This window comes from Syzygium oleosum, unplaced genomic scaffold (assembly GCF_021117445.2).
Source record: "Syzygium oleosum isolate NSW1041296 unplaced genomic scaffold, Sole_v2.1 Sole_v2.42, whole genome shotgun sequence".
In the NCBI taxonomy this organism is placed as follows: Eukaryota; Viridiplantae; Streptophyta; class Magnoliopsida; order Myrtales; family Myrtaceae; genus Syzygium; species Syzygium oleosum.
The window spans coordinates 821,294-891,180 of NW_026607526.1; the positions used below are offsets into that span (position 1 = coordinate 821,294).

Below are 69,887 nucleotides of genomic sequence, written 5' to 3' on the forward strand. Positions count from 1 at the left end.
ATCAAACCCCTTCAATCATTTTCATAATAGTTGTAACCTCTATTAAAATTGGTACGATTGAAGTCATCGTTGCCGGCGCCGCCAGGCCATGCGACCACCGAGTCCCATGCCACCTCCATGCCTCTCTCTACTCCTATTAAGCTCTCTCTCTCTCTCTCTCTCTTCTGTGCTTTCTCGACTGGCAAGCTCAATTGCTTCTTCTTCAGGCGGTCGTGATCGCAGTCTGTGGTCAAACAGTGAGGCTTCGTGGAGGAGGCGCTGCCCCAAGACCAAGAGGAGACACCTACAGTTTTGAAGACTCGACAGCCATGGCTATGGAGGTCATGAATCAATCCGAGCACAAGATAACATCAAAATGAATTCCATACATCGATATCGAAACGACTTAATTACACCATGAACAAATTCGTCTGTTCTCCAAAAATTCCAAAACCTGTGACATCCGATTTTTATAACGATCAATTCCATCTTAAGCTAATAAACTCTACGCTTTAATTATTTCATTCTACACAGTGTTGTCTCTCATTTGTTAAATTCGTGCAGTACTGCTGTCTCTATCAAAACCCTAAGACGTCTTTTTTATGATCCGAACCAAGAGCATGGACCAACATGAGGTCGACCCACGTAAGGATTCACATGCATCCTGACAAAAAATGTCATAAATAGGTGCATTCACAGGTCCATATAAGGCAAAGCCTGTTTGTGCATGTAATGCATCCTTGAGGTGACAATGAATTTTAGGCACGGGCGGCTCGTGACTCGTACCTCTCCACCTCATAACTTGCTATAGAGATTTAAAGAGAGAGAAGCTGGACAATACGAACCGGTATCTCTTTGAGGTGTGTGATCACTTCCACCTGTTTTTGGAGATATATCTATATACGAGATAAAAAAAAAAACCATTTCAAAGAAGACCCTTGTTTTTTCTTTATTTCTCTCGCTTTGCCATTATGTTAAGAGTTTGCTAGATTTCGTACCTCGTCTCGCCTCATAGAATAGCACTCTAGTCATGACACGGTTAGTTGTCAAGCCCTTGAGTAGGCGACGATTATCGCGAGTGCTATGGAAGCATTTGTTCACGATTGAGTCGTCATTACTTAAACTCTTGAATCCAAAGTTATCACCCGATGTTCAATCCTAAAGACAATTGACTGTCTAGTGATTCGATTCTCTTTGCACGAAAGAAGAGCAGGCAACATCGCCCCGACATTGCTTCTTCAAAATCAAACGCGATATTTTAATAAAAATGTTAAAGAGTACTATTCTTAAATGCATCTGCTAAAAGTTATCAGTTATGTTTTCGAAACATGAGTAATTTCTTTGAAGCGGGTGTCTTTTTTCTTCTTCTTCTTCTTCTTTTTCTTCTTCTTCCTCCTTAAGCAGGTGTCTTTCTTCGAAAACGGGTCTTTTTGAATTTTCAAAGTACGTTCTATGTATGCTTACTATTTTTAATGACGTTAACTAGTGTTTTATGGACACTTATAAACAAAACCCTAATTAATTTAGGGAAAATGCCACCAAAAACCTCAAACTATACCACTCGTGACACATTTACCCTGAACTTTTTTTTTGTGACACAAAAAATCCCAAACTATGCCACTTGTGACAAATTTACCCTGAGCTTTTTTTTATGACACAAAAAACCTTAAACTATGTTACTTGTGACACATTTACCCCGTAATATTTTGACCCATGGGCATTTTCGTCTTTTTTCCTTTTTTCTTTTTTTTTCCTTTCTTCTCCGGCGGAGGGAAGACGGCGAAGGCAGTCCTCGCCGGCGGTGGGTTGGGCGAGGGTCGCCTCGCCTAGGTGGGCGAGGGCAGCCTCACCTGACGCCGGCAAGGGTCGCCCTTGCCCGCCCAGGCGTGGGCGACCCTTGCCGGTGTCGAGCGAGGGTCGCCCTCACCAGATCCGGCGTCGGACGAGGGATACCCCTCGGGACAGCGAGGCGACCTCGCCCAACGCCGTCCGGGTCGCCAGCCGGCGCCGGGCGACCCTTGCCAGTGGGCGAGGCGGCCTCGCCCACGCGTCGGGTCCCCACGGGCGGGCGTCGGGCGACCCTTGCCTGGCGTCGGGCGAGGGCGGCCTCGCCCGCCCGAGGCGTGGGCGACCCTCGCCGGCGTGGGCGACCTCGCCAGATCCGGCGAGGGCAACCCTCACCTAACCCACCGCCGGCGAGGGCCGCCCTCCGCCGGAGAAGAAAGGAAAAAAAAAAAAGGAAAAAGATTAAAATGCCCATGGGTCAAAGTATTATAGGGTAAATGTGTCATAAGTAGCATAGTTTGGGGTTTTTCGTGTCATAAAAAAAAGTTGGGGGTAAATTTGTCACAAGTGGCATAGTTTGGGATTTTTGGTGGCATTTTCCCATTAATTTATAAGGATAATGACATAATTAGTTCCTGAACTTTAACCCAATATGCAACGTGGTCCCTGAACTTTAATTTGTTCAATGTGGTTCCCAGATTTTTTGTACATGTTCAAGTTAGTTCCTGAACTATCTGAAAAGGTTCAATGTCATCCTTCAATAAATTCAAGTTCAGGGACAATGTTAAACATTTTCATATAGTCCATGGACTATAATTGAACATGTATCAAAAGTTCAAGGACCACATTGAACAAATTAAAAGTTCATGAGCAATATTGCACATTAAGCCGAAGTTTAGGGACCACATTGAATAAATTAAAAGTTCAGTGATCACATTGCATATTGAATCAAAGTCCATAGACCATTTGTGTCATTTTTCCTAATTTCTACAAAGCTAGGTGAAGGCCCAAGGACTACTTGCAACCTTGGAGACAAATCCCAAAACCGATTGTTGAAGAAAATAGCTTCTTTAGACTATAAGGACATCGATAATATATATCGTCTAGAACAAGAGGGGAAACAACTTAATGCGCATGGCAAGAACCATTCTGCTCTAATGCATTCTACAGTCGAAATGATTCTTTTTTATTCTGTGCCCGGGAACTGATTCTGAGCATTTGAAGGCGTTTGGTAACGGCCCAAAATTTCTATTCTTGAAATAGTAAAAGAACAAAAATGCGTTTGGTAACGGCATAAAATTTCTTTTTATTAATAATATTTTAATAACATTTTAAATATTTTAATATTTCTTTCTTTTCTTTTTTTCTTCTCCTCCTTCTTGGCCATGGCCGGTAAAATATTTTTTAATTAATAATAATTTTATTAAAAATATATTTTTTATTTTTTTTTGCCATGGTCGGTAAAAAATTTTCTTATAAATTATTTTTTTATTAATAATTGTTTTAAAAATATTTTACTAAAAATATTTTTATTGAAAATATTTTACTAAAAATATTTTTATTGAAAATATTTTTTTCTTTTTTTTTTCGCCATGGCCTGGTCGCTGGCCATGGCCGGTAAAATATTTTTTTATTAATAATATTTTAATAAAAAAAATTATTGAAATTATTTTTTTTATTTTTTTTTTACCATGGCCTGGTCACTGGCCATGGCTGGTAAAATATTTTTTTATAAATAAAAATATTTTTATTGAAAATATTTTTTTTATTTTTTTCGCTATGGCCTGGTCGCTGGCCGGTAAAATATTTTTATTAATAATATTTTTTTTATTTTTTCGCCATGGCCTGGTCGCTGGCCATGGCCGGTAAAATTTTTTTTATTAATAATATTTTTTTTATTTTTTTCTCCATGGCCTGGTCGCTGGCCATGGCCGGTAAAAATTTTTTATTAATAATATTTTTTTATTAAAATATTTTAATCTCGCCAGATACGGCGAGGGTGGCCCTCGCGCCGGACATTATTTTCTATTATAAAAAACAAGAAAAAGAAGAAGAAAAAAAATCGATTCTCATTTTTGTTCCTGAATCAAGAAGCTACTTTTTTTTATTCTTGATTCTCGCTTCCAAAATCGATTACAGGCACAAATTTGCAAGAATTTGTGCCCAGAATAAAAAAATTAAGCAAACGGATTTCTATTCCCAAACTGATTCTGGGAACAAAAGAACAGAATCAAAAACTATTTGGCAAGTTGCCATGCGCAGCCTTAATTTCTCAAATCCTCCACCTCCACCGCACTTTTAGCTTTTTGAGCTTTAGCAAAAAAAAGAGAGTGTCTTTTGACTGCAATACAAAGCACAATGGCACCCCCACAACCTTTTGTATCAACCAAAAGGGAGAAAAAGAGGAGATCCTAGCTTTGATCAAATACGTATTTACTCGTTTCTTTTCTCGTGGTTGTCATCGGATGATATCGCGTATCAGTTTTTGCCCATCAAATTAAGGGTTGCTTAGGGTCCCATTAAGGAAAAATTTTACAAGATACCAATTGCACAAGCACAAGGACCACATCAGAAAATCAATGGAAGTTCAACGGACCAAGTTCATAAAATATATGAAGAAGACTACATAAAATAATAGTAAGTTCATACATATTCCTCACTGGAAGACACTATGGAGGGGAGGAGAACAAACCCTAGTGGGCAAGCTCAGTCCTCATGTCAGCCGAAGCAAAGCATGCATGACACGCACTGCTGACTAAAACCCACAACGAGAATCTTGACGCATCGTATTCTCTTTCTTGGCAGATTTAAGATCTCGATTAATTAATAGCTAATCAAGCTGCAGGGCGGACGTGTTTGGCATGTGATTTTCCACATAAGCAATTTGCCAAATTTAGCAAGTGACAACATGCCCTTTTCTTTCTTGGACACTGGTTTATGATGTGCCCTTCTTCTTTTTTTTCAATTAACTCGCTTGTGCTCTGACTTAATTTTGGCTGTATTATGCGATAATCCGCCATTTTTTTGTTTATAATTATGGTGGCAAAGCTGTGATATTCTGGGAAAGCTGTGGGGAACTCTGCTTTTTCACTTCTAAAGCACGTGAACCTTTTTGCTCTCGAAGTTAGTAACTCCGGTAGACGGAGAAAAAAGGCAGTTGCCCCTTGTAATTTTTTGAAATGAAATTGATATGCCTACCTTGCTCGAAAATTACATGCAATTAGACCGTTTAATTAAGTTGAAGATGGCTAAAGTTAAATGTAATTGGGATAACGGCAAAAATGGTCCCTGAACTTTAATCAAACATGCAATATGGTCCCCGAACTTTTAATATATTCAATATGGTCCCTAAACTTTTAATTTGTTTAATGTAATCCTTAGACTTTTGGTACATATTTAATGCAATTTATGAAGTATATGAAAATGTTCAATGTGGTCCTTCTATTTATTTAAGATCACAAACAACTTTGAATATTTTTATATCAAAAGTTCATGGACCACATTGAATAAATTAAAAGTTCAGGAACCACGTTACATATTAGATTAAAGTTCAAATACCACAATGAATAAATTAAAGATTCAGGGATCATATTGCATATTAGGCCAAAGTTCAAAGATCATTTATGTCGTTTTTCTAATGTAATGAAACTGTCTAATCCAGTTTTATAAGAATAGATATGTTTATTTTTGTTGGCGACCACTTTAATTTACACTTTACGAAATCCTGGCAGAGATGGCCCAAGCTCTATATAAAAAGCATGCCGCGAGCAAGAGAGAACCTCTCTCTCTGTCTCCCCCTAAAAGCCATGGCTCACTCTTCGAAAGATGACTCCGACTACGACAGCAGCTCCGGCGCCTCCTCCCTCACCGTCCCCGGCACCGGCCGTCGCAGCTGGCTGAGCAGCGGCAACCTGAGCAGCTTCAGCAGCAGCCGCCGCACCTCCATCTCCTCCTCCTCCGCCTCCTCCGCCGCCGACTCGTCCCTCTCCTACTCCTCCTCCTCCCACCACCTCAAGCCCCACAAGTCCAACCACGCGGCCTGGGAGGCCATGAGCCGCCTCCGGTCCTCCGCCCCCGGCGGCCGCGTCGGCCTCGACCACTTCCGCCTCCTCCACCGCCTCGGCAGCGGCGACATCGGCAACGTCTACCTCTGCCAGATCCGGAGCGCCGCCGCGGGGGCGCTGGCCTCCCAGCAGCACCGGAGCCAGCTCCCCCGCCCGTGCTTCTACGCGATGAAGGTGGTGGACCGGGAGGCGCTCGCCGCGCGGAAGAAGCTGCAGAGGGCCGACATGGAGAAGGAGATACTGGGGATGCTGGACCACCCCTTCCTGCCGACGCTGTACGCCGAGTTCGACGCCAAGCATTATTCCTGCCTGGTAATGGAGTTCTGCCCCGGCGGCGACTTGTACGCCGCCCGCCTCCGCCAGCCCGGCAGACGGTTCAGCCTCTCGACCGCTAAGTGAGTACACTACTACATGTTCTCTTCTTCAGACAATTCATTAGTAACACCTCGAACATCACATTCTACGTAACCAAAACAAAGTTCGAAATCGATAATGTCACGAGCCATGAGCCTACCCAAATGATGATTTAGTAATATATTATGTCCCTAAAAATGAATATCACACTATGCTTTTTCGCTACCTTTTTTGCTTTCCAAAGCTTGCATATATGGATAACGAAGCTCATTCAAACCTTGACCGGTTTAGGTCGAATTTTCGAATAGAAAGGACAAGAGTTCCCGAGGCAAGTTTTGAGTTTAAAGAGCTGGCCTACGCCTAGGCACACCTAACATTACTACGAATTGCTTTGTCATGATTGCGGTCACTGTGCTTCGAGATCGTACAGTGACTGTAGTGAGGATATAAAACAAACCATTACCATATGATTATTTTTTTAATTAATAAGATTAAAGAGGCTAATGATTTTGATTCAATTATGCAGGTTCTATGCGGCGGAGATCCTCCTGGCCCTGGAGTACCTCCACATGATGGGCATCATCTACCGGGACCTCAAGCCGGAGAACGTCCTCGTCCGCGACGACGGCCACATCATGCTCTCCGACTTCGACCTCTCCCTCAAGTGCGATGTCGTCCCGAAGCTAATCAGGCACCCGAAGCCCGTCACGGTAACCCGAGACTTCGACGCCGACCGCGCTCCCTCCTGCACCTCCCCCATCGAGCCCGTGCTCTCGTGCCTCCTGCCCTCCTCCTCCCGGAGGAAGAGGCCGACCGTCACGACCACAATCACCCTCCGCCCCGACGACGGCCACCCCGAGGAGTATAACCACTACTACTACGACGCGGAGCTCGTGGCGGAGCCGGTGGCCGCGCGGTCGAGGTCCTTCGTGGGGACCCACGAGTACCTCGCCCCGGAGGTGATCTCGGGCCAGGGACACGGGTCGGCCGTGGACTGGTGGACCCTGGGGGTGTTCCTGTACGAGATGCTGTACGGGCGGACGCCGTTCAAGGGCGAGAACAACGAGAGGACCCTCGTGAACATCCTCAAGGCGCCGCTGACGTTCCCGAGGATCGGCGTCAGCAGCGCGAGGGAGTACGAGGAGATGGTCCGGGTGCAGGACCTCATCGCGAAGCTGCTCGCCAAGAACCCGAAGAAGAGGCTCGGGAGCGCGCGAGGGTCGGTCGAGGTCAAGCGGCACGAGTTCTTCCGGGACGTGAGCTGGGCCCTGATCCGGACCGTGCGGCCGCCGGAAGTCCCCGGCGACGCCGCGTTCAAGCTCGCGTGCAGGAGCACCAGCTCGCTGCCGAAGCTGATGAGCAAGAAGGAGAGGGAGGCTCCGTACCAGATCCCTCATCACTTTGAGTATTTCTAAGTGTGTACATATCGAGCGTTGTGTACTGTCGTTGTTCGATTGACTCTAGGGCTAAAACAGCAAAGTTTGATAGTTAATATAGCATGTATGACACTAAGAAATAGTCCCATTTTCTTGTTTTTGAAAGTTTGGGTGTTTCTACTACATCGTTTTATTTTATCAAATAGAGGTTACTTCAATTTGCACATCCTTTTTCTATGGCATCATTGTGGAGCAAGTATTATAAAAACCCAAATTGCTACGCCGTGATTGATTTTACCCACCATATATCGTCATAGATCAAAGCCCATGCAAAATTTCGGCATCGTTGCCACGAATAAGTTTCAACATTATGCATTTTTTTAACTTTTCTAATGACGACATTCCGCTCTATGATCACTAGATAGATTGTAAACAATTAAGTTGGGAGGTCGGGACGAGATTCAAGGTTCAAGCCACGTTCCTAACTGGTTGGGAGGCATATCATGCGAACAATGTAATTTTTCGGTCATGGTGCATGTTAATATGTGTAATCGATACATAAATTACTTTTTCCTACTTTGTAGGGTATTGGGACTTGTGTGAGCAAAATTTTTTTTTACATTGGAAAGGGAGAAGAAGCGTTCATTGCAATGTACAAATCTAAGGATGTAGGTGAAAGTTTATCTTCCGCAACATTATGCATGTGTAGAAGTTGTACTAATTTGGTGGTGAATCTAAGATAATTCCATAATAATTTCACTATCATCACTTGCACATAGTTAGGGTTTACATATATAAATATATTCTAATTCGTCCCTTCATCCGAAATTGTTTTTATAAAAAAAGCCTATAGTTACGTGTAAAAGGAAGGGGAGCCCATTATTATACCCCCGTGATTGTCATGAGAACCTTATGAAACTCTCATGTGGGTGCCATAATTACTTCTTCAAATGATGATATGAATATTATATTATATACACTCCAAAAAAAATAATGATATTTCGATGGATGTTAACCGATGTGGACTGCCCTTTTTCATGACGAGGCCCTTTCACCGATCGAACAAAGAGGAAGAACGCAAATGCCATGATGCTTCTTCGTCAATGCCATTATTTCACCCTGTTGAGTCTCTCTATATCTTCAGGAAAATATATATGATATGGAGCAAATTCGTACGTGGTAGAAGCAAGCCATGTGAACCAACATGATGATTTTGATTTTTGAATGTGTTTACATGTTTTGACGCGGATTGCGGCTCGGATGTGCTTGTAATCTGGAGGTGATCTGCGATCCATCTGAATAAAGAAATGCGATCGCATGTGATCTTTTACTTGAAAAAATTTGGGGGTGAAGTGCATTTTCAATGGGATGGACATTCTAGCTTCAATGAGAATTAATTATTCTTTCAGCACTTGACTTCATTTTCAATTTAGCACTATTAGAAAGGCAAGGGTTTGCACTTAGCGACAAAAGAAGGAAAGTTAGGGTTTAAGTACTAAGATGTGCTTCATGCCCACATTAAGAGCACTATCTGGAAGCTGCGGAACATAACATTTATCAGGATTACAATTTATTAACCTCTCTTTTTTTTCCGGACGTCTTGTCCATTTCAATATAATCCAATTCCGTCTCAAACTCGTGAACGAATTTTTAGAAACTCAAAATCATATAAAGCAAACCTAATGTGAAATCTTTACAAATAAAATTGAATCCTAAATTCAAGTTATCAATATAATATGACAAAAAACGAATGTATCCAATGTGATCGTCGCTTATTACATTTTCTTAATAAAACCCAAAGAACATTACAATAATTTCGAAATGTTTTATCTCTACACATGAAAGTCACAATCAAAATAAAAAATGCCAACAAAGGTCACAATTTAGAATGAAATTACATCACAAAATATCGAAACAACTCTTTTAAGTTGGATCATGGGCAAGAAGTGGTGGTTGATCGGTCAACGACATCTGGGGACATCCCATCGAAGTTCATGTGAAGGTCAACACAATGATATTTTTAGAACGATAATATTATTTATATTTAAATTTAAATTTTCACCAGCAGATTTTGTCCAATTATGACAATCGATTGAACTTTGGACTTGTGACAGTGTGGGGGTGTCAGATCGGAAGAGCACGCGAGAGCCTCCCTTTTTCTACCACTTTGGCGTGTGAGGCTCTTTCGAAAGCGATTCGAGCTGTCTCACTTTTCTTTTTTATTATTATCAATATTAATTCCAAAAATATTTTCTTGTCAATTGATTAGTGTGCAAGAATTTTTCACCAAAAGGACAAAAGACAAAAGGAAAAGCTGGGAAACAAAAGAAGCTTGATACGCTTGAAAAGATTGATTCTCGAATCATCTTATCCGATGAGGGCAATCTGATTCAATGATATCAGTGTTCTTGTGCAAATCCATAAGATCTTATGCAAGAGACCGTTCGTAAATGTACTGAATGCATGCGAGACGATGCATCTCGATCTTCAAATCATATGGATGGGATCCATTGATATTGAGAGCTTAAATGTATTGGACCGACATGAACTCGGATCACCTAAAAATGTTTACATTTGCGAACCTGGCTTATATGAGCTTATGAGTGTCTTGATGATGATTGTTAAAGCATAATTCATCAAAGAAAATTTTAATAACTAAATTACTTTACCTGAAAAAGGTTAATGCATAAGAGCTTGATATTTCCTTATTCGGTTATCGTATGAGCGCGCGAACATTTGTTGACGAAATCAATATGTATACTTGATTCTATTACAAAGTTTATCCAATGGATTTGTTAACTATCTAATAAATAAGGTTTACACATTTAAGTGTACTTAATTTTAATATATAGTATGATTGATATTCTGAAAATTAAACCGATTCTAATAAAAATGTGCTTAACATATTTCGAAGGAACACTTATAGACATTATCGAATTCTATAAATCTCAATTACCTACTATTTACAAAACGATTTATGATGAAAAAAGATAAACTCAAACAAAAAGACAGCTAATATTTGTTAGGTTCTAATCCAGCATCTTGGGACACGGGAAAAAATAGGTACTATGTACTTTTGGAAACAGCAGCAAGACAGACCAATTAAATATAAAGATTATCAATTACGATAAAAAGGCAAAAACGTGAATTGATTAAGGGGGTCCTCAAAAGAATGATTAGAACCGTAATCACAGCCTTGTTTGGAGGCTACAAAGTGTAATGATAATCCCTCTCTAAATCACTTTTATTATTTCCAAACCCCCCTTTATTTCGGCATTGAAACTTAGGTGGGGACTGGACTTGTAGTTGCAACTGACAAGTTTGGAAACGGATCTTTACTGGAAGAATCTGATTTGTATAGATTAAGTTTAAACACTTTCAAAGATTTTCCAAATATATCTTACTTAATTAACTTTTGGTCCATTCTTCTTTACGCCAGAAAAAGTCACTGGGATCAAGATGAGGACAGGGAGTGGTCGCTGGGTCAGAGAGCTCGGACAAGGAGCAGCTGCCGACAGGTTTATAGGATGGCGAATAGGGTAGGAATAAGCGGGATTGCACGCCGAACCGGAGGAGAGCGTGTCTGGGATATATATGTGAAAACTAGAATTAATTAACGGATGTGCATTTTGACTAATGGCAAGCTTTGTTTTCGAACTTCAAAGTTAAGCATGCTTAGATTAAAACACTACTAAGATGTGTGACTTCTTGAGAAAGTGATTGCTTGTACGCCAAAGGATAAAATCGTGATGTTCAAAATGAGACGATCTAAAGAGGATAATATATCGAGTAAGTTAATCCAATAATGTCACATTAAGAATGTCAACACCGTTATTCACAAGCGATCGATAAAGTGACGTGGTAAAACTTTTGAATCGGTATTGAAGTAGATCGATGTTGAGATCCAATAAAACCCTAATGTGTCACTATGTAAATGAATCCAATGTGTACATTGGTCGTGGTATCTCATCATTGTTCAGCATGCATGGAAAGCAAAATGGGGAATACAGGCCTCTCCAAAAACTGAAGACTTGAAAGCGACCAATGTAGACCACGATGTACGAGTGAACTAGTCCCGGTGCTAACAGTCAAACCCACGCCTCCACGGTCCACCCACCTGCTTTGCGCACTTTGAGAAGAAGACAGCGAGAGATAGAGAGATTCAAGGGACCTCTCGCCTAATCCGAATTATCATATGAAATTCGTCGAACTTTCTAAACTGAATACACATGATTCGAGATAGTCCATACGTTAGAACTTCGTGATTCTTTCAATTAGTTGTTTACGAAGTGTTACCAAAGTACTTGTTCGGGAAGTCCTTGTATGGAAAATCATTTGAAGATGAAATGCAATTTAAGAGGGGAAACTGTCCAATCGATCGTAAACATATTGTATGAATGCTAATTCAATTATAAACTTTTGCGCAAAAGTCCAATTTAGCCATTTTGGTCAATTTTCATCAGAAATTGTTGACGTGGCGGTGTGCCACGTATGACTGCCGATAATGATTGGAGCATCATGTTAGCGATTTCCGGCGAAAACTAATCAGAATGGGTACATTGGAATTTCACACAAAAGTATAGGACTAAATTAGCAAAATTGAAAAGTTTAAGATGACATATTAACAATGTGTTTAGGATTGATTGGGTAATTTTTTCCTAATTAAGGATGTTCTATCATTCAAAAGTACATCTTTAGGTCGTTTAAATTCCATATAAGCATATCAGAGGATATAAGCGTTTTACATGACCTTGGAGTCCAAACAACGTATCATATGACAGATTTTGAACAAGAAATACAATTCAGCATGCCTTATCATTTAAAAACAAATATACCTCGTTGAGTAGATGCAATCCTATAAACATGTTATACATGTTATAAGAACTTCCAAATAAAGAACTGTATGTTTCAACTTGTAATATGTTAGTTTCTGTCATTAACTTGCCTTTATCCCTTGAAGTTGAATTAGAGCTTCAAAAATGGCAAATGTGTCTGTGGAGTTTAAGCGAACGATACGGGTTCGATCTCATTTATCTCGCCGATCGTCATTTGTTCAGGCCATCGGTGCGCACCACTTCTTTAGCTCTTAATCAATATGGGCTAATCGATACTAGGTATCATGTCTTTTGTTCCTTGCATAAGGATGATTACGAGATGAAACATATATGATATTGGGATTTAATAAAAGAGAGAATGCACAAGAGCGATGCTTGACGAGCGATGTAAACGAACGTACATACTCGTTTAATAACTCCGGTCTCGATTAACAATATCGGTCAATGCATAATTTCATCGCATTTGAAGATCTCCTGAATAATATTATAGAATATGATCCATGATCTTCTAAATCAATCTTGGTACGCTAGTAATATTCTTGAATTTTGTCAACATTCATAATGGACTTCATTGCCAGTTTGTCCACAAAGTCATGGGCCATGACTGAGGTGATGATGAAAGGCCTAAGGTCCCATCACAGAAGCCCATCTCTTACCATTGACAAAGTAATTATATTTATATTTTGATAAGATGGATTTCTTTCCCTTTTAATTCCCTCCTCTCTTTGAAATAAATAATTATTCCAGAGATTTATTGAGGCCACCACCAACTGTCATAAAATGAAAATGAATTCCACGTTATTTGGCCTTTCGATAAAATATATAGCAAAAAATCTCGAATAAATATTATAGAGTTCATCCTGTAATTTCAGACATATTGGTTTTGTGTGCCACAAAACTATAATAGGTTCACGATCTTTCTAAATCTCAGAGGTTACAATTAAATAAAACTTATGGTCTAAGCTAAAAACGATGGTAAAGTCAAGGAGATATATCGTCAAAAACGCCGACGGCATCTTAAGACGTTTAGGAAAAGACTAGTTCAAACCATTAAGCCGAGCCGAGTCACGCCGGGATGGCCGGTTTGTTCATTTGGATTAGTGAGTTTGTCTTTCGGTTCGGCCTAGTCTCCCCTAGCCCATTAGTTCTTTCATATGTACATTGTTTCTCTTTGCATTGGTGGTGGTTTCTTGTTTGTTTATTTTGGAGTTATGGCCATAGTAGCTAACCCTAGAACAGCATTAAATTTGTTTTAGTAGGCTAAGTAGATTATTAATATCTCAGTTAAGATTCCCAGAGCTCGTGACTTAGGACACGAAGCAGTCTTCTTTCAAGATTTCAACGACAATTTCAACAATTTGGTAGAATGTTAATGTCAAAAATCCGTTGAAAGTGGACCTCAAATCTACCGGCGATTGCCCACCTACTCGAACTCCAAAAGAGAAAAGAAAGGAAAATCCTAAGCTAAGTATATTATCTAGACTCATTTTCTCATGTTAGAGCGACCATATATGAATAATTTGTGAGACTCGTATCAAGATATAGAAAATGTCATACACGTTGTTGTTTTGGAGAAAATTATTAAAAAAGTCATAAACCTAGAGTATATATGTCAATTTAAGCCTAAATCTTTTAATTTCGCTAATTTAGTTCAAAACTTTTTGACTTTTTGCCAATTTAGTCATTTTGATCAATTCTGGCCGAAAATTGCTAACGTGGACATTGGCTATATCACATGGGACAGCTGGTGATGACGTGAAAAATTTCTACAATTTTTTTTTGAATTTTTTCTTGTTTTTTTCTTTTCGTCACTGTGGCCAAAGCACTCATTGGTCGCGAGCGAGGACGCAAAGGTCCTTGCCAAAGGACGCGATACCCTCGCCGGACTCTGGTGAGGGTGTGAAGGTCCTCACCAAATTTGGGCGAGGGCCGTCTCACTTGCGACTGACATGGCCATAAAGGCCCTTGGCAAGGCCGTGTAGGTCCTTGCTAGATCTAGGAGGAAATCTGGCGAGGACCTTTGCGCGCTCACCAGTGGCCTTGCCCGCGGCCAACAAGGGCTTGCAGGCAAGTCGCCGGCCACAATGAAATAAACAAAAGATTTATTAAAAATTATAAACAAATTAAAAAAAATTAAAATTAAAAAAATTGTTCACGTGAGCGTCGGCTGTCCTGTGTGGCACTGCCAGTGTCCACGTTGACGAATTCTAGCCGAAATGTGCCAAAATGACTAAATTGGGAAAAAGTTAAAGGGTTTATGATTAAATTGATCAAATTAAAAGGTTTAGAACTGTATTAGCATCCGTACAATTTGTTTAAGGCTTTTCATGGTAATTTTTCCCGTGGTTTTGGGACACGATGATACTATAAAATTCTGCATGGTATCGGAGTAGGAGTACATCATTTCTCTATATCTTCCATGGGAGCTTCGTAGTTGAAATTTTCTCGCATGGTCTCGCAACCAATTTTCGACCGTTCCCGTCACATTGAATTCGTTTTTACGTGTGGATTTAACTCGTTCGATTCGTCAACTTGGCGCGTCATTGCATGTGTCAGAGGTCAAAAAAGAAAAATTGTTAGGTGGACTTGATGCATGTAAAATGGGGAGCATCCAAACGTGGTGTAGGAGAGAGGGGTAACGCTTAAAGGTGCACTCAGCCCATGGTTTGATACGGTGTCGACCTAATCGAAATGCTACAAATGTGCTGATTGATATAAGTTTCCTGCAGCAGCGTCACCTATGAGAATGAGTAACGCGACTTCATAACGTGTTTGACCGCCACTTGATAATTATAAATAGGGGCGAGTTGTTCAAAGGCGGATCGATTATTGGCCTATAATCAGGAGCCAACCCTAACCCAATAGACCGGTTTCTGATTCGATTCGAGAACTGGTCCCTCTTCTTTTTTAAAGAAAAAACTTGAAAGATTATCGTAGAATATTAAAATCGCATATATCTTTCAAACAAGAAAAATTTGTCTTGAGAAGTGGTTATTGGAGTATTTCTTCGTAGTGCAGATCGTGCTTCCAATCTTGATAAATGGAAGACAGTTTTTCCTAGTGAAGTGGTCAAAATTGGTTCAATCCGAGAAATGGCTAAGTCGGGTTGGTTCCCGACAGCCTTCGAATCGAGAAACGAATTGGGTCTTGGCTTCCATAATTGCACACCAAACATATTCTCTCCTGAATTGGATCCGAACCGAACCGACCAGGTCGATTTTCGCCACTATCATGTTAAACTTTTGGTGTATCAGTTTGAGGTTTTTGAAAAGTTAAAAATTAATTTAAGGGTAAATTTGTTACAAATGTGCTAATTTAGGGTTTTTCGTAGTATTAGTCCTAGAAACTTATGATTTAAGAGGTTTAAGCAAAAACCAGTTCAAATCGATAAGTCGAGCCGAGTCAAACCGCGATTTTGGCCATCGTAACCATTCTAGAGTAACATTAATTTTGGTAATTAGACTAAGTAGAGTCTTACTATCTCAGCTGAGATTATACAGAGCTCGTGAATTAGGACACGAAGCGATCTTCTTCCAAGATTTCAACGAGAATTTCAACAATTTGGTAGGATGTTAATGTCAAAATCTGGTTGCCAGAAACTAAACTGCTAACTCAAATCGGGCCTCAAATCTACCCGCGATTGCCCACCCACCCACTCAAACTCCAAAGGAGGAAAGAAAGGAGGATCCCGAGCAAGTATTATTATCTAGACTCGTTTTATACGCCGTTTTGGTACACAACGATACCATAAAATTCTACGCGGTATCAGAATAGGAGTACATATGAATCTACGATGACTTTGTGGTCTTAGGCTAGTTGGCTAGGTATCGCAAAATTCCCATTACCTACGTCGAGTCCAACTGGAAAAATACATACATCTATTTCTTTACTATGACAAGTTTTGGCCATCACGTAATTCATGGAACGACTCTATGAAATAGCTTCGGATGAGGATTGTGGGAATCTACAGATATTGAACATTTCATGGACACTGAAATTTTTTTTAATCTTTATGCATGTTGATCTTATTTATCACATCAATAAACATTTCGGGAAAATTATCAAAAAAGTCCTAAACCTATTATAATTGTGCCAATTCAATCATAAATCTTTCTTTTCCAATTGAGTTATACATTTGTGTCAATTCAGTCCATCTGCCCAATTTTGGCCCGAAATCGCCAACATGGATGCCGGTCATCCTTCGTGGCAAGACCGGCGTTGACATGGACATTTTTAAATAATATTTTTTCAAATTATTTATTTATTTATTTCATTTTCTTTTTTTTTCTTGTATTTCTCTTTCCCTCTTTTTCCCCTTCTTCCTCTAGCTAGTTGCCAATGTCTGGCGATTGGCTAGAGGTGAGGGCCGCCACGGGCGAGGCTCACCCTTGCTACAGGCCGGCAAGGTCGACCTCACCGGCCCTCGCCTCTGGTTGGTCGCCAAGGTCCGGTGACTAGCCAGAGGAAGAAGGGAAGAAAAAAAACAAATATAAAAAAGTTTGAAAAAAATTATTAAAATACTATTTAAAATTGTATACGCCATCGCCGATCGCGTCACGTAAGAAGACCAGTGTTCATGTCAACAATTTCCTACCAAAACTGGTTGAATTGACTAAATTGTCACAAATGCAAAATGTCTAAAACTTAATCGGCAAAAAAATGTTTAAAACTGAATTGGTATAATTACAATAAGCTTATAATTTTTTTGGTAATTCTCCCTAAATATCTCACTTCTAATTTCTATGTTAAAGTAATATCACATCCTTTATCTATATTTTTCATGAAAGCTTCGCGGTTGAAAATTTCTTACATTGTCTCGTAACCAATTTCCTAGCATTCGCTTCCCATTTAATTCGTTTTATGTGTGGATTCTCATTTATCTCATTCTTTACTTGTCAACTTCGCGTGTCGTGTCATTGCATGTGGGAACAGGGGTCTACTCAAAAAATGAAAAAAAAAATTATTGGGTGGACTAATGTATAAATATTGTGGTGTACATCCAATTGAGGTGCAGGAGAGAGGGGTATGCTTAAAAAACCGAAAAGAAAAGGGTACATTTAGCACATGGTTTGATACGGTCTCGACCCAATCGAAATGCCATAATTGTAGGGAAACTTGCATTTCTTCAGTGACACTCATAAGCTGATTGATATAAGTTTTCTCCAACAGCCTCACCTATGAAAATGAAAATGAGTATTGCGACTTTATAAGTTGTATGCCAAGCACTTAATAACCGTTGAATGAATGTGAGTGGTTTTAAGATGAATCGATTCCGAGCCTATAACCGAGAACCAACCCTAACCAATAGACTGGTTTCAGACTAGGTCCGAGAACCGATCATTTTTCTTTTCTCAAGCAAAAACGTAAGAGGTTACCATAGAATATTTAAAATCGCATCTTTCAAACAAGAAAACTAGTCTTCATAAGTGGTCATCGGAGTATTTCTTCACGGTGCTGGCCAAGCTTCAAATCTTGACAAATGCAAGACTATTTTTCCAAGTAAAAAGGCAAAAATCGGTTCAATCCGAGAAATGGCCTTGTTGGATTGGTTTTCCAAGTAGAGCTGATGATTCCAGCCTTAGAACCGAAATACGAATTGGGTCTTGGCTTCCGAAACTACACTGTAAATAGATTATCTCCCGAACTAGATTCGAACCAAACCAATCAGGCCAAATTCTGGCCACTATCATGTTAAATCAGATTTTATGCTCACCTCTAACTATGCATAACCGATTCAGTTTCGAGCCTGTGTTGAATCAATTTTGACCATAAATTAGAAACACTTCGTATCGCAGCTGTATCATAGGCATCTATATTTAGCTCAGCCCAAACTATGCACAATAGGCTTTCATTACATGACTCAACTATTTTGTGACATGTGATTAGAGTGATCAACTAAACTAAAGTCCCCTCAGCAACTTCTGGGTCAAAGACTGTTCCAAAGCATCGGCATCTTTCTTCCTTTTACTGCATAGGGAGCTTCGGATAACAGTGGATCAACCAAACCCAGGAAATTCATAAAGAAAAAAATAGAGTGGTCCCTTGATTTTAGGACACGTGTGCTGCGGTCGCATGAAACCCGAGGCAGATGAACCGAAGGCCACCCGTGGTTTTAAACGGAACCTGTGGCTTGCCTGCAGAAGACTGCACTTTCTTCAGGGAGGACCGAAAAGAAAGTAGGGTAACTTTCGGAAAAGCAGAAAATATAATAACATATAACTCCTCAAGAACCCCAGTTTTTACGGATCACCGTGTCAGTGAAATAATCTCTTTTATGGATAACGTGAGCAGATCTCGATGCCCATGGTTTTCTTACCTCTTTTACTGTTCTTTTTGTGTTTCTCCTTTGTTTTCGAGTTGTACCTGATCAATGATCAGTCAGAAACTTGGCTTCTTCTCCTTTCGAGTACCTGTTGATTATGACTAATCCATCCCACCTATATCAGCAAACAAGTACAGTTTTATTTTCATTTTACCCTCCTTGTTTTGCGAAGATTTTCTAGTAACACTTTCATGCTTTTGTGACGGTAAGGTGGATATTCAATTTATTGATGGATGATACAGCTTGACTGAGCATTATGGTGGGTTGGTGAACCAATATTGACTCGATGCTTTGTATGATTTAACCCGAGTGAGTGCTTTTTTTAAACTCTTATTTTGGCCCATCATTAAGCTGAGTTGCGTTGGGGTGGCACATAGGTTTGTGCATGACTCGCGTGGGGGGCAAGAATTTCTCTCTGGGGATACACAATAACTTGTACTTGTTCCATAATTATAATCATAACTAAGAAAAAATTATGAGAAGGTACAATATTGGCAGCCTTGAATTAAGCAAAAATGCAAGAGCCATCTGTGTGCCACTAGGGGTGGATTTTCTTCTTCTACTTTTTTCTTTTTCTTGCAGCTTTGTACTTTGTTCATGTTAAGAAGAAGGCACAAAGGCACCACCCGGTGACTAGACTGTTGAGCCACTCCATTCTGCCGGTTTAGCTTTAAACAATGAGAACTTGGGCATTGTTGGATCTGAAATTATTTGTGCCAAAACCAGGGGCATTTTGGAAACTGAACCGACAACCCCAGTGAAAAACAAGCCACCGTGATTGTGTGAAAGTAAGAGTCAAGTGCAAAACCATCAAACTCTCCATCCCAACACCTGGGGCTATCTCTTCCTACTCCTTTCAAGTCTCATTTTCCACTATAAATAGCACCCTCCCATTATCACTTCCAGTTCGTGCAAGGCCTTCAATATCAGAAGCAAACTTCCCCAAAAGAAATCTTCTCCTTTTTTTTTCTAAATCCAGTGCTGTTTTTGCTTTTTTTGTTGATTCTTTGATAATGGCGAAAAATGTAGCTCAGTCACCCCTCGAGAGGACCAGCTATTCCATGGCCAAGCAATGTGCTCATGGTAATTATTGATTATGATGGATATATTAGTCCTCTTCTTCTTGGATGCTTTGAGAATGCATCCTTTTTAACTCTTATAACTGAATAATATGCAAATGACTGTGAGTGCAAGATCATGTCATGAAGGGTTTTGATAGTGGCTACCCAGAAGCTATTTGCTTTTTTTTTTTCTGGGTGTTAGTTGATTAAGTTGCTACCTGCTTGATGATATTTTATCTAATTTAAGTTCTTCGATGATTTGCATTGTAAAACAGAGGGAGTGATGGCAGGAGCCAAAGCAGCTGTTGTTGCAAGCATTGCAACAGCCATCCCAACTGTATGTAGTCTAAAGTTCAATACTTCTTCACAACCTTTTGTACTATTTTTTGCCCTAAAATTTATGGATTTTCAAAAGACAAGAGATTACTAATAAATCTAATCTTTCTGACCCACTTTGGGAATTGCTATATTTGATCTAAATTATATGTTAAACCTGCAGATGGCCAGTGTGAGGATGTTGCCCTGGGCAAGAGCCAATCTGAATCCCACAGCTCAAGCTCTCATAATCTCCACAGGTTAACACCCTTAAAAACACCCATATCCCATTCATGTACACTTAAATCATCAAATTTAGTCTGTGGAACTGTTAGACTAAACATGTGGCATCAATGCGATGTGCAGTGGCAGGAGCAGCATATTTCATAGTGGCTGACAAGACTGTTTTGGCCACAGCAAGGAGGAACTCCTTCAAGCGTGCCTCTAACGTTGACGCATGATTTCATAGCTAACAATTTATGTAAAACCCCTTTGTGGGATCATCTCAGCGTCTGTGAAGGAGAGAGAGAGAGAGAGAGTTAGCTCACTATGTAATCCCATCGATTGGTTTTATATAAATAAAGATGGTCCCTTCCTCTTCTAGTTCCCTCCCTCCCTCTCAAATTTTATAAATTGTTATTGAGTTTTTCATTTTGTTAGTACTTTTCACTTCTTTGCAAGTTCTATTCGTCACATTGGTCAACACGAAATTGATATCTGTGAATTTTTTGAGACAAATTATTCGAGCTGTTAATATATATCTCGTTCGCTTATCTAAGCTGATTGTCAATATGATACATTGTACTTGGATGTGGTGGATATAATAATACTTTGACCGGAATAAATTAAAATTAGATGATCCACAAATTCAAGGTCCAAGAAAAACTAGTGAGAAGCAATTCGTTCAGAACATCAGTGAGCGATACTTTGCTTTCAGAAAGAAGAATTCAATTGTCTCATAGAGTCATGAATATGATCATCTTCTATGGGCCATGTTGTATGGACATCGACCGGCCCAATAAGAAAAGAAATGGGCCCACACCTATGCATGATGTCCAGCCCACTACCGTGGGAGCCCAATATGGAGGCCCCATTCGATGTGCACACGTGGCAAAGGTAACTAGCAATGTCGTTTCCAATAAAAGTCCTAATTTTTTTTTTCATTTTGTCAGGTGACGGTTATGACGTCGTGTAAATATGACGGATCATATGCAATTATTATTGAGGTTGATGTCTTGTATTCTGTTATTCAAGAGATTATGAGGCGCTTCCAAAAGGCCCCCGACGACCTGGGACAATATGGGGTCCCGGCCTGAGTCCGGGCTGTCTTGGCTGGGTTGCTGGTCGAGGCAATGCCCCGAGCCGCCGTAGGCGTTTTATGTTCATTCATAGAAGGATTTATATGGAAAAGCTAAATATTTTAGGCTATGTGGGCAACTTTGTAATTTGTACCATGTAGGGTTTCGCTATATATATATATATATATATGGCGAAACGGGTCTCTAGAATAGAAGCAGGGGGTGAAAAAGAGTGGCTATACACTTTTCTACGTTATTAGTGAAACAGATCTCTTCTCCCCGTGGACGTAGATAGGCGGATCATCTCCTCTGCTGAACCACGTAAATTCTTGTGTTGTGCGAATTTCCATTACTTTGTTGCATCGCTGATAGGATCGAATTTAGATATTCGACAATTATGTGGGACTAATGTGAAACCAGTTGGATCCCACTTGGCGGAGGGTTGCGATGGATCTAGAAAAGTAGAAAAGGCATCGAATCCTAATGGAAAGGGGTTGGGCATGAATGGGAAGTCCTGATTTGAGTTCAAAAACTTGCGGAACGGGAAGCATTCTTAAAGTAAATCCATCAATGCATCAAATAGATGTGGAAGGTGCGCTTGCTCGGAAAGGAGGATATCTTGAGTCGTGCAGTTTTTGGCCCGCAGATCACACGCGCTTTTTTTTTGTGTCGATGGACACGGAGACCATATAAATTTGACATTCCTCGTGCACGCAACAATTACGAATAACTTAAAAAAAAAGTTAAAACCCAGATGTCAATACAAGAAGAAAAGTTTGAAGACGAGAATCCCTTAGGAAAATGAGCGTGAGAGAATTGGATGCCGCCCTAGCGCCACGTGCGTGCCTTGACCGTTCGCGCACCAGATTAAAAATCGAAAAGCCGATGCTCCTCCGAGTGTTCCTGCAGAAACAACTGCCCACCCCAATGCATATCTACTATCATTTTTAGACACTGTTGTCGTATCGCGAATCACAATCTGGAGGATAGACGGATAAATTAACCGGTCGATATCAATCGCGAGCGATATTGATAGGTATAGATATCGATGAATATACAAAAAAGATATCACATTAACAAAATTTATAATCTAAATCTAGAAAGTGCGACAGATTTGACCAATTTTTTTTCCTCCTATGGGCACGCAGAAGTTTCCAAGTTGATGTCAAAAATAGATTTTATTTCTTTGGAGAATAGACCAAAACTTGCATCCAAATAAAGGGTAGCGAGCCCGGGGGGGCCAACTCAGCGAGCCAATCGGGAGTCGCCACGTCATCGATCGCTAATCCCCCCCGGGATTAGGCGGGCTAAACACTGATTAGCGTTAACCCCGTAATTCTAGGGTTTTGGGGAGGCGTGGGAGGAAGGGAAGGGTTTTAGAGGAACCCGCCGGTTCGCTCTCTCTCTCTCCTTCGCGTTGTGGTTTGGCCTGCGCCTCGCGCCGACTTAGGGTTTTCGCGGATTCTTCTTCGTCGTCCTGCTAGGGTTTGCGGGCGCTCCGCGAGGCGGCTAGGGTTTTGACTCTCCCTCCCCCCCCCCGCCCCTGGCCTCCCACCATAAATTTTTTGCCCCTCCGATTCTTTTTTTTTTTGTGTTGTACAGCGTGCGACCCTCACATTGTGTGACGCCCACGTTCTCAAGGTTGCATCTTTCGTTGTTCTTCTTCTTGCTCTCCTCCTTGTGTCTTTGGAGCTCGAGTTCAATTTGGGTTCGTTGATTCTTTTGAGAATTCGCCGGGTTTCCGCCCGATTCCTGGCTATAAATTTCCGTGGGTTCTCTCTCTGATACGCTCTCTCACTGTTCGATCGTTCTGGGCAGGGCTCGGGTTTGGAATTCATCCTGAATTCTGGGCGATTCCCTTCGTTAAAGATCAATCCGGGGCGTGTGCTTATCGCTGGGTATTTTGTTGTTTCTGTTCTCGGGCTTCTTTTGGGTGTCGGAAAGCATCATTCTTTTTTTGGGTTTCCGGCATTCGTTTTGATTTGGCGAATTGCCAGATTTTCGGTATAGGGAGGCTTTTTGGTTTCGACAGTTTGCGAGGTTCCGTCCGCCATGAATTTTTCAGAACCCGGGCTTCCGCTCATGCCGGCTGCGATGCTCCATTATGTCAACGGCGGCGACGCGGCCGGGTATTGGTCCCAATTCGAATTGAAAAGCGAGGAATTCGATGTGAATTCGGAGTTCGATCAACTGCCCCCTCCCTTAAAGAGACCCAGGAACTTTGAGGACAACCGGTCGAGCTCTACGGCATCGAATCCGAGGCCTAACCCTCCCGTCAATAAGGGAGCGACCAACATTTTCTGGAAGACCCGGATGTGCGCCAAGTTCAAAATTGGCATGTGTCGGAACGGGGAGAACTGCAATTTCGCTCATGGCGTCGAAGATATGCGGCAACCTCCACCCAATTGGCAGGAGCTTGTCGGCATGCGCGAGGAGGATAATAAATCATCTGGGAATTGGGAGGATGACCAGAAAATTATACATAGGATGAAGCTATGCAAGAAGTTCTATAATGGGGAGGAGTGTCCTTATGGGGATAGATGCAACTTTCTTCACGAGGACCCGGCTAAGTTTAGAGATGATTCCGGGAGGTTTCGGGAGACCTCGGCGATATGCATTGGAACCACTGGAATGCCAACGGGGCAAGGAACTGGTCCTAGTCAGTCGGATGTTAGTCGGCCCAATGTTGGAGCGGATGGCAGAGTAACTTCGAAACCTGTTTACTGGAAAACGAAGTTGTGTACTAAGTGGGAGATAACAGGTCAATGTCCTTTTGGTGAGAAATGTCACTTTGCGCATGGACTAGCAGGTATATGATCTTGATTAGCGTCGTCTACATCTTTAACCTTTAGAAGTTCCATCTGTTTTGTTGAGCTTTACTGATGCAGGGTGTACAATGCACATGATAGGTGAATTGCTTTATCTTAGATGTTGACAGCATCAACAGACAATACTTTCATAAGTTATTAATACGGGCAATGAGATTAGTTTTGCGATACTTGTCTTAGATAACTTCGGTGATTACCTGTCTTCTGGGGACCCATATTGTAAATGGGCAATGATTCAGACAGGACTGATTCTATCGGACATTGTCTTTTGTTTCATGTCGCTGTTGGCTTCCATTTTTCTTCAGAAGCAAAATGAAGAAAAATCCAAGTGGTGGACCATAATGTGGGGCAGACATCATACGGTCATGGGAAGTGATCATGTTTGCATTTCTTCAATACTGTGGTGCCTAAACTAGAGAGTCAAGTATGTTCCATAGTGTAGCACTCCCACGATGCAAATTTTGTCCATTAGAGCCTCAGATATTGAGGTTTTCTCTCTACTTGAATTAATGCTTTGGTGGAACCTTATATCTATGATAGCAAAAATGATTAACCTTTTTTCAATCAAGTGAAGACATCACCTTGCAAAAGCAAGCATTTCAGTGCAACCATATTGTTCAAATATGAAACATTGAACTCTGGTTGTTAGCGATTTGTTATCTGATGTGAGCTTTTCTGAATTATCAGAGTTGCAGTCGCCTAGCGGACGATTTGAAGGAGATGCGGTGCAAACGGCCTCGGTCGTCGCTACAAAACCTCAACCTCAACTTCTTCATATCAATGACGGGCCTTCTCTCATGACAGCGAAGGGTCCTACTTCAACGGAAGAAGCACAGAGCAAGAAGTGCTTATTGAGATGGAAAGGACACAAGAAGATCAATCAGATTTACGGTGACTGGCTCGATGATTTGCCCCTGGAGCAAAACTTGCCAAACAAAGTAGAGAGCTGATACTCCTTCGCCTGGATCTCAGCGCCGTAAAAATTCTTTCTTTGCAAACACTTGTGCCTAAACTAGACTAAGTCTTCTAGTGTGTGGAAAATGAAGGATGCGGTCTGTACATCACATATTTTTGTTTCAGGAGTTTAATCTGGTGAATGGTCCGTAGCTTTTCTGTTTCGAACTGTCTTCGGTTCCGTTGGCGATCATTTTAGGATGTGATATAGTTCTTGCAGTATAGGTGATTTGTTCTTTCATTGGCCTTTGTCAATAGGTCATTGATTGCTTGTCAGCTTATCGATTGGAATTGTAATGGGAAAATCTCAAATTTGATAGTGATCTTTTCTTGCACAAGAGGGCCAAACAGGATATAAATGCTCTTGCTCTGTTTTTGTACTGTGGATCAAAATTGTGGATGTTGCCATGTTGCGGTGTAGCTTGTTAGAACCATGAAAATGCGTGGTCCAATGATTCATCTAATGCCTCCATTGGACCATTCTCTTTTGGCGGAGCCTCCATCAAACTATTCAAACATCATTGTCTCTGGGCTTGGCATTGTTGACACGAAAAGTAAATGCGTCAATGTCATGTTAACAGTAGATTAACTATGTACCATTCGTTTCAGTGAACTTAACTTATACTTTTCTTTTTATTTGGTTATAATGAATAAATAATTATCCCGGTGATGAAAATGATGATTTTGACATGAAGTAGGATTTGACCGAAAACAAAAAAAAATCATGAAGCAGGACACTAAGGACAGGTGTCACTCTCCAGGAGTCTGATTCACCACCCAACCTGACCTCTTCTCTCTGTCTTTCTCCAGAGGCTATCAACCCATTTTGGGATTGGAAAATTTTTTTACAAAGCCCCAAAAAAAAATTTTGTGAAAAAGATGCAGTCATGCTCTCTCTCCTCCCCTGTTTCTCAGCCTCCCCTGTTCTATCTATCTCCAAAAACTACCTCCTCCTCCTCCTAAAGCCTCTCTCGCTAGCAAGAACCACCCTCTGCCATCTCTCCACCACCACCACCGCCGCCGCCACCACCGCCACCATGTCCATCAACCTACAATCCCATGCCTTCGCCGGCAACCCCATACGGTCCAAAACTCCAAAACCGGGTGACCCATTTTCTCCTAACTCTGCTCTCGAGACCCTTAAGACCCAGCTGTTAGAGACCACCCACCAACCCAGTTCTCCCAATTTCAAGGTCTTGCCTTTCCGAAAGGGACGGCCTTTGGCCTCCTCTTCTTCCACTGGCGATGCGTTGGGCCCAAATTGGCATCTGGGTTGGATCGGCTTGGCTGATTGCAAGCTTTTCTTTGCGAATTGTGGGATCGATTTGAGCTATGACTCGTTGGTTTATCTGGGTTCGGAGTCTGCGGCAGACGTGGTGTATTGGGCGGTTGATGTTGCCGCAGAGGCCAAGTTGCTGCCTGAGGTTGGCGGCGAGAAGTTCTGCTTTGTGGAGCTGAGGACGCTGATGGTGGCCACTGATTGGGACGATCAACACGCGATGGCTGAATTGGCCATTGCTGGTCATGTAAGTGATGTGACTGTGATTTCTTGAAGCTGGTGATGCATTACTGTTGGGTTTCTTTAGTTATTGGAAATTGATTTCGGGGACTTACGGACATGAATTGGAATTGCTTTGGACATGATTTGGCAATAGCGGGCGTTTGGAAATTGGCCACCTCGCCATGTTAGCACTTCGCTGGAAAATTGCGTCGATTTCAAAAAAATTGAAACTTTTGTGCATTCGGGTGATTGAAATCAAAATTCTACGTGATTATAAAATCACTGAAATATAGTGACTATTTTAATATATAGAGAACATTTTTAAACTTTCTACCAGAAATGGCCAATCATCAATTTCTCTGAGATTAATCTATTTGCTGAAGTCATTTTACTATTTTATTTCCTGCACTCTGTTTCCATATAAGCTGAATTTGGCATTTAATTAGGCTCGAGCATTGCTGGAATGGCATGGTACATCTCGCTATTGCGGACACTGTGGGGGAAAAACAGTCCCCATGGAAGCAGGAAGGAGAAAGCAATGTGTGAACGAGCTGTGCAAAAAGAGGATATACCCTCGGGTTGATCCGGTATACTCTGGACTGCAATTTGAACTGTCTATTATCTGTCAAGGACCATGCTTTGCGTCTAGATCCCTGATCGATTTGCTCGTGCAAATGTTGTATTACTGCAGGTTGTGATCATGTTAGTTATTGATAAGGAAAATGACCGTGTGCTTTTAAGCCAGCATTCAAGATTTGTACCCCGAATGTGGAGTTGCTTGGCTGGATTCATTGAGGTACACTTGGCCCATTTTGATATTCCCATGTACAAGGTCCTAATTTTGAATGTGTGATCACTTTGGTCGTATGTAGTATTTCGAGTCTTTCTCCCTTGTAGAAGATCTCCTCTATATGACTCATCTTCTCCTTGAATTGAGATCATCGGTGCAATTATTTTCTGGTTCGATGGATAGATTTCTGGTAGATGGACGAATCTTCGAGATCTCAATCATTAGATCTGTGACTTTGTTGGTTGTTTGAGATCCTTGCCTTTCTATGACTGGTAGATTAAATTCTCGAGTCTGCTAATTTTCAGCCAGGAGAAAGCTTGGAGGAAGCAGTGAGAAGGGAAACATGGGAAGAGACTGGAATTGAAGTGGGAGAGGTTGTCTACCACAGTTCTCAGCCATGGCCAGGTATAACATGGATAATCCATGTCAAATGATTGGTTTTATGCTTAGTTAATCACTTGAGTTGGTGTGATCTGACTCAGATTTCGGTAAGATTCAATATGTTATCGTACTGTGGAGTCAACAATCCGCCCCCCACAACCACAAAAATAAATAAAACAACCAACATTGGGGCTTGGGACAGAGTATATTAAGTAATCTTGAGTTGATGATATTGAAACCTTGATCACCATTTTGTGACTTATAGATGATGAGGAGACTACTTGTTTGGCATGAGTGAATAACAGGCATACAAATAAAGAAAGACGCTCCATTGGAGAATAGATAGCTATGATCTTCTGGCCTTCCCAAGACTTTTTATGATGTAAAGGTGTTGCATCTAGTAGGCATGCTTTGGTAATTGGTATAAAAAGAGTATAATGGTATTTCCTCTTGCACCTCTTAATGGATTTCCAAATTCCTTATTTAGACTCTAAAAGAATCAAAGATGGGTTTTTATAGATAAATTCATTTTTTCATTAAGTATTAAACATTTAGTAATACGTTTGATTGTCATAGTTTTCAAAACTTTATCTCGAATGTTTGGAGCATATGGCCGACATTGTATCCAATAGAGCATGATTGTGTGATAAAGTCCATGTAGCTGTCCTCACCTAGTCGGATCTAGATTTGTTGCTTCCGTTGTTATTGAATGTCACTATCTTCCCCTTGCATTTTATATTTGTGATATCCTGAAAATTCGACCCATTTTTGTGATATATGAAATGATGAGATTTTATCAATGCACTATTAGTTAATCCTTGCCTTGATTGATCACTCATGGGATACTAACCAAAGGGGTTAACGGGCCGAGAATTGGAGCCCACGAATGAGTGGGCCGGACGAAGGCCCAATGGGCCTCATTGAGGTTTGGCCACCTTGGGCCCAACCAAGCCCAAGTGGGCCCAATCAAGCCCATGAGCCATTCTAGCCTATTCTCTATCCTTTTAAGCCCAAACTTGATTTATACGAGTCCGTACAAAATTCTAGCCCATATATGCGTATAGTATTTTATACTATACTTTGTGAAAAGAACATTTTGCCCTTGCATTAGATAAGAAGTGACAAAAGAGGAGTGAAAGTCTTGGATATTAATGAGGGGAAATGATGAATTTTTGGAGACTTGAACTTGGCTTGAAGAAGAAGCTTTTCCAGAGAGAAATATCTCTCATTTTCTCTCACTTGCTCTCTCCTCACTCCCTCTTGCGTCTGCCCCCTCCTCTCTCTTTTCTCTCTCTCATTTTCTCTCTTGTTCTTCATCTTTACCTCTTGATTTTTCCCCATTGCCGCCCCCTTGCCGCCGTGCATCACCGCTGCCTCCCACCGCCGCTGCTTTGAGCCATCCTCACCACCATCCGTATGCCGTCCTCCGCTTGTGCCACCTGTCCAAGCCACCACCGCCAACCATCTCTCTCTCTCTCTCTCTCTTCCTCGCGGGCGACCTCACCAAACCACCGGCGCTCTCCTCTCTCCTCGCCGTGAGCTGCCGCCACCCCTCGTTGTTTCCAAGCGGAGCCACTCGTCACTCGCGCCGCCGCCGTCGTTCTCGTGCAACTAGCATCGTTAACGAGTGAGTTAATTTCCTAATCCCTTGATTAGGGCGTTAAACTTGAATAGTGGTAGTTTAGTTATTGTTAATCTTGATTAGTGATAATTAATTATAGTTTACCCGATAAGCTATCGCGATAAGGGATAGGCAGAATTGATAGGCTATCGCGATAGGTTATCGAGAAAAAGTTGATAAGCTATCACCAAAGGGGTGATAAGCTATCGGAAAAAGGAGTGATAAGTGATAAGCTATCGATAAATGGATGATAAGCTATCGCCAAATAGGCGATAAGTTATTGAAAAATGATTGATAGGTTATCGTTGTGGTGATAAGTGCTGTTTTATATATGATTTATACTCGAGTTGTATGAAAATTCTATGTACGTTTCATGTTATTTAAAGCCTGCTTTGCCATGAAAAATATTTGCCCAATGTGAAACCTTGTTTGCTAATTTAAAAGAAAAAAAAAAGGATTTTTGTGGACATATAAATGGTAAACCCCGAGGTTTCGGGTTCATATGTCCTGTTTTATGTATTAAATGGGGCAAGGATATTTAAAAGGGAAAGCATGCAAAGTTTAACGGGTTAATTGTATGTACTTGACCACATGTGATTATTTTACTGCATTTTTATGTACAAAAGTTGCAGTAGTTTATTATTGGGAGCACGAACCATGTCTACATTAGCTAATTGTTGAGAAATAAAATGGGCTTGAGTGGTAGTTGTGCTCGTGTGGTCACATAAAGGAACCCGTCACCCAACAAGAGTTTAGGGACGATGCCCGATTTTTCTTTTTATTGGATGCCCAGCGGGGGTCCGGATGTCGAGTCGCGATTGAGGCCGGACCGATGTTCCTTTATGGAATGCCATCTGTGGCGGGGGTCCCAGACGTTGCCGTGCCCGATAGGGCTGGACGATGCCCGGTCATGCCGGAAGATCGCCAACCCTTGGGTTGTGCCGTGGCCCTAAGTAGTCGTAATAATTAGAACACGCATGAGTGCATTGTGCATGGGAAAGCTTGCTAAGTGTTCTGATTATGTTATATGCTTATTACATTATTTGTGGCACGTGATGGCTTATGTCATGCAGGGTGTGTGCTAAGGCAAGGTAAAGATGTCTGTGGTTATTCGATGGCTTGTTTGTTTATGTTGGATTGAATTTCCTACTCCTGTATATAGTTAATGCAAAGTGAGGGTCGCTTTGCTATTGATCTGCCATCAATATATCGCTGCATAGTTTAGGTGCACCCCAGGCGAGTTGACTTCCTAAACGAGGCTTAGGTCGTTAACTTACTGAGATTTATATCTCATTCGTTGTTGTTAACTATTTTTCAGGGCCTTAGAATGGCGAACCACCCGAGGCGGTTTGGGGTGCCGCAGGATATGGATAGTATTATTACTACCCATCGTTTTCCCGGCAAGCCGCATCTTTTTGAGCGCCACCTGTCTACTGTGTGGGTGGATGAGGGTCTAGCTATGTGGGTCTCTCATCAGCTCCAGGCATGGTTCATCCGTGAGGGCGAGGACCTGTACGGCCCTTTGAGGGGCTTTAATGGTCCTCTAGATGGGGGCTATGGGCAAGAGGTCCGGGACCCTATGGATATTGACCCACCTAACGGGTTAGTGGAGTGTCCCGAGACCAACCCTGATCCTGTGTACTCGTCGGATTACGACCCGTCAGAGCATGATCCCGACTCGCCCTATTTTGACCTGCCGTCCCGCTATTTTGATAGTACTTGAGGGACATGCCTGGGACCTGTTCTTTTTGGATGACCTACTTTTGGATGGAGTAGATTAACCCCCAGCCCAATATCTTTTTGGTAGGCTTGTGACGAAAGGTGCCCTTGAAGGGCTTGTCAATGTGTTTCCTTGGGGTTAATCAAGTAAATAAATAAAATGGCACTTTGGCATGACTGTTGTTGATTGTTATTACTATCCCTGTTGTTTGTTGTTATGACTGGGTGATTGTTGTCACTTCCGCTTGCGTAATTGAAAGATAAAATGAAAAGTCGGCGACGAGTCCTGAGACATCGCATTCAATTGACCTAAGTGAAATAGGGGTTGTCGCGTGCTCGAGGGTCGGGGCGTGACAATATTGATGTCTAGTTAAAATCGCCTCTTTTGCAGACAAAAAAGCTTTAATCAATGTTATACTATATCTACCGTGATAAAATTGTAATTACAGTCTCTGCAAGAGAAGTACGTGTGCGGTGCAAGTGCATGTTAAAGCCTTGATTGAAGAATGATTCTAATGAAACATTTCAGATTCACTTGACAAATAAAAGGACTCTTCAGCTTATTAGAGAGTTTTGGGATATCCTTGGTCGACCTAACTCTAACAAACACTCTGGCAATGGATAATTGAAGGGAGGCATTGTCACCTAAAATGTACTCTCTCAACATCCTAAATGAAGCCACCAAATAAACATGTGTACCCTCTGATATTTAAAAGTTGGTGCTATATATTGTACGATGCTTTAAAGAAACATTGAGTATCAACAAAGTTCAATGAAAAGGGGGTAATAGAGTAACAGAGAGATGGGAAACATGCAAACAGTGCGGCAATATATCCAAAAGCCCTGGGATTGTGGAGTTTCTTAAATATCTGCATAGATGGTGATGCAAAGTTTTATGCATCTATCGGTTGGGTGGAAAATCATATTAACCGTTAGGATATGCATGCTTTGCCTCGTCTTCAAAAATCAATGTGCTTAATTGTGGTGTAATTCTTTTAGTCGCATCTTCATTGAAGTGTTTATTACTGCCTTTCTCTTTATTTATTCTTCTGTTTTATCATTTCCTAGTTGGACCAAGTAGCATGCCATGTCAGTTGATGGTGGGATTCTTTGCGTTTGCAAAATCGCGGGAAATAAACGTCAACAAAGAAGAGTTGGAAGGTATGTTTGACATTCAGGATATGGTTGGAATTTTGATTTTTCTTTGGCCTTATGATCTGCCAGAAGTATATATTGCATCATGGGTATCTTGAATGCGCACACATACATGATGTGCTAGGTTAATCTTTCAGCTGCAGAGAAATGTAAAGTGGACAATTTTGTTTCTCTTTATGATTCCGAGCTTTCACAGATAATAACTGCTTTCAAAATTTTGTTTTGTACATACCATGCTAATGGATTACCTCTAGCTATGAAATGTCACATTTTATTGGCATAAATGGGAAGCTTTGGGCTCTGTTACGGAAAGGAGAGAAAATGAGGGGAATGAAAATTTGAGTGGGATAGTTTAGATTTGTGAAATTTTTGGGAGAGGAGAGAGGAGGGAGACTTTGAAATTCGTGATGTTTTTCTCTCGACATTTTCTTCACCTTGGTGTCCCAAGCATAGCATTAGATTTTTCTGTTCCATCAGATGCCCAGTGGCACAGTAGAGAAGACGTGAAGAAAGCATTGATGGTTGCCGAATACAAGAAGGCACAACAAACGGCAGCGGCAAAGGTAATCCAGATGTGCAAGGGAGTCGAGAAAGGGCAAAGTCTGTCTGCAGATTTCAATGTCGAAAGCGGGGAACTCGCTCCTATGTTCTTCCCGGGGCCATTCGCTATTGCCCATCATCTCATCTCTTCATGGGCATTTCAGGACTCGGTGAACGGGTTTCAATCTCAGCCTATACATGCTGGTTCTTCCATGTCCAGCTTGTAACAACCAGTGGCCTTAGTATGTCCTTCATCCACCAGAAAGAAAATGAAAAGAGAAGACAAAATGAGATGGATAGTCGAAAAGGAATATATGTCTGAGGACACGACTGTTAATTCAGAGAGTCTCTTTCTCTCTGATTCAATTTGCGGATTGTTGAAGCAAGGTTCGTGTATTGTTGTGCAGAAAAGTATATACAGTTCAAAGGTTACAAAATTCATATTGAATGGTGATGCTGGTCGTACCAAGCATTGCTGATCGAGACACTATTGTTTCGCTTTTGCTTTTGTCAATAAGGTAGCCGAAATCGTGCTAGGAGTAGCTTCTCGAGTAATACGTGCATATTCATCTGTACCAGGTTTCGGGTTAGTTCAAGAATATGCAGATTAATTTTTCCGTTGTATCAAGTTCGTGAAAAGATATTCATTTCTATTGCTATCTATCTCACATAAAATTCGTTTTCGACTATGTTGCCGGCCAAGTTATCCCCTTCAATTTTTCGACATGCTTGTGGAGTGAATTGTGAAACTGCAAAGCTTGTATTTTTCCCCATTATTGAGTCAGATTGGTTTTGGTTGGACTGTGCAACTCGAGGCAAAAACCAGTTATCAATTTTATGGAATGCTTGGCCCTTCGTTTCCAATCGCAGTCACTCTCTGTCGTAACGGACTGTATATGATTTGAGTTGGAACTGGATAATGTTGTGACAGTACCATTTAAGGGGAGGGTGTCTGTAGCTGCGCGAAAAGGATATCTCGGGTTTGCTTATGGAAGCGACATTGTTGGGTGCACCGGATGCAGCTGTGACTCGGAATTTTTGTTGATGGATATGTGTGTATCTGTTACTAACAATTCACAAATGTCCTGTGAAGACACTTTTTTTCATGTTGTTTGCCCTAGACTCTGTTGAATTGTGTCCAAGTTTTCTTATACGTTTTAGGGTGGACTAATGAGGATCAAAGTGACACAAGCAGAGATCGAAAATTGAAGGCTATGAGGGACCAACTAGAAGCATTCTCACGATTGAAGGCAACTATGATGGGTTGGCGCTGATCCCGAAAAATACCGATGATCACCTAGGCTCGACCAAGGGAGACTAATCAATGATGATCTGAGACTGATTGGCAGGCTATCGGCATCGATCATCAATGGTCAAGTACCGGTAGGCGGTGGTTGAAACCTAGATTCGCCCAGAAGTTATGGAAGACTAACGAATACTGCTGATCTACAACCCTATCAGAAGGGACTCTAGTCCAGCTGATGCTGTCTAGGATAGGCAAAGCTTTATGTAATGGCTACATTGTTTTGTCCCCTTATTTGTATTTGTTCAAAGCTTTAAAAAAGGGCCAAAATAGAAGATCTCGATCTCGAATACTCACTGAATCAGGATACGAATGGCATGATCATCCTGTTCTTATCAACAATTTATTGGCAGCTATTCATGAAAAATTCGGGATCAACTAGTTCTCTCGCCCAGCGCATAACTCGATAACATAAAATTTGTGTGAGATTGGATCCAATTAAATATGTTTAGGAGCTCAAATTTATTCGGTGACAAGTTCATCTCCTTCGCGGCTTTAGAAACTTTTCACGAGTTCATCTTGATTGGCTTTCTTATCATTCTGATCCCACTTTTGTTATACTCCGTCTCTGGAGGAATATTGTTTGCCTTCAAACTATTTAACGCTCCATATTGGCACACTACGGAGCAATGCAATGTACAATCTATGCTCGTTTAAGAAATTCTCTATTTAGATTGGCTTATCAATATAGGAGATATTGTTTCTATTAGAGTTAGACACTCTTCAAGCAAACACTATCAAAATTTAGCAATTGAAAAACCACCACAATCTTTCTCACGTGCTTGAAAGTGATTTTTCATAGATGTTCGATCTAACAAGAGAAAGGACTACTTCAGAATGACTTTCTAATACGACTTTCTCGAGGAAATTGGATTACAGTGATGTTTGGAGTGGGTGGGTTAGGGTTTATGTTAGATCAGTTAACTATTCTGTACTTGTAAAGGGAAAGATGGCTGGAAAAATTGAGCCAACAAGAGGACTAAGGCAAGGAGATTTACTATTAGTGGCTGATGTATCATCTGGATGCTTAATAAAAAAGTAGCCGATTGGTCTGCTCAAAGGAGTAAAATCAATAGCTGAGAGTATAAATAAAGGGAGAATATCGTCGGCATCTCGTTGTATTTATAATTGGTCGTTTGATTTGTTACCTGGTGTGAGCTTTCTTAATTATCATAGTTGCCATCGCCTGGCCGACGATTTGAAGGAGGTGCGGTGCAAACGGCCTCGGTTGTCGCTACAAAACCTCAACCTCAACCTCTTCATATCAACGACGTGCCTCCTCTCGCAACAGCGAAGGGTCTTACTTCAACGGAAGAAGCACAGAGCAAGAAGTGCTTACTGAGATGGAAGGGACGCAAGAAGATCAACCAGATTTACGGTGGCTGGCTTGATGATTTGCCTTTGGTGCAAAACTTGCCGAACAAAGTTGACACGGCTTTACCTAAGTATCGGTGCCGACAAAATTCTTTCTTTGCAAACACTCGTGTCCGGACTAAACAAGTCTTCTAACGTGTGGAAAACGATGGATGCAATCTGTACATCACATATTCTGTTTCAGGAATTTAATCCGACAAATGATGTGTAGTTTTTCTATTTCAAACTTTTTTTCGTCCTCGTCGGTGATCATTTTAGGATGTTATATAATTCTTACAGTATAGCCTATAGGTGATTTATTTTCTCATTGGCCTTTGTCAACAGGTCATTAATTGATTGTCAGTTTATTGATTGGACTCTTAACGGGGAAAGCTTAGCTTTGACGGTGATGTTTTCTTGTACAGGATGGTCAAACAGGTTCTCCTCTGGCTCTGTTTTTGTACTGCCACATCAAACTTGTGGATGTTGCCATGTTGGGGTGGAAGCTTGTTCGAACCAATGAAAAACGGTGACTTTTAACCTTCTCTCTCTGTCTTTCTCCAGAGGCTATCAATCGATTATGGGAACCGAAACAATTTCGAAATGCCCAATGCAGTCATGCGCTCTCTCCTCCTCTGTTTCTCAGCCTCCCCTGTTCTTTCCATCTCCAAAAACCACCACCTCCTCCTCCTAAAGCCTCTCGCACTAGCAAGAACCACCCTCTGCCATCCCTCCACCACCACCACCACCACCACCACCACCACCGTGTCCATAAACCTACAGTCCCATGCCTTTGCAGGCAGCCCCATTCGATCCAAGACTCCAAAACCCAGTGACCCATTTTCGCCTAACTCTGCTCTTGAAACCCTCAAGACCCAGCTTTTAGAGACTAGCCACCTACCCAGTTCTCCCAATTTCAAGGTCTTGCCTTTCCGAAATTGAGGGCCTTTGGCCTACACTTCTTCCACCGGCGATGCCTTGGGCCCAAATTGGCATCTGGGTTGGATCTGCTTGGCTGATTGCAAGCTTTTCTTGGCGAATTGTGGGATCGATTTGAGCTATGACTCGTTGGTTCGTTGGTTTATCTGGGTTCGCAGTCCGCGGATGACGCGGTGTGTTGGGCGGTTGATGTTTCCAGGAGGCCAATTTGGTGCCTGAGGTTGGTGGCGAGAAGTTCTGCTTTGTGGAGCTGAGGACGCTGATGGTGGCCACTGATTGGGACGATCAACACGCGATGGGTGAATTGGCCATTGCTGGTCATGTAAGTGACTGTGAATGTGATCTCTTGAAGTTAGTGATGCATTGCCGTTGGGTTGATTTAGTGACTACTAATGATACTCACCTGTATCATGGAAATTTCGTGGATTGGGCACTGCTAGAATTAAAGTAGTGGCTGCTTTTGGTTTCTGACTAACTGCAGTCTCTTGAGAACATTTTTAAACTTTCTACCAGAAATGGTTAATCATCAATCTCTCCAAGTTTAATTCATTTGCTGAAGTCATTTCGCTATTTTTTCTCCTTCATTCTGTTTGCATATAAGCTGAATTTGGTATTTAAGTAGGCTCGAGCATTGCTGGAATGGCACGGTACGTCTCGTCATTGTGGACACTGCGGAGGAAAAACAGTCCCCATGGAAGCAGGGAGGAGGAAGCAATGTGTGAACGAGCTGTGCAAAAAGAGTATCTACCCTCGGATTGCTACGGTTATACTGTTGACTGAAATTTAAACTGCCTATTATCTGTCAAGGACCTTGCTTTGTCTCTAAATCCCTGATCTATTTGCTCGTGCAAATGTTGTATTGCTGCAGGTTGTGATCATGTTAGTTATTGATAAGGAAAATGACCGTGTGCTTTTAGGCCGGCAATCAGGATTTGTACCCCGAATGTGGAGTTGCTTGGCTGGATTCATTGAGGTACACTCGGCCCATGTTGATATTCCCATGTACATGGTTCCTAATTTTGGAATCCGTGGTCACTTTAGTGATTTGCTGTAGTTCGAGTCTGTCTACCTCCTATAAAATCTCCTCTACACGACTCATCTTCTCTTTGAATTGTGGATGCAATTATCTCCTGGTTTGATGGATACGTGTCTGGTACATGGACGACTATTCGAAATCTCAATCATTAGATCTGTGACTTTGTTAGTTGTTTTAGATCCTTGCCTTTTTACGACTGGTCGATTAAATTCTCTAGTCTGCTGATCTTCAGCCAGGAGAAAGCTTGGGGGAAGCGGTGAGAAGGGAAACATAGGAAGAGACTGGTATTGAAGTTGGAGAGGTTGTCCACCACAGTTCTCAGCCATGGCCAGGTATAACATTGATGATCCACGTCACAAAATAAATAAATAGATAAATAAACCACCACCATTGGGGCTCGGGACGGCTTCAAAGGAAGTCATATCAAGTAGTCTTTAGTTGATGAAATTGAAAACTTGATCACTATTGTGGATGATTGAGGAGACTACTTTTTTATATTTCTGCACTGAACGAATATCAGGCATCCAAATAAAGAAAGACGCTTCATTGGAGAATAGATCACTAAGATCTGTTGGCCTTCCCAAGACTGCTTACGATGTTACGGTGTTGCATCTGGTAGGCATGCTTTTGGTAATTGTTATTTAAAGAGTATAATGATATTTGCTCTTGCACCTCTCAATGCATCCCCAAATTCCTAATTTAGACTCTAAAAGAATCGAAGATAGGTCTCTTCGGATAGAATCATCCTTTTCATTAAAAATGAGGCATTTAGAAGCACATTGGATTGTCATAGTTTTGAAAACTTTATCTCGAATGTTTGGAGCATATGTCGACGTGGTATCCAATAGAGCGTGACATTGTGAGGAAGTCCATGTAGCTGTCCTGACCTAGTGGGATCTAGATTTGTTGCTTTCATTACCGTTGAATGTCACAATCCCCCCTTGCATTTTATTTCATGTCCAGTTGAAATCGCCTCTTTTGCAGACAGAAAGGATTAATCAGTGTTATACGGTGTCCACCATGATAGGATTGTGATTACAGTCTGTGCAAGAGATATACGGGTGCATAGCAAGTACATATTAAAGACTTGATGAAGAATGATTTTCAAAAAACATTTTAGATTCACTTGACAAATAAAAGGACTCTCTAGCTTAGTAGAGAGTCGTGGGCTATCCTTGGTCGACCTATCTACACTCTGGCAATGTAAAATGGAACACAGAGTTTTTCCATCAGAAAATGTACTCTCTCAACATCCTAAATGATGCCACCAAGTAAACACATATACCGTGATGATTCTTAAAATTTAGTGCTATGTACTGTGTTGTGCTTTAAAAGAAACATTGAGTGTCTACAAAGTTCAATGAAAAGTGGATCATCGAGTGCTAAAAAGTTGCAAAACATGCAAATAGTATGTGATATAGCACTGGGATTATGGAGTTCTTAAATTCATAGCTGTGATGCAAAGTTTTTGTACGTCTGTGGGTTGGGTGGATGAACCATTAGATGTGCATGCTTTGCCTTGTGTTCAAGATCAATGTGCTTAATTATGTTGTAATTCTTTACGTCACATCTTCATCAAAGTGTTTAATCCTCCATTTCTCTTTACTTATTCTTCTTTCTCATCATTTCCCAGTTGGACCAAGTAGCATGCCATGTCAGTTGATGGTGGGATTCTTTGCATATGCAAAATCGCAGGAAATAAATGTCGACAAAGAAGAGTTGGAAGGTTTGTTCGACATTCAGAATATGGATGGAATATGATTTTTATTTGGCCTTATGATCTTCCAGAAGTATTTATTGCATCATGTGCATCTTAAAAGCGCGCACATAAATGATATGCTAGCTGACCTCTTGAGCAAGATTTATCTTTGAGCAGCAGAGAGATGCAAAGTGGACAATTTTGTTTATCTTAATCCTTCCGAGTTTTCGCAGATAATGACTGCTTTCAAAATTTTGTTTTGTACATATCGTGTAGATGGATTAGCTGTAGCTATGAAATGTGGCTAAAACTGGAAGCTTTAGGCTCCGTTTGGGAAAGGGAAGAAATGAGAGGATTGAAAATTTGAGTGGACTATTTCAAGATTTTTTAAATTTTTGTTATAGAGAGTAGGGAAATTTTGAAATTTATGATGTTTTTCTCTCAAAATCTTCTTCACCTTGGTGTCCCAAGCATAGCATTAGATTTTTCTGGTCCATCAGATGCCCAGTGGTACAGTAGAGAAGACGTGAAGAGAGAATTGATGGTTGCCGAATACATGAAGGCACAATAAATGGCAGCGGCAAAGGTAACGCAGATGTGCAACGGGGGACGAGAAAGGGCAAAGTCTGTCCGCAGATTTCAATGTTGATAGCAGGGAACTGGCTCCTACGTTCTTCCCAGGGCCGTTCGCTATTGCCCATCGCCTCATCTCTTCATGGGCATTTCAGGACTAGGTGAACGGGTTTCAATCTCAGCCTAAACATGCTGGTGCTTCCATGTCCAACTTGTAGCAACCAGTGGCCTTAAGTTTCCATGTTCCTGGTATGTCCTCCTTGATCCACCCAAAAGATACAAAAAATAAAAGAGAAAATGAGATTGATAGTCGAAAAGGAAGATATGACAAAGGACATGACTGTTAATCCAAGTGTCTCTTTCTCTCTGATTCAATTGGTGGATTGTTGAAGCAAGGTTCATGTTTCATTGTGCAGAAAAGTATATACGGCTAAAGGGTTACAAAATTCATATAAGTGCGATGCTGGTCATACCAAGCATTGCATATCGAGTCATTGTTGTTTCTCTTTCGCTTTTGTTAGGAAGGTAGCTGAAATCGTGTCAGGAGTAGCTTTTTCGAGTAATGTTTGGATATTCATCTGTACCAGTATTGGGTTAGTTAAAGAATATTCAGATTAGTTTTCCCCGTTGTATCAAGTTCATGATAAGATATTCATTTCTATAGCTTTCTGTCTGACATAAAGTTCGTTTTCGACTATGTTGCCATTCTTGAATTGATTTGTTTGATCGGACCGTGCAACCCAAGGCAAAAACCAATTATCAATGTTATGGAATGCTTGGCACTTTGTTTCCGAACATGAGTACCAATTAGCAATATTATTGAGTCGGAGCTGAATAATGTCGTGACGGTAGCCTTTAAGAGGAGGGTGACTGTAGACGCTTGAAAAGGATATTCGGGTTTGCTTATGGAAGAGACATCGTTGGGTGTACCTGATGCAATTTTGACTCAGAATTTTTATCGATGGCGCTGCATGTTAATATAACATGCAATTCAAAAATGTTCCGTCATGACATCAGAATTTTTATCGATGGGATCGAGTGACAGATCCGGTGACTTAGCGGCTGCGAAGATCAAGGATTGAAGGCTATAAGGACCAACTAGAGGCATCTCATGATTGAAGGCAACTTGGATGGATTGGCGCCGATCCAGAAACTACGGATGATCACCTATGCTCGACTGAGGCAGACTAATCAATGATGATCCGAGACTGATCAGCGGGCTATCGGCATCGATCATCAATGGTCGAGGACCAGTAGGTAGTGGTTGAAACCTAGAAAGTTATGAATGACTAACGATTTACTGCTGATCTACAACCTATCAGAAGGGACTCAAGTCCAACCGATGCTTATCTAGAATAGACAAAAGCATTAGTTAATGGCCGAAATAGAGGATGTCGATCTCGAATGCTCACTGAATCAAGGATACGAGTGGCAATCGTGGCCAAAATCGATAGGGATGCTCCGAATTGTTGGCAAATTCATGTTGATGAGTAGTCATCTCATGAGACGGGAACCGCACATATTCTATGATTCCCCTCATCTCAAGATGGTGTAATAATCTCATGGGTGCATGATTATCCTGTTCTTACCAAAAATTTATTGGTAGCTGCTATTCAGGAAAAATTCTCGATCAAATAGTTTCTCCCGGCACATAACTCAGATAACATAAATTCTTGTGTGAGATTGGACCCAACTAAATATGCTGCGCAGCTTAAACTCGAGCTCAAATTTATTTGGTGACAAGTTCATCTCGATTGGCTTTCTTACCATTTTGATTTCAATTTTATTATACTCCGTCTCTGGTGGGATATTGGTTTCCTTCAAACTATGTAAACGCAACGGAGCAACATAATGTGACCAATATATGCATGCATATAGCAGGTGTTGTTTCTGTTAGACTTAGATACCCTTCAAGCACAAAAGATTGAATTTTGCAGCTGACAAAGACTATCAGAATTATTCTCACATCCTCAAAAGCGACTTTTCGTAGATGTTTCGATCTAACAAGAGAGAAAGGGCTACTTCGGAATCACCTTATAATACGACTTTCTCAACGATAGTGTGGATTAGGGTTTGTGCTAGATCAGTTAGCTAATTCTGTACTAGAGGACTAAAGCAAAGGAGATTCCCTTTTAGTGGCTGATGTATCATCTGGATGCTTAGTAAAAGGAAAAGTAGCTGACCGGTCTCTGCTCAAAGGAGTATGAGATAAAAGAGACGATGCCTGACGTTGTCGCACTCGTTATTCGCCGATGATTCGGTTTTGTTGCGGGGAAGGTTCAGGGAAGTGATTGCAGATGCTTGAAAGCAACATTGGAAGAGCATCGTGTGGCTTCTGGACGAGGACTGAAGTTGCGAAAGTCTTTGTTTCTTTTTCATCGCAGATGCAAGACATGCAAAACAAGACGAGAGGACCAAAGAAGGAAGCGTTGAACTTTGTCAAACGACACAATGTAGAACTTGTAGAACGCACTTTTGTATGTTTTCAGAAACGTGTTGATGGCCAAAACTCTCTCTCTCTCTCTCTCTCTCTCTCTCTCTCTCTCTCTCTCTCTCTCTCTCTCTCTCTCTCTCTCCAAATATCCGATATATCCCATGCAATTATCTTAGGTTCCGCCGACCGAATTCCTCCTTCTGGATGATATTCTTCTTCTCGACCACCTTCCTCTCCATATTCTTCACCTGTCATCTTCTCTTCCCCTTTATTCTCTCTGCTATAAGAACCCTCCCCACATTCCACCATTACTCAACACCCGCAACTCCACCACATCATCTCAAGTCTAACACACACTTCTCAGAGAGAGAGAGAGAGAGAGAGAGAGAGAGAGAGAGAGAGAGATGGCTGCGCTACAGAGGTCGGTGACGTCGTTCAGGAGGCAAGGCTCGTCGGGACTGGTGTGGGCCGACGACAAGCTCATCTTATCGGGCGCTCTCGACCCAATCAAACCTCATGGTGACGAAGACGGTGGCGACAAGATCGACCGCAGACAACTCAAGCAGTCGCAGAGCGCCGGGATGATCGGCATGATGAAACGCAGCAGTTCCACTGATAGAGCTCCAGCTCAGCCACGTCGAAACGCCGTCGTCCCTTCCTCCGACGTCGACCCGCCTTCCCCTAAGATCTCCGGCTGCTGCTTTTCCGGCGTCTTCGGAAGACCGGCGAAGTGCCCACCTCCCAAACCTCAAAAATGATCAAAACAAAGCAAGTATGATTGCCAATGGTGATTTGTACAAGGCTTTTCTGTGCATGAATTCCTGGAATTTTTTTTTCCTGTCCCATCTCAAAGTGAGGCACGTGCTACGAAGTGCATATCATAATCAAGGAGGTCAATGACACAGCCCTTGAATTCTATTCTCTTCTCTCATTGTAATTATGTGCATTCATATGATTTTTGCACTTCTTTTTGTTATATCCCAACAACAGTTAGTCCTCTGAAATTCAAGCATGCTATATGACATTTCATTGTGTGTGATATGGCTCTTAATTTTATGCGATAAGCAGTGGGGATGTAATCGATCAAGGGTTACATGTCTCCACTATAGAAAGGATGGCTTTGTTATAGAAAAATAATCACTTTGCTATAATATTTTTATTGAGCCCTCAACAAGTTGCTCAAATGGTAAAGCGCTTAGTTTCGATACAAAAGATTTGGTAATCAAATGAAAGCGTTGTCTACTTAGAATAACCTTGCAGACCATGCCCGCCATACTTAGTTAGAGCTTTTCCCGATGTACGTGGCCGATGGAGTGGTTTTGCATGCATCCGCAGGAATTAGTAGAGTCGAAAGATTCGGATACCTCCCGTTATCAAATGAAATATTTTTAGTGTGCATTATTGAAGTTCTTTTCTTCTTGATCGGCAAACATTATTGGTGGGCAACTATAAATCTTTCGGAAAGCTTATATTTTGCATGGGTGTGTACTCGCAAGGCAGCAAAACGGATAATTATGTAGGATCAATATCGTCCTCAAGTAATTTCGTGACTAATTGTGATTCTCTCCTAATTTTGGCTTTTTTCCCTAAATGTAGGGGAAATTGAATAAAGTTGGGATAAATCGGGGAAAATTATCAACAAAAACCTAAACCTATTGTAATTGTGTCAATTCAGTCTTAAACCTTTTTTTTTTTGCCAAATAATATTTTAATATTTTTTTGAATTTATATTATTTATTTTTTTTCTTTTTTTTACTTCCCTTCTTCCTTTGGCCAATCGCCTATTAAAATATTATTTAAAATTATCACATCAGTGCCGGCCATGTCACGTAGAACGCCCGGCGTCCATGTCAACGATTTCCTATCAAAATTAGCCGGATAGACTAAATTAGCATAAATGCAAAAAGGTTTAGGACTTAATTGCCCAAAAAAATAAGGTTTAAGACTAAATTGGCACAATTACAATAGATTTAAAGTTATTTTGGTAATTTTCCCACTAAATTGGCGATGTAATTCAATCCGAATGCTCTCTTATTTGACACCGATTTATTAATCATTCAACAGTAGTAAATTGACAATACTCAATCTGTTGCATAAATGAAGAGGATACATCCTTTTGTACCGTATCACATCATATTACTAAGATAAGATATTGCGTCTAATTGTCGCATAACGTCACCGTCGCAAAACATACTCGTAAAAGTCGAACATTCCAAGTGAAAGGACTGCAATCATCACGAGTGAATAAACAACGAATTCACATAAATGAAAAGTCAAACATTACATCTTTTCTCATGTACAAATCTCGTAAAAGGACAAAAAGCATAAAAACAAATAGCTTTTTTTTTCTTTTTTTTGCAAGAAAATAATAAAACAAAGAGCTGAAAAAGCAAAGGTAACAACTTCTTGGTAGTGTGCCATTAGCATTACTATTCAAACAAGCCATGGCATGATATGGCAGATCTCGCAATCCAAGCTCTTCCCTTCAATCAGTAGCCTTCTGGACTTTGGTCTTGAAGAGCAAAATGTAGAGCTTCTCCATCGAAAAGTACAGGAAACCGCCTGTCGCGTGGGTCACGAAGGAGCCGAAGTTCGAGCCCACAATGCAGTGCCATGCCGGCCCATACACCTTATCAAACTCCTGCATCATACCCAAATTAGTCAATCAACTAATTAGGAACTCTAATTGAAATTAAACAAACACTAAGCATATCTCAAGGACATAAGAAATGTTTATTCTGGATGTAGGATAAGGAATAGGCCATGTAGATGGATCGTGGTGGTATAGCATAACTGCACATGCACGATGGAATTATTTTGTAACTATGCTCTAAAAATTATTCATTTTCACACATGGGATGAGAGAGTCCACTACAGGAGCAAAGGCAGATTCGGCTGTCATTTAATGGAGACTGTTGAATGATGCATGATTGATTGGCCAACACGACGACTGGTGGTAATGGCAGAGTGCACGATCATTAATCTTTGTTAATGACACATGGGGTGTCTTAATTCTTTAAAAGAGAGAGGTGATCTGATGCAAGATTCCAAATCTATGTCTAGGTTCATAGTCACAGAAATTTTCATTTCCCATTTTAGAGCCTTCAATATCGAAACTCGAATAAAGCACCCTTAAAATCGAACTATTACTGTAATTTTTTATAGTCGATTCATCGGATTGATCCAGTAAGATAGAGTCGATTAAAGTACAGAAAACACAAAAAAATGCAGAAAAGTCTAATGTAGATAGGATTAAATGCTCGACTTATTTGAAAAAGATTGGTAAATCGAGGCATGAGGTATCATCTTAGATAAACCCATCTCTCGGTGAATTATCATAAAAAATTTCTAAACATGCTGAGTAAGTGCACTGTGCACAAAGAAGTTCTCTGCATACCATCCAGGCAAACGGTCAATGGTAAAAAAACAACTACTGATAATTTTCTAAGTAAACGCGAAGGTGGAATAATTGAATTTTTAGAGTATTGACCACACATGACGTGAAGGAAAGTCGGTGCATTGAAAACTGTCAAGTTTTTTCTTAATATCGACCACTAAATATTTTAAAATGCTCGTTAACAAAATCCTAAAAAAAAAACAGAAGAATTGGAGTCCGAGAAAAGAAAGTAAAACTTTCTGTTAACCACGATACGCATCTGGTTTTCTGCCGTATGCACAATGGATTCTATCAATCGATAAAAAGAGAGAGCCAAAAAAGATGTTGAAAACCTTCTTCTTCTTCTTCGTTTGAAGAGAGTCCAAGAACTGAAATCAAGTGCAGACCACCAAACTCATTGTGCAGCAAAACATTTTACAGTGTTTGTACCAACAATAACACTTCGAACAAGAAGAAAAATGTAGCAAGAAAGAACATACAAGAATCAAGAAATGCGTAGAGAGGGGGCTTTTACGAAAGTGAGAGAGACGCCCGTCTGGATTTACCTTCTTCATGTTATAAGCCATGTGTTTGGAGCTGAATTTCTCCAAGCTGTCGTACGTCCTCCTCGCGCACCTGAATGCATGGACTTGCATGAACCCCGGCATGTCCGCCACCATCACCTTCACCTGCAAGAACGCCACCACCGACGCCAGGTTCGTCTCCACGTGCGACACTGACTTCCTGGCCTCCACCACCATCTCATTTCCGCCTCCGCCTCTGCTGCCGCCGCTGCCGCCGCCTCTGCCATCCCCTCCTCGGCCGCTGTTTGCTCTAACTAGTTGATCATCGCCGCGTTCGCTTTCTGGGCAATGTGGGGATTTCCTCAGCGTCCAGCCCCGTGTGATGTACTTGTTCGTGAAGGCCGACGGGTCGGGCTTCGCGACAAGGTTGACCTTGCCGGTAACAGTGGCAGCGGCGCCGGATTTGTAGAAGTTCATAAATGAGCCTAATTTCCTTGGCTTCTCATGGGTGGCCATGGTTTTTTTTTCCTTTTTTTTTTTGTGAGGCGATGATCTAACTCTTAGTTGGTAGACTGTCAATTAGTTTGATTCACTCAATATATAACATTGGAGGGGGGGCCCCGTTTGGTATCATGTGCACAAGTTTGGTTCACTCAATATATAAATGGGTTTAAGGGGGGTCCTGTTTGGAATCATGTGCACAAAGGGTCCGATGCATTTATATATTTACTTATTTTATTCATCTGTCTATTTAAAAAGTGGTAAAGTCCATATTAAAATGGGGGATGAGATAGAATTAATGGAGCAAACCATGTGATATTGCCTGCGCTCCTGAACAAAACGGGGTCTTGGGGTTTTCGCAAAAGGATTTGATGTTGAATTTGTTGGTTTGCTCCCCTTTTTCAAGTGATGGGAGGGGGTTATGTGGAGCAGACCTTTGGGTGATTAGTATTCGTTTTAGGGCACGTTTGTCTTGAAGGGGTTTGGTTGGTAATGGCCAGTGTACACATGGGGCCCCAGCCTTGCACCGCTTACATGATGGGGTACCTACCAAATTGTTCATATGTCTTGATCTTTCTCAGCTTCTTCATGTCACATTTATGCCCCTATCTAGAGTTTCATACCAATATAAATCCTCTCCACAGTAACCAAATAGTCCCCATCTCTTGAGAGATTTACCCCCCTAGCCTGCCTCTCTCTCTCTCTCTCTCTCTGAAGATAGGAAAACGCAGTGGTCCCAACCTTGCGACGACTGTGATCGACGACCCAGTCTCAGCTGACCGAAGATCTAGGATTACATGAAATTTTGCAACGTAGACAGAGAGTCGATGCGATGGAAACATGGAGGGGATCTCCAGTTCAATTTCTCTCTCTCCCAACCAAAAAAAACCACATCTATCGATAAACGGGAAAATTGTCCAAAAAGTCATAAACTTATTGCACGACAACCAATTCAATCTTAAACATTTCAATTATGTCAATTTAGTCCTAAACTTTTTGACGATTTATTAATTTAGTTCTAAATATTTTTACGATTTATCAATTTAGTCCCAAACCTTTTAATGATTTACTCGGAAAGACTGCATTAGCAAATCATTAAAAGGTTTAAGACTAAATTAACACAATTGAAAGATTTAGGAATGAATTGCCACAGTTAAAAGATTTAAGACTAAATTAACATAATTAAAATATTTATGACTGAATTTATAGTCGTGCAATAAGTTTCTGACTTATTGGACAATTATATCATCAATAAACGGCAGGAAAGATCATAAAAAACTGAAATAATCACAGCACCACTTAACTTCTCGTGCTCTTGGGATACTGATGGGTGGTGGGTTGGTTGGCCAGTCAAACTTTACTTCTTCAGCTGCGGAGAAATTTGCATTCAGGAGGGGAAAACTGCTGCGCGATGCCTCAACGTCTCTACGCCATCCACATGAACAGTGAACACGGTACGAGAACTCTTGAGGATTCTCGAAATACCACGGTTTCAGGTTGTAGGACGACAAGCCACGGTGAAAAGCTTCACATCATGCATCATCAATATTGGCACAGTTCACATGTCAGAATCGAAGCAGATTAGGGGCACGTCTACTTTCTTGCAGTACGCACTCGATATAAATTGTTCGGACCAGGAATTGCGAAGGAGTAAATGCCGTGTTTGGTGCTCGGTTTCATGAGGATAGGCACGAACCGATGTTAAAGGAAATCAAAGCGAGAACTGATGGGAAATTGCTGGAAACTAAAATCCACTGGAATTGAAATCGAGGGAAGGAAAGTTACATGCGCATCAACTCTCAAATGAAAACATTGAAGCGATTACTGCATTGATATTCACGATGCACACTACGAATTAAAACTTGACTACAAAATTAAAACCGAAATGGAAAGACATTGCTTTTGAAAGGAAAAGTTAATTTGGCAGGGTTTTGGCATAGGTTGAGTGTCCTCCTCGTCCTTGTTCTTTCTATTTATACAATCCTCGGGTCTTCTTCGAGGGTTACTGAAGTTCATGTGTAATCTCTCCTGTAATTGCTCCATATTTCCAATATCATGTGCCTAGCAACCCTTTGTCAATTTTCAGGCACAAGATCTTCTTGTGTCAGCTCTTTGATAATTGCATTGTAAGCAGTGAACTGTCCAAGCCCCTTGTTATCATGCTTGAGAAGATAGATCCAGACTTACTTAGAAAAATAATCTACGAAAGACAATAAGCACAAGCAACTCCCTTCAACAGCACCTGAGAAGGCCCCCGTAAATATGATGAATGCAGTCCACTGTACCCTCGGTTCTATGAACCGTTGTACTAAACTGCACCCCATGCTGCTTATTGAGCTCCCAATGCTTGCAAAGGCCCAACTTCCCTATTTTCTAGCCACACATAAGACCTTTCTTATTCAGTATGTTCATGCCTCTCTCTAGGGGAAAAGTGTCGGAAAAGTTCTAAACTTATTATATTTGTGCTAATTTAGTCATAAACCTTTTTTGGTGCCAATATAGTCATAAATCTTTTTTTGTGCTAATTAAGTCTTTCCGGCTAATTTTGGCCCGATATTGTTAACGTGAATGCCAACCGGCTTATGTGGCACTACCGATGCTAACGTGGATAATTTTTAATAATATTTTAATAATTTTCTGATTATTTTCTTTCTTCTTACCGGCCACAAGCCGAGCGGGCTGGCCCCGCCTGGGCGAAGGTCGCCGCGGGCCAAGCGAGGCCAGCCCAAGCAAGGGTGAGCCTTGGTGAGGGCTTTCCTTGCCGAGAGTCGCCTGCGCCAAGGCGACGCCTGGCGAGGCTGCCTTGGCTTGGGCGAAGGTCTACCTCACCAGATCTGTCCTAGGCAAGGCCGACCCTCACCCTCGCCCTCACCCTCGCCAGGCCAGCGGCAACCCTCCCCCAGGTGAGGCTAGCCTACCCCATGGCCGGTGGCCGATCACCGGCAAAAGGAAGAAAAAAAAAAAGAAAAAAGAAAAGAAATCAGAAAATAATTAAAAAAATTGAAAAAATATTAAAATATTATTAAAAATTATCTACATCAGCACTGGTTATGCCATGTACGCCGGCCGACGTCTACGTTAGCAATATCCGGCCAAAATTTGCCAGAAGGACTGAATTGCAAAATATTTAGGATTCAATTGGCACAAAAATAAGATTTATGACTAAATATGATTTAGGACATTTCTGACACTTTTCTCCCCTCTCTAACATGTGCCCCAGGTGTTAATGAATATTCTTCTCCAATATTGTTTTTCTTGCTAAAACTTTTCCAAATAATTTAAACTTTTAGAACAAACAGTTGCACACTCATCTTTAATAATATGGTCGGAAGTTTGTTTTAACATTTCTCCCCAGAAGTTTGTTTTAACATTTCTCCCCAAGAGAACAAGGACAATCTGAATATCCATGAATTGAAAGTTAGAAAAACGAATACCATTCATTTTTATATAATATGGGTCCGACTTATTCATCATTTCTGCAGTTTGGGGGGCAACGGTCAATTTCGAAAAAGAATTATATAGTCATTCCATCATACAATTTTGTCCTCATGACCCATAGATAGTTGGCAGTCCCAACACCATATCCCACCGCTAGCTCATGAACAGTTCTCATGTCATTCTCCAAATTAAATGCGGTACACATTGTGGGGATTCTATTCTTTGTTTGGAAGCAAAAAGAATGTACAGTTTCATGGATTTTAGCTCCATTTATCTCTACAAAGAAATATGAGAATGAAATCTTTCAAGTGGGGATGAAAGGTTTGCAATGTGTACCTTATGCTCAGGGGGTTTGTTGGCTCAAGGTAGAGCAAGAAGAAGCCATTCACCCAAAGGATTGCCATTCATTTGATGCTTGAGGATGAGGGTGGGCAAATTTCTTGGGAGAATCACGGGCGGTGTGGACCGATTCATCGCAACCATTAGATCGTGTGGGTTTTATAAGAAATCCATATGATTCAATGATTATAGCGTAGTGAGCTCACATGAAATTGATGCACTTGACGATAGGACTAAAGAAGGAAGTTGAAGTGCATCTTCATTCATTGAAAGGACATCATCATGAAGGTTGGCATGGCAATCAGGTGGTTGCATGAATGCTTGCTCAACTGCTCCATAAGGAGGACCTAATCTCAGGTTCCTGCAGAGAGTGTGTATTAGCTTAGATAACAACACCTTCATGGTTTAATTTGTCGAGAGAAATTAAAAGAGGGACATAATTAACACGATTTTCAATGTGGTCAATTCCATGCGTAACATACATCCACCGGGTGAGACGGCTAAAGAAGAAGTTCACTATTAGGAAGTTCAGATTAGAAAGTGTATACACATGGCCAACAACAAAAGTGGCAGCCACGATATGAGCAGGGCATAAGCTAACTAAGGAGCCATGTCGTGAACGAACTTTTGATTAGTTTGTGCATTTGGCATTTTCTACCTCATTTGAAGAGATCGATTGACCTTTGACACATCAATAGAGTTGAGTTGACAAGTTTGTCGACCTCTAACTTTCGGATTCCGAATGGATGGATTAGTTATGGTTCAAATCGAACATTCGTGGATGGTACGAGACTCTTATCTAATAATATACTGAACATAAGTCATGACAAGACAGAAGAAATGAAAGATGCTTTCGGAATTCTAATTAAGAAGACACCGACAACTTCAATTCGTTGACAATCATATACCAAGGCAATATTGAGAATTTCTTTGCTTTGTGAAGATAAATGGATAAGCAGTCTTTTTTCACCTTAAAGGTGATCGCTGAGCGGGCTTGGGGCAAGTGGTGCTAAAGTTTGGGCCTTAATTTTTGCCCAGGCTTTGTCACTAAAGGTCCTAGCCCAAGCATTAAAGGCCATTTCCCAAAGTAGAACACTCTGCTTCTACAGTCTGCCTGACATCTCTTCTACTTAACCAAAAAGGGCAAAACACGCCTGATTTCCAACACATGAAAATAGTTGTGAAAAACCAACTTGAGTCCAATTCAAAATGACAAAGAGCTAAGTCTTCCCACCAAGATCGTAGAGGTTTGTCTGTAGAACCATCCACTCCATCTGTAACATCAATTGCTTCTGCAAAAACGGTCCTTTCAAACTTTTCCTGAAAATCTCCTTCTACTATATGTTCCCCTTTGCCAAGACGGTTCTTGCAAGCAAATTGACGTCCCCTTGATCCGTAGCCCGATCACCTTCTATCATTCCTTCCAACCTTTAGTCATCCCTCATTCTACAGCTTGTCCTCCGTCTGCAGAGTTCGTCCTTCGAGACTTAGATATAATTCCCGTCCAACAGCTTGTTCTCCTATTGTAGAACCAAAGTCTTCCCAGGATTTTACATCCTATTGTTAAACTACTATCTGCACATCGCTTATGTATATAGAAGTCATTCGTTATGCAACTCAAATGCACATATTAATATCCTTTGATCATTTTGTCATCTTCAAAATTTGAGATTTTCTCTTTACATGAAATACCGATGAATGATCTCACTGTCGAGTTTCAGGGGTCCCTGTGCACCTGAGCTCAACGAATGCTGATGATCTTCTCTTCAGCCGGAACCAAGTGAATTTATCAGGGCAATTGAACTAGCGAATGGTCCTAGCCCAATTGCTTTTAATTGGACCCAACTTAACAAATATAGAACTGCTAGAATGTTTGTATTTCGCAATATCTTCAATCTGAGCTCATGCTCGAATTGAAGCCAACCTGAGCATATGATCAACTCGAGGTTAGAATGAAAAATATGTCATGAAAAGCTCAAGGTTGAAAGGAATTAACTTGTAATCGCGTACCGAGCGTGTTTTGGTTTTTCAAGTTGAGGGAGCTTTGATTTTGCTGAAGTTGTGTCCTTGAGCACAACTAGATTCTTCTCGAGACAGCGAGTTTAAGTTGCTCGAAGATCAGTTCAAGCTAGCCTCAAGCCTCACCAAACAGTTAAGCGTTATTTATGTGTATTTACATGGTATTCATATACTATTCCCGACATCATACCTTATGCGAAAGCATGAAATGAAATTGGAGCTTTGAGTTTTGAGTTTTAAGTCGAGTTTTAGCATCTTAAACGCCTCATTAAGTCGAGATCAAATTAATCGAGTACTCGGTTGACATGGAATGGGAAAACAACTATAAGAATCCAACCTTGGAAAAAAAATTTCGACCTTACCTTATTTTTACACACAAAAGCAATGGAAAAGAAAATAACAAAGAAGGTATCTAAAAAATTCTTGAGCCATTTGTCACGGCCCAGAGAATTGGATCATTCTTGAGGGTTTCTGAACAATAGACCATGACTGATCCATGAACTGGCGAGTGGACCTCAAGGATTCTAAGTCATAGGGTTTTCTTGTATGTTATAAAATACTCTTGGGAGCAGGCAATATAGTAATTGTACTCTCTTGTAATAAATGGAGGTAGATGGTAGTTGGGGAGGTGCAATCTCCACTGTTAGATCGATGAGAGATTTACGAATATAGTTGAGCATGTACTTGTATAAAAAGGGTTCTCCTCCCTCATTTGTACATCTCATTTGTAAGGGAACACTAGATAGTATGACGGTAATCGGACACTGCGGTTGCTGTTCTGGAGCGCCACCGTAACGATGGGGAGGATGTCGCAGTTTGGGAATGAAATTGCCTTACTCCTACGAACTAGAGAATCGATGAATTTGGGGACTTGATTACACTAATTACCCAATTAATGCCCTCTCGGTACTTAACTTTGTTCAATTCAAGAAAATGTTTGTCAGGCAACCTATATTAATTTTAAACCTATCCACTTACATATGTGAGATGATCATGCGAGTGCGTAATCATTAAAATAACAACCAGCAACCAATGAAGCATTAAATAAATTGCAAGGAAAAGCAAGAATCTAATGCTAAGAAATAAGAAAACTGCCATTCCTAACTAGGCTAGAGGGACACAACAATCAACATATTGAAAGTACGCAATCAAGTAATAATGGAAATGCATAAACAACCACCCAGCATTTATCTTTAAGAACATTCAAATCCCTAATATGAAGGCCTAAGGTCTTGTTTAATTATGAGCACAATTTTTTGATCAAATATTTTCACACATTTTCAAAGAAAACTAATCAAAATCTAATTTCGAAGCTTTTTCCTGATTTTTAGAAAAAATAAAATTTGTTGGAATTTTTTTATTATATTTTTATATAAAAAAATAATATTATTATATTATACTATATTATAAAGGGAGCCGGGTTGGGTCTTAAAATCTGCCCACACGCATGCCAACCCAGGTAAGAAAGCCATCAGCCAGCCCAATCACCCGGCCTGGGTCCGCCCCGACTAACCCGGGCTCACCTGCCTCGCGACCCGACTCCATCTAGGTCGCCCTTGCTCCTTGCGGCCTTGACAAAGACGGCCGAAACGAATGATGCCACTCGTCTCGGCCTAGCCGCATGCCTACTCTGGTGCCGCCTTGGCCCACCCAGGCTAAGGGCTTGGCCTCTGTCTGGCCAACCACCTCTCGACACTCACGCCAAGACCACAGCTTCCGGGCTAGCTTCAATGCCACCGGCCGAGGGTATCCTCCTCGGCCCAAAAAAAAAAAAAACGATGGTGGCGTTGGTAACGTGATGAACAACTAAATGGCCAGTGCCCAGGGACGCCGACCACAACAAAAACGCCTCACCGGAAATAAACAAAGCACGGACAACTCGGCTTCGACCAAAAACGAGGATATGAACCTAGATCTCATTGCGGCATTTCATCCAACAGGCGGTGGAGTACACTAAAGAAACGAGAGGTTCTCAGCTCAAACGAGACTCGAACTCAGGCCAGGACTCTCGACAAACAAACCAGGACACATAACAAATGGGGACCCGAGTTCGCGTGAGCCAGACGGCTACGAGCTTCAGCCCAGCGTGCCCAGAAACGGGGCGAAACATGGCACTCAAAGAAAGGAAAAAAAATAGGGGCAGTCGTTGGTGAGGTCCCTACCCGGCTTGGCGACAACGAATGGAGGGCAAGCTCGATGGATCGGACAACGTCTGGTTGCCTCACTAACCTCCGAGCCGGGATCCTTAGGAAAAACGACCTAAAAAAACGAAAACTGGCAAACCGCAACCTACCGAGGTTTGGCATGGGGAAAAGGGCGATGTCCATGGGTTGTTGGCCGCGGTGCAGGCACGACGATCAACAAAGTTGCTCTTCGTTCTCGCTCTCTCGATTTCTCTTTCTCGGGTTCTTTGACCTCTCTGATCTCTCTAGTCTCCCCCTGTTGCTCGCCTTCTCTCCATTTTTCTCTCTCTATTTCTTTAGGCAAGCCAGCCGATCCACCTGCCTCCACCTGTCCCTATACTTTTGATTGGGACAGGTGACCTACCACCGGTTCCGCGACCAGCCCCTGTCCCATCTTTCGTGCCTGTGGAAGGAGCAGGGTTGGGGGGACGAAGACAGAAGAAGTGGGCTGGGCCGTGGAGAAGACGAAAGGGTCGGCCCAGGCAAAGAGAAAGGGTGGAAAAGAAAAGGGAGGTCGGGCCGGGCCTTCCTTGGCCCAGTTTCGTTTTTCTTCTTTTTCTTAAAGAAAGAGAAAATACATTTTAATAAATTCTATTATTATTAATGCAATTGCTCTTGATGTCTATGAGCCGTGTAATTTAATTAAAATATTTCCGTTTAGGGGTTAAATATTAATCTCTAATTTTCTATGCACTAAATTACTAAATGGGACGCCGAAATTTAGGTTGTAATCCAGTCCATAAGTGTACTTATCAGTTGATTAATGGAGTATTCAATTCGAGTCCATGTGACCACACCAATTCAAGGCTGAAAGATCCAAGGGATCAATCTGCGAACCTTCATTGCATTGCATATTTGATTAAGGGAGCATTCTATGATTATCCCACTAACCCTCTATTTATATTCATTGAGCATCGCATGTTCTCTTGATTAAGTGTACTTATTAGTTGTGAGGAACCTTTTCTGAGTCAACGGACTGAATAGTCACGTGGGTATCTCTCTTATCTCACCCAACACAATTACTGGATGGACGATGGGCGATGCAGTCCTCCTAAAACAATGGGATTTGAGTTAGTTTTATCTAAGATAATGATAATTTTTCTTTCTTAATTTGGAGGGGACAGCATGAGGTCATGCTTCTCTTGCACGGGTAGTGATAGTAAAGCATAATTTGTGTTCAGATTTCAATTGATTATTTTGTCAATATCTACATGTCTATGTTAGTTGTAAATTTGTCCAAGTATTTTATGTTGGATTTGACTTGTACAGTCATTCCTCGGTGTCTATCCTACCAAACTGTTGGAAGTTAATGTCACGGAATCCGCTTGTGAAACATGAGGCAAAAGCCAAGTTGATTTCAATTTATGTTACGGTGATGACAGATCTGTCATGTTCCTTAGTAAACAAATTTCAGTATAATTTTCTTACTAGTTACTATGTACGTGCAGTGCGTGATTCACCGTAAAAAAGAGGGACATGACCATAAGAGCACCTGAAATTATACCTGTGTTGTAATCAAGGATGCCTAAACTTATTTTTTTTGTTTCATCAAAGTAACTCAACCTTTCGAATTGTGCCCGATGTGAGGCCTCTGTTAAATTCATGGACAGAAAATGGTGATACGACACTAATGTGTTAAGTAACCGTTAAAATGTAATTGTTAGCAATTCGGTGTGTTCTCATAGGATGAAGCCACATTAGTAAAAACAATTTGGAGCCATTGACATGGAATGGGAAAACAATGATTAGAATCCAACTTACCCAATTTTATACGCACAAAAAACAATGGAAATGAGAATAACAAAGAAGGAATCTGAAAATTTTCTTGAGCCATTCACGCGGTCCTTTCTTGTGTTTTGATTATTGTAAAAAGAGACCCAATTTCATAGTGTCACACGCTGCGGCTGCGGAAGTTGGTGCTCGAGATTGCAATTGATGCGGGAACACTGGAGAACTGGAGCGCCGCCATCGAGGGCGACGACGGGGAGGTTGTCACAGTTGCAAATCTCGATCATTGACCCGTCGGGATCGTGGAAGAAGATCTGATCGACGTCGATCCCGCCTTCCTCTACCTTTCTCTTCACGTACTCTATCCCCATCTCCTCTAGCTTCTTCTCCACCGTCGCCACGCTCTCACACTGGACATGCCAAGAACGCACCACTGTCAACTTTACCGTCTTAACAATCGCTTGTATACATCAATGTTTAAGTAAATTTCCCACACAGTTAACGTAAAATGCTCGAGAGAGATGACCTGAAAAGAAATGTGGTTGTCCTTGGGATTGATTCCACCAACGGTGGGCAGTTGATGAGGGTCTTCGGTTTGAAGCAGGTGGATCCCGATCCCATAGTTGAACAGCCTTAACTCCATCCAAGAACACCCACCAAAACCAAAGATCAACACGTATCAAAACAAAGATCAATTGCAAAAATCAGAAACGACAAAGGAGTGTCTGCATGACTGCAAAACTCTCCCACGATTCGATAGATTCTTGGCTTGAATTAAGAAGAGTACCATGCGCCCTCGAAATCGAAGGAACCGGGTCGCCGGACAGGGACGAACCCGAGGACGTCCTTGTAGAAACCGATCGATCTCTCCAGCGACCGGCACACCACCGAGATGTGATTCAGCGACTTGAGTTGCAGAGGATTTTCCATTGAATTTAGCCCGGGAACCAATACGATCCGCGCGAGATCGAACTAAAGAGGACTTCAAGAACGAAATGGGGTTGCGAAAAAGGGATCAGACAAAGCTAGATGAACAACTACAGAGAATAAGTTTGGTGATATGATGTCTGCTGGTTCGAGAGTTGTATGGCTGCATATATAGGAAAATCAAACGAAGCATCGAAAGCAGGAGCATGCATCGTGCACGTGATTGTTCTGCCTTCGTCGATCTTAGGTGTGGGCCAGGATTGGCGATGTCGATGACACGTCGGATCTACGTCGAAAGATTTGAGCCAGCCAAAAGTTGCCTCCTTTTGGCACCCGTGAATTAAGTCAAACTCCTTGCAATTGCAAGACTATTTTACTCCTTTCTTGGATTTGGATTATCCACTAGCGACAATTTGGCACTTGTTAAAATAAAATTGCCATTGAGAAAGGGAATACACGTGATATGATTGAGACTTTTTTGGGTAAAACTTTCATGTGATAAATGTGCTTTGCGTTTGCTTCTGATTAGTATTATTCGGATCGGAAAAAATAGTTTTCTGTCACGTGTTAGAGATAATTAGGGATTAGGATAATTTTCTATTTTAGAGATATTTGATAATTATGTTGATTTTATATATCTCTCAAGCTATCACATTTATCTCCTTTTAAATTGTACATATCTTGATTGATATATGTTATTTTAGATAGTCATCTATAAAACCTATTACTACATCGAATTATACCGAAATAACATAATTTTATTTTCCACTATATTATTCTCAACTTAGAATGTTTCCTTTCCTGAGCAACCCCGGTACACTTCGCCAAGTCGACCTTTTCTTTTTTACGGAGGTATTTTTCGACACCGCGAAGACACGGTATTTTTCAACGGTTGTATCGGCCGCGTTTGTTCAATTACTATTTTGATACCAAAGTCGACCGCAAAGGACGCATCCTGTTGTCCTCCAATTCTCGACTTTTCGCTTCTCATTTGGAGAACATCACCAAATCTGCCGCCTCATGCGAGCATCGTACTGAAATTTAATATCTTTAGAATCTTAAAAAGCAAAAGTTATCCATACATTTCTCATATAAAGATTGACTAGCGCTCTAACATATTAATCCATAAAATGAGTCTACATAGTACTTTTTTGGAGAAGTGAGAACTAGGACTTAAATTATGGTTGTTGATCAATTGAGAATTTAAGGTGTTATTTGTGTCAATTAAGGGTTGTAAGGTTTTAAAAAAGCCCTATCAAACATATAATATTAATCCATAAAATGAATCTATATAGTGTTCTTATTAGAAAAGTGGAAAACTATGATTAAAATTTTGGTTGTTGATAAGTGGAGAACTTAAGGTGTTATTTTGGTCAATTAAGGTTTTGAGGTTTTAAAAGAGCCCTAATAGAATCTCAAGGTTGCCGTTGACAGAATTTAAGTGTTGGAATTGACACGTAGCAAATGGAAAAAATATTCCAGTTGGAGCCGTGTTAGATTTCCGACGCTTGAATTTCATCATAGCTAACTCGAGATCTGATTTGAGTTTTTTTAAACCTTAAGTTCTCGGTTGACTAAATTAAAAGCTTAAGTCCTTATTTGACAGATGGGCACAATTTTAAATCTAGTTTCTGCACTTATCCCGTACTCTTTTCCTTCAAAAAAGATAAGTTTTAAATTCGACTCTCTTAATTATCTGAGATGTGCTTGGTTGAATATAAATGTTTTGGCCGAAAATATTATTGTGATGGCGGTTTAATTCCCCTAAAGACCCCAAATGTTAACTTTAATCTCAATTCTGCCCCAATTTTTTTTGTCTAAAAAAACACATACTCTCTATAGTCCTAAATCTGCCCACGTGTTCAAAAACCGCCACTAGCTTTTTCAAAATAATCAACATTAAGGCTAATTAGAGGTTCATAATCAAATCATGCATCTTCACCAATACTCTCACCTTCATATGGAATAATAGCAGTTTATGTCGTTGCGTTGTGAACACAACATGTTAATCGTTATGCCCTAATTTGGAATTAATTTATTTTTCTTTTTCGTTCTTTAAAATCACGGATGCAGGAAAGAAGTTGCCTTTCTTGTAGTTCCGATTTTTCAAGGTCGTGCGTTGACTTCTGCATGAAACAAACGACTTAGGAAAAATCCGTAGGTTTTTGAGACCACATCACTCGTACGAGGGAGTTCAGAGGCAAAATCAATTTGAACTCCTTCCATTCTCGTCGTCCGATGACGTCACTGGTGACGTGACCAATCCATCCAGATTGCTGTTGGAACCTAAAGCTTCAAACCCCACGCGCACATAGGAGGAGGATATAAGAGAGAATTTGTGAGTTTTCTTTTTCGAGAAATTAAAAATCTGCCCGATCAATCAAAGTATTAATTAAGTTGACTTAAAATTTATGATTATGAGGTTACCCGATTACCCAAAAAAAGGAGAATTATCAATTCAGTCATGGATCTACTGTACGGATGTCAATTCAATCATAAAGATACGGCGATAGTTCATTATGCATGAAAAGAAAACTATTTTGTAGACTAGATTACTAAAGCCCATCGATCGGGCTCCCTTCCTTCTAATGGGCTTTCTAAGCCCCCCAACCCCTTTGAGACTTGCTATAACTTGCGTTGTAGTTCGAGTTTTGCTAATTAAATGAAGTTGATTCATTTTGACAAAATAAAAATCCTAAACTTTTTAATTTTGTCAATATATTTCTAATCTTTGCTCGATATTCCACTTTAGTCATTTCGACCATTTGTCGCCGGAATTGCTGACATGGCAATCCATAAGTCTAGTCACCGCCAGCAGTCTTGTGTGGCACGCTAATTTGGATAACTTATGAATTGACATATCAGCAATTTCAGGTTGCAATTGCCCAAAAGGACTACATTAGAATATCGTGCAAAGTTTATGACTACGTTGACAAAATTAAAAAGTTTAGGACCGGATTGGCATCCATATAGTATGTTTAGGACTTAATTAGTAATTATCCCTTCATCCAGCTCTTGCAATTCAAGGAGGCATATATATCAAGATCATGACATGACGCATCATAACGAGGAGCAATGGAGGATTCGGGTGGCATGGTTGTTATTACTTCAATCGAGTTTCGATTTCTCTAAACATAGAACATCTTTCATATTGATTGTTATTTCTTCAATTATATAAGATCGATTGAGGGTGTCAAAAGGGGGAAAATTACCAGAAAAATTATATGGATACCAGTTCAGTATTCCTTCCGGCCAAATATGACCGGAAATCGTTGATGTAGACGCCAGCTGTCCTACGTAATATGACTAATGCTTTTCTCCGTTTGATGGATGGTATTTGAGACGGAATAGAATTCTCGTGCCTATCAATCATCCAGCGAAAATATCGTTAATTTCCCTTTCGCGTTCATATGGTCGTACCGATACGATGTTTTTCAAGATCGTTGCAAGTCGAGTGGAAGTCGGATTCTACACCTAATGTCTCTTTTTTTCGGCTCATCACGCCAGTCACCATCTCCACAAGGACTTGAGCCAAGACAATGTTTCCACATGCACGTCCATGCTGTGATGGTTCTTAACAAGGAAATTATGAGATCAAGAAAATGACACTTGCGGTGATAATTGCAAAGATATGTACGTTTCTCGTAATTAGAAAGGGAAGAATTTCTCATTCTACTAACCCAAGAGGGAAAAGATCATCCAGACGTGATGATTATGAACAGTGCAATTGCCCGTGTTATCGTGTTTGCTTATATCATAGATATATCCGTAATCGGTGACCTATCGTCTGGAAAGGCGTATCCCCTAAATTGGTGGATACATTCAGGATTTTTACTCTTGAAATGTTTCCCACAAAAAAAATTAAACTGATACCGCAAGAAAATGAACAAACTCTCTTGTCATCTAAGCTAACACGTTGTTGGTCTAACCATATATTATTGCAACATATGATAATATGGTAATTCCAAACGGTATGCAAAAGAAGTGCCTCATTCCATAGATCTCTCATAAGTTTCTAAATTTAAATGAAATTTTCCGGATCCTACCACAATTTGTAATCGTTTCCTAAAGTTAATACAAAGTGGACTTTCCCTTCCTTTCTTAGTTCAATTTTACATTTTTGCACCTCTTTTGCTATTAGTAAGAAAGACTTCCTAGCTATGTTTGACAAAATCAGATACAACTTAGATAATACTTTCTTTTTACTTGTCTTGCTCTTTCTCTACTTGTAATTGTAAATCCACCCATTTCTCGACAAGAAATTTCATAGGAAACTGTGGCTCTATTTATTTTGCGAAAAATATAATGCTTCTGGAAGAAGTTTTCAAAGAAGTCATTTTCTAGGTAAATAACAATATTTTTCGGTATTTAGCTGAAATCTAAAAACGAACTAAAATTTATTTTCTATTGTTTTGTATGAAAAATATAATTAGATTTTCCTCAGTGCAATCCTTTTAATAATTTTTTATATTATATTATTTTTTTTCCTTTTTTTTAAAATCAAAATTTAATTCTTTTTCTTTTTCTTTTTCCTTCTTCGTCGGCTGGCCACAGACGAGCTTGAGCCTCGCCGCCCTCGCCATAGGCTGGCAAGGCTCGAGCTCGCTAGACTTGGAGGAGTTGAGCCGAGCCTTGTTGGCCTTGGGCGAGGCTCCACCTAGCCAACCTTTGGCAAGGCCTCGAGCTCGTCAATCTGGCGAGGGTCAATTTGCCGGAATCTGGCAAGCTCAAGCCTCGTTGGCCTTGGGCAAGCTTGTCTCTCACCTATGGCCGGCCATCGATCAAGGAAGAAGGAAAATGAAAATAAAAAAGAAAAAGAAAAAAACTAATAAAAAAATTCCATTCTTTTGAATTTTTTTATAAGAACAAATGTTTTATTAACTAAGGACCTGAGCACCGAAGACCTGTGCTTAGCCTTTGTGAACCCGGACTTGAGCACCAAGGACTAGAGCTCGAGCATTGGGGACCCAAGCACGGCATCTATAGACCAAGCTCGGGTGCCGGAACATCGGGCACAAGCACTAAGGCTTAGGGTTCGGTGTCAATGGACTCGGGTGTACGTACCGAGGCACCAGAGTCCCAGGCTTGTCCTCGATGAACCCGGACCCAGGAGATCTAGTCTTGAAAGCTGGGAACCAACGTTGGGGTTTTCATACCTAAGCGCCGATATTTAGTCATATTTTGAAAAATGTTATTCGATTTTTCAAAGAGAAAATCTTTTTCCTGAATTTAAGCATGGATTTTCCTTTTACTCATTTTTCTAAACGAACCAAGCACCGAAAAATAAGGAAAATGTTTTCCTGGAAAAATGGTTTTTGCGAAACAAACAGTGCCTACATAATCAAATGCTGAATAACTAATTCGGAAACTGTCAAACTCAAAACCAAAGGCAAATAAAAATACAATCGATTTTACAAATTAAAGCATGACTTCTCATCGAAACTAGGGATGTGCATTAGTTCCGTTTCCTGGATCGAACAAACTAGCCATTTCTAGGTGATTCCTATGGGAATCGATCCGGTTCTCGATTCCTTGTGCAGAATAAGACCAACCGGACCGATGAATTGGCTCTTTTTCTTTTGGGTTAATACCACAAAAACCCTAAATCGGTAAATTTGTGATAAATTTACTTAAAATTAATTTTTTAATCATAAAAAATCCAAAACTGGTAGACCTGTGATAAATTTATCTCAAAATAATTTTTTGGCCATAAAAAACTCCAAACTGGTTAACTTGTGACAAATTTACCCTCCGTTAACCGGATTAATACTACTAGTATATTCATTAATTTCCACGTATCATCAAACTCAGCAATTTGATGGTATAATTTAAAGGAAACTAACGGAAGATAAATTTGTCACATGTGTACCAGTTCGAGATTCTTGTTGGTTAAAATAATTAGTTTATGGTAAATTTGTACAAATTTAAAGTTTTTTTTGCGATATTAAACGTTTTTTTTTTCTCTCTCTTCCAGTAAAGCTGCATTGGGAGGACACGCTCTCTCTCACCTCCCTTGAAATTGGACACTCTCTCTCTCTCTCTCTCTTCCCTCTCTCGCTCTGCCGCTCACTCTCACACCCCTCTCGCGACATTGATGAAGGATGTCGGAGATTTCAAAGGGGGGAAATTGAAATTAGGGTTCCAATTTTTTGGGGGGGCTTTGGAAGATTTAAACTTTTGCTTGCTAGGTCGTCTTTCCCACTACGTCGGAAACTTTTGATGCGCGTGGAGCCAAACCAGCAATCCACCTAGGGCTCCAACTCTTTTCTCTGAGAAATTTTCCCGGGAAAATTCTCTTCCCCCGGGTGGGTGGAGAGGATGGACGGGAAACTGGAGGTGTCGCTCGATAAGCTGCCCGTCAAGCGCTTGGAATTCATCGAGGAGAGCGGCGTCGAACGATTCCCCGCGTAAGCTTCCTCTTCCTCTTCCTCTGCTCCGATCCTTAGCTCGAGAACCCAAACGCTCTGTTTTTAGGTGCTGACTTAGAATTCCTCCTCTGCAAGATTTGAAATTTCGTGGCGGTTGAGTTGAAAGTTCGTTCTCGTGTCAATTTCGATCTGTCTATCGAAAAGGGTTTTTGAATTGAACGTGTTTTAACGGATACAGGGGGGGAAGGATCTATAATGCAGGTTCTAAAAGGCGCAAAGTTGCGATTTTCGAACTGTTTTTGGCGTTTTTTCTCTTTCCTTTACGTGAATCAGCGGTAGCCACCCACTGCTGGAGTTTTGATTGGAGTTGATTTTGCAAGTACTTGTGCGATTTACTGTGATTTAGCTCCATCGGTCACGAGCGGTTAAAAAAAATGAATCTTTTGTCTAGATAGAATTTAGTGGGTCATTGTTGACACCTTAGAAAGGTCAATAATGCGAAAATGATGAGCCTTTGTGTGAGCGCATGGATTGGGATTTGTCTGAAGAGTTGGTTATTCTTCGTCTTTCTTTGGTGACTCAGCGATGTCAGCTATGATGAAAAGAGGCTCTCCCTGATTCGACGGATCGATTTTGCGTGGGCCTTGGAGAAGGATGACAGTAAGAAGCAGAAGAAGAGTGCAAAGGAGAGCTCAACGCCGTGGCAATGGCAGGGCATGGTCGAGAATTTGCAGCTGGCTCAGCAAGAGCTGTCTGTCATCCTTGATCTCATCAACACTGTGAGTTGCTTAATTGCGCATCAATGGTTCAACTGCAGTAGTATTCTTGTTGAATTTGTAATGTGTCTCTGTACCCAAGATGGTGATCATGGAGTTTGAGGGGCATACTCAAGCTCATTTGTGCTTGGAAAGTTTCTTTTTTTTAAGTTGTGTTTTATAGCGAAAACAACTTTACTGTTTGGACTCATTAGAGAAGGCATTTTTGCTTCTTAATTTCCTCTTATCATGGAATGCAGGTAGAAGCAAATGATGCTGTCACGGTTGCTAGCATCACCAGGCCAAAGCCATTGTCAAATGAAGTTTTGTCTGACCTAGCTGTATCTGCAGCAACAAAGCTACAATGCTTCCGGGTACCTTTCCTCCCGGAGGAGTATTTTTTGGAAATGTTGACTGTTCTTAGTTCTATGGATTTTCGCAGATATTCTAACTATCCATTGAGGAGTAGACTTTAGAAATGCTATATTAGTGTTTTTCAATGACGTTCAATAAATCACTAGTATTTAACCACTGGTTCTTTTGTAAATGACTTCTTTAACTTTTTGCTAAGATATGATTTGTGTATCACTGTCAATGCAAGTACATAGCCTCTGACCTCTTCCTAAATAGTCGATGTGCATATAATTGAGCAAAACAATGTAGAAATTTCAAACTTTAGGCATTAATTTGATAAATTCGTAGGATCTTACAATCCTCGATCCAATCCTTGAAGACCTGCAAACTATTCTACCTAGGATCCCGATCCTAATAACCTTGATAATACTGAGTATTTGTCTGTTAAATGCAGCATCTTGGTAAATATTTCAAGCAGTCTGCCAAAGCTTTGGAGCAACAAGTTGCTAAAGAGGCTAGGTTCTACGGGGCTCTCATCAGGTGTGCCTCTCACTACTTACTAGCTATATTTTTTCTCCTAGTTTTAGAAGAAACTATTTTAGCAAACATTTATTTATATGCATATCTAAGTGCGGGGAACAATCTGCTATAGCCAAAATATATCATTTCTTAAATTGGGCAAATGTAAAATCTTCAATCTGCAATGTGTCTTTCCTGAATAAAATTTATTGGAACTCTTTGTTTCATATGTGCAACAATAATGACTTATCTTGCTAACGCATATAGAAAATTTATCATTCACTTTATATTTTTAAATTTCTTTTTGATATGTATATTTCATTTTTGAAGGAGTTAATTAATAGTTCCATAACCGGTCAGGGTAAATAAGAGGAGTAATCTCTGTTTTAAATTTCTTTTGAATGTTATATTTCCTGTTTAATAGAGTTGATCAACAGCTAGGTAATTAATTAACAGCAGTATCGTTTATTGATTTGTACGTAAGAGAAGGGAAGAAAATGTGTCACTTGAAATTGACACATTCTCTTATTTGACTTTTGTCTTTCTATCTTCTGAAACTTGTTATGTAATTTCGTATCCAATAGCTTTGAATTTCTTATAACCGTACAACAACTGATAGATTGCAGCAAAACTGGAAAGTTAAAAGGCAGCGCGTGGCAGCTTCTACTCCTGGTGCTGAAAGCTTCACCATCGATTTGTTTGACAATTCAGTTACTGATCCAACGACTGTTATCCGCCCATCCTCTCTCTCTCCTTTATGTGTTGATCATGACTCGGCCGGTATGTTGGCCATAAATGTACCTCCAAAATCCTGTCACACTCTGTGTTTTGATTTTATTGGTGCCCATTCGAGTAAAAGCTCATGGGATTCCAGTGAAGCCCAAACTGCGCATCTTGAAAGGGAAGGTGATGGTGATCCAGTGGATGATGATGAAAGTGTTAAGAAAACTCACTCCACTCTTCGTAAGTTTCACCGGGCAATATTTGACGAACAGGTAGATTCAATTGCTTTTACCCAAAATAGTAGGACACAAGATTGTAGGTTGTCATTTACAGATGTTGCCTGTCTCTTTTTAACAGGTGTTTGATTTAGTCAATCGTGAAGCATTCAATCCATCTTTGGGAGTCAACGTGACAGGAATAGAAGAAAATTATTTACAGCTCAGCTTAGGTCAGGGAACATCGGTCTGCATATCACTTGTACCAGCCATAGAAGATCAATCTGTTGAAACTGGAGGGACGCAGAAGATAAAAACAGCACCTTTATCCTTGGATTCTCTCGAGGGAATTAGGTCAGCTGAAAAAGTTGGCGGCCTTGTAAAAAAGAAGATTCCTAATCGTGCCAGTTATGAGATTTATCTTCAACAGATTTTCCATGAGCATGTCTTCGTGAGATCAAAGGATAAGCCAATTTTTGCTGTTCCTAGAGTGTCTGGTCAATCAGTGAAAGATGGTTCAGGTCTTCTTGGTCATTTCTGCATGTCTCTGGCCCACAGGATTTTCTCTAACATGGTTCTGATGGAGCTGGAGAATGTGGTTCGTTTTCTGGATCTTCTGACTAATATGCTGCTTTAATCCACTGCAAAACATTTATTCAAACATTTGATTACTTGTGCAGGTTTGTCGGGTTCCATATCTTCACTTGATGTCTCAACCTTCTTGGCATTCTCGGACATCTTCATGGACGCTTTATATGAAGGTTCCTGAGTCAATTCTTCATGCAGGCTGCCAAAAGGATGTTAATCAGCCAAAACACATTAAAACTCAGTTTAGGACCAAAATAGTGGTGACTGATGATTGCATAAAAGTAGAAGGGGAAGGTTCTCCCAATGTCGTTGGGCTGTTCAAAGGGACTGCCGAGGACATTTCTTCTATAAACAGATATGATTGTGACTTAGCAGATCTTCCAGTGATTATTTTGCAGCAGGTGAGTTATTACATCTGTTGATCATGTCAAGAGTTGGTACCATATATACGATAATTTAGGGAGAGTATAATTTAATTGATGATGCTATTATCTTTTGTTGCCATTTGCTTTATTTGACATTTTAGCGCATGAATGACTGTCATTTTTGTTTCCAGTTGAAGTAGGTCTCGTGAATTAGATAAACAGTATCTTAACCCCAAGTCAGCAAAAGAGACAATCTTAACTGTCATGTACCACTTAATTGAACAGTTCGGCATGCCTCATTTCTGTACCTGTACGTCATTGTACCGTGACATGGCAACTGGCAACTGCTGAATTATTAGGGAGGCCAACGAATACTTGAAATCAGAAGCATGCGATGCCCTCATAGCTTTACCCCAGGATCCTTCGGGTCAGCTAATAACTGACAATGAGATGACGTGGTAGATGTTGTCACTAAATATATTGAGAGGTTTTCCTTTATTTTATAGCATGTCACAGAAGTTCAGACATCATTTCACAAAAAATTGTTGAAGGGAAGCATAAGGACTCGTTTGGTTTCAGATTGTATTTTGAGTTTTATTTGGCTCAAATTTTTCTTTGGGAGAGAAAATTGGGTATACATATTGTATTCATGATGATAACTACTGCTAGAGTCCTCAATGTTTTCATTTGAAATGAAGACCCTTAAAACACCAAATAAATATTTTCAGTTTGTAGCTTTAATTCTGTATATAGTGTCACTTGTTTCCTCTGAAAAGTGAATCCTAAGTAGGCAAACACATTTGCAAGTCAGTTTTCGTTCTCAAAATAAACTGAAAATATGAAATTTGTTAATTTTTCAGAAAAAAAACAGGTTTTCTTATTCTTTTAAAACAACTGTTAGTCCTTTATCAGGTTTGGCATAATTGTTCATCTATCTGTGGGATATCAATGTTGAATGCATAGATTTTCCGGGCAACATCAGCATAGGGCGTTCAGTGACATCTTATCATATATTCCTCTTATGTTTCAAATAGTTAGTGGTTAAAGCTTCTGATCTTTTCCTATTCATCTGCATTATTCTTCACTTGATTTAGGTCTTATGATGACTATAAATCGATCGTGTACTGAACTTGCCTTAAAACTTCTGTGACAGGTTGCGAGCCAAGTTATCCGATGGCTTCACGAGGAGGCTCTTATGGTAGGAATAAAGGCAACAAGAGACTTTTTGTGCTTATCTTTTGAGCTGGAACAGGGGGAGATGCTCAGTCTTTTCGCTCAAGTGGACCCGGAAGATACCTATGGATGTATATTCTGGTGGTTGGTCGTGGATGATGGTTTCTCAGATGAGCGGAAACTTCAGATGGACTACTCTGATAATGCAAATGAAATTAGGAAGTTCTTGGGTCATTTATCGCTGGACGTGTTGTATTCTACCCTCATGGACTTGGTCACCTTGTGCAATGGTGGTACAAACCATTGACCGTCTATGTCCATCGGCTAACTTAGGGTGCGTTTGGTAATCATTGTGTTTCTGAAAATAATTTATGCTCAGAAATGATTTTTTTTTATTCTGTTCCCGAATATAATTTCTAAGCATTTGAAGGCGTTTGGTAACGGCCCAAAATTTTCATTCCTGGAATAGAAATAGAAAATTTTCTTTTTATTAATAATATTTTTAAATATTTTAATGTTTCTTTCTTCTTTTTTTTTTTCTTTTTTCTTCTTCTCCTTCTTGGCCACCGTCGCGCCGGCCACGACGACCTGGCCATGGCCAAGAAGAAGAATAGGAAAGAAGAGTAGGAAAGAAGAAAAAGAAAAAGAAATCTTTTATAGTTCTCATTCTTGTTTTCAAAATCAAGAATTAACTTTTTTTTGCTTTTTGATTGTTGTTCAAAATTGATTTTGAGAATAAATTTGTGTTCGAGAACAAAAAATTCATCAAATGGATTTCTGTTCTTTTTTTTATTTTCCGGAACAAAAAAATAGAATCGGTTATTGTTTGGTTGGTTAGCAAATGCATCCTTAACCGAAGCTCCTTGTTGCATGGTTTTTAAGTCCTCGCCAGTTGTAAAGCGGCTGTGTCATATGCTATAACTAACTTATAGCATATGCTAATGCTCGGAGGCAGTTCCTGCATAATGGATAAAGCAGCTGGCGGCTCTTTCGCTTGTTGTGCGAAGAAATCACGGGGCTGGTCAAATGTTTGTCCTGTTCAACAAATGTGACAGATTTGGGGTCGGGGATAAGATTGCTGTTAAACAAGAGAAGTTCCATGCCGCACCAGCCTTCTGAAACAACTTGCATAGGACAAGGATGGGAATCCATGGATTTCCTATGAAGACCATGATTCTTTGGCTCAATAACGGGATATGAGGTTCTTTGCTGATTTACGCATGAATTCGATATGAGAAATAGGGAGTAGTTCTTGCTTTTGCCCTCTTTTGGGAAACTTTACTGTGTAAGCTATCGTGTATCCGGAACTGGCTTTTGCTGTAGATGTGGATGATTTGAGGAAGTTGATGAGTTTTATCGCCCGGTTACGCCATCACCGTCAGACATTGAAGCGCATGAATTGACAGATTACGATATTTCGTTTCCTCGTATTTGGTTTCCAGAGAGAGGACAGATTGTCATTCAAGTTTCAACTTGGAAAAGGGCTTCAATCATTGTTTGCGATATGGTTGCTTGCAAAACGTGTGTTTGACTCCCGGCGTTGTGTATACCACAAGGTAAAAGCCTTCTTGCCTTCG

General features: G+C 40.7%; 7 protein-coding genes and 1 pseudogene across 8 annotated transcripts; 6 read left to right on the forward strand and 2 right to left on the reverse strand.

Moving 5' to 3' along the window:
• The first annotated feature begins 5,532 nt into the window (after positions 1-5,532).
• On the forward strand, positions 5,533-7,784 carry LOC115693136 (protein kinase PINOID 2). The gene is made up of 2 exons (XM_030620102.2): positions 5,533-6,223; positions 6,709-7,784. Exons 1-2 carry the CDS (start codon positions 5,571-5,573, stop codon positions 7,595-7,597), a joined length of 1,542 nt encoding a protein of 513 aa, XP_030475962.1. The 5' UTR covers positions 5,533-5,570; the 3' UTR covers positions 7,598-7,784.
• Positions 7,785-19,609: 11,825 nt separating this feature from the next.
• Positions 19,610-20,694, forward strand: LOC115693155 (early nodulin-93-like). The gene is made up of 4 exons (XM_030620130.2): positions 19,610-19,798; positions 20,052-20,113; positions 20,276-20,351; positions 20,458-20,694. Exons 1-4 carry the CDS (start codon positions 19,729-19,731, stop codon positions 20,550-20,552), a joined length of 303 nt encoding a protein of 100 aa, XP_030475990.1. The 5' UTR covers positions 19,610-19,728; the 3' UTR covers positions 20,553-20,694.
• A 2,226-nt stretch (positions 20,695-22,920) lies between these two features.
• On the forward strand, positions 22,921-25,494 carry LOC115693141 (zinc finger CCCH domain-containing protein 39). The gene is made up of 2 exons (XM_030620106.2): positions 22,921-24,198; positions 24,905-25,494. The coding sequence occupies exons 1-2, from the start codon at positions 23,442-23,444 to the stop codon at positions 25,165-25,167; spliced, it is 1,020 nt and encodes a 339-aa protein (XP_030475966.2). The 5' UTR covers positions 22,921-23,441; the 3' UTR covers positions 25,168-25,494.
• A 497-nt stretch (positions 25,495-25,991) lies between these two features.
• LOC115693139 (nudix hydrolase 19, chloroplastic-like) lies at positions 25,992-33,567 on the forward strand. Its single transcript, XM_030620104.2, has 6 exons — positions 25,992-26,697; positions 27,119-27,259; positions 27,364-27,468; positions 27,768-27,867; positions 32,252-32,344; positions 32,816-33,567. Exons 1-6 carry the CDS (start codon positions 26,059-26,061, stop codon positions 33,103-33,105), a joined length of 1,368 nt encoding a protein of 455 aa, XP_030475964.2. The 5' UTR covers positions 25,992-26,058; the 3' UTR covers positions 33,106-33,567.
• A 2,464-nt stretch (positions 33,568-36,031) lies between these two features.
• On the forward strand, positions 36,032-40,476 carry LOC115693140 (nudix hydrolase 19, chloroplastic-like; annotated as a pseudogene).
• Positions 40,477-44,456: 3,980 nt separating this feature from the next.
• On the reverse strand, positions 44,457-46,753 carry LOC115693142 (uncharacterized). Of its 2 annotated transcripts, none has more exons than XM_030620107.2 (2): positions 46,158-46,749; positions 44,457-44,856 (listed from the first exon to the last, which is right to left on the reverse strand). In XM_030620107.2, exons 1-2 carry the CDS (start codon positions 46,629-46,631, stop codon positions 44,701-44,703), a joined length of 630 nt encoding a protein of 209 aa, XP_030475967.2. In that variant the 5' UTR covers positions 46,632-46,749; the 3' UTR covers positions 44,457-44,700. The 2 variants fall into 2 exon arrangements, with proteins under 2 accessions (XP_030475967.2, XP_056162215.1); XM_056306240.1 differs by lacking the exon at positions 44,457-44,856 and adding an exon at positions 45,060-45,604 and having other exon boundaries at positions 46,158-46,753.
• A 9,584-nt stretch (positions 46,754-56,337) lies between these two features.
• Positions 56,338-57,399, reverse strand: LOC115693144 (glyoxylase I 4-like). Its single transcript, XM_030620108.2, has 3 exons — positions 57,111-57,399; positions 56,850-56,955; positions 56,338-56,733 (listed from the first exon to the last, which is right to left on the reverse strand). The coding sequence occupies exons 1-3, from the start codon at positions 57,251-57,253 to the stop codon at positions 56,479-56,481; spliced, it is 504 nt and encodes a 167-aa protein (XP_030475968.2). The 5' UTR covers positions 57,254-57,399; the 3' UTR covers positions 56,338-56,478.
• A 5,884-nt stretch (positions 57,400-63,283) lies between these two features.
• Positions 63,284-69,740, forward strand: LOC115693151 (mediator of RNA polymerase II transcription subunit 17). Its single transcript, XM_056306255.1, has 9 exons — positions 63,284-63,657; positions 64,202-64,397; positions 64,634-64,747; positions 65,182-65,267; positions 65,866-66,241; positions 66,327-66,782; positions 66,865-67,173; positions 68,291-68,644; positions 69,266-69,740. Exons 1-8 carry the CDS (start codon positions 63,569-63,571, stop codon positions 68,615-68,617), a joined length of 1,953 nt encoding a protein of 650 aa, XP_056162230.1. The 5' UTR covers positions 63,284-63,568; the 3' UTR covers positions 68,618-68,644; positions 69,266-69,740.
• The last annotated feature ends 147 nt before the right edge of the window (positions 69,741-69,887 follow it).

Bases quoted from the DNA above. Each gene is read 5' to 3' on its own strand.
- LOC115693136 (XM_030620102.2), top strand. From the start codon at position 5,571: ATGGCTCACTCTTCGAAAGATGACTCCGACTACGACAGCAGCTCCGGC. The intron at 6,224-6,708 runs GTGAGTACACTA...TCAATTATGCAG, and splicing joins TTCAGCCTCTCGACCGCTAA to GTTCTATGCGGCGGAGATCC.
- LOC115693155 (XM_030620130.2), top strand. From the start codon at position 19,729: ATGGCGAAAAATGTAGCTCAGTCACCCCTCGAGAGGACCAGCTATTCC. The intron at 19,799-20,051 runs GTAATTATTGAT...ATTGTAAAACAG, and splicing joins GGCCAAGCAATGTGCTCATG to AGGGAGTGATGGCAGGAGCC. The intron at 20,352-20,457 runs GTTAACACCCTT...TGCGATGTGCAG, and splicing joins AGCTCTCATAATCTCCACAG to TGGCAGGAGCAGCATATTTC.
- LOC115693141 (XM_030620106.2), top strand. From the start codon at position 23,442: ATGAATTTTTCAGAACCCGGGCTTCCGCTCATGCCGGCTGCGATGCTC. The intron at 24,199-24,904 runs GTATATGATCTT...CTGAATTATCAG, and splicing joins CTTTGCGCATGGACTAGCAG to AGTTGCAGTCGCCTAGCGGA.
- LOC115693139 (XM_030620104.2), top strand. From the start codon at position 26,059: ATGCTCTCTCTCCTCCCCTGTTTCTCAGCCTCCCCTGTTCTATCTATC. The intron at 27,260-27,363 runs GTATACTCTGGA...GTATTACTGCAG, and splicing joins TATACCCTCGGGTTGATCCG to GTTGTGATCATGTTAGTTAT. The intron at 32,345-32,815 runs GTATGTTTGACA...CTGTTCCATCAG, and splicing joins CAACAAAGAAGAGTTGGAAG to ATGCCCAGTGGCACAGTAGA.
- LOC115693142 (XM_030620107.2), bottom strand. From the start codon at position 46,631: ATGGCCACCCATGAGAAGCCAAGGAAATTAGGCTCATTTATGAACTTC. The intron at 44,857-46,157 runs GTAAATCCAGAC...GGTATGATGCAG, and splicing joins TGGCTTATAACATGAAGAAG to GAGTTTGATAAGGTGTATGG.
- LOC115693144 (XM_030620108.2), bottom strand. From the start codon at position 57,253: ATGGAAAATCCTCTGCAACTCAAGTCGCTGAATCACATCTCGGTGGTG. The intron at 56,956-57,110 runs GTACTCTTCTTA...GATGGAGTTAAG, and splicing joins TTCGATTTCGAGGGCGCATG to GCTGTTCAACTATGGGATCG. The intron at 56,734-56,849 runs GTCATCTCTCTC...TGGCATGTCCAG, and splicing joins ACAACCACATTTCTTTTCAG to TGTGAGAGCGTGGCGACGGT.
- LOC115693151 (XM_056306255.1), top strand. From the start codon at position 63,569: ATGGACGGGAAACTGGAGGTGTCGCTCGATAAGCTGCCCGTCAAGCGC. The intron at 63,658-64,201 runs GTAAGCTTCCTC...TTGGTGACTCAG, and splicing joins GGCGTCGAACGATTCCCCGC to CGATGTCAGCTATGATGAAA. The intron at 64,748-65,181 runs GTACCTTTCCTC...TGTTAAATGCAG, and splicing joins CAAAGCTACAATGCTTCCGG to CATCTTGGTAAATATTTCAA.